The 72,089-nt window shown below is 37.3% G+C and overlaps 3 protein-coding genes across 4 annotated transcripts; 1 reads left to right on the plus strand and 2 right to left on the minus strand.

Annotated features, from left to right (window-relative positions):
* Positions 1-19,721: 19,721 nt before the first annotated feature.
* Positions 19,722-20,135, minus strand: LOC104896668 (uncharacterized). The gene has a single exon (XM_010683438.2). It carries the CDS (start codon positions 20,133-20,135, stop codon positions 19,722-19,724), a length of 414 nt encoding a protein of 137 aa, XP_010681740.2.
* Positions 20,136-30,682: 10,547 nt separating this feature from the next.
* LOC104896631 (ATP synthase subunit beta, mitochondrial) lies at positions 30,683-34,066 on the plus strand. The gene is made up of 9 exons (XM_010683398.3): positions 30,683-31,221; positions 31,820-31,895; positions 31,973-32,061; positions 32,175-32,292; positions 32,374-32,477; positions 32,560-32,718; positions 32,809-33,033; positions 33,112-33,423; positions 33,610-34,066. Exons 1-9 carry the CDS (start codon positions 30,757-30,759, stop codon positions 33,718-33,720), a joined length of 1,659 nt encoding a protein of 552 aa, XP_010681700.2. The 5' UTR covers positions 30,683-30,756; the 3' UTR covers positions 33,721-34,066.
* A 9,936-nt stretch (positions 34,067-44,002) lies between these two features.
* On the minus strand, positions 44,003-47,242 carry LOC104896630 (uncharacterized). 2 transcript variants are annotated; one of them, XM_010683397.4, is made up of 3 exons: positions 47,050-47,242; positions 46,840-46,916; positions 44,003-45,320 (listed from the first exon to the last, which is right to left on the minus strand). In XM_010683397.4, the coding sequence occupies exon 3, from the start codon at positions 45,293-45,295 to the stop codon at positions 44,261-44,263; it is 1,035 nt and encodes a 344-aa protein (XP_010681699.2). In that variant the 5' UTR covers positions 45,296-45,320; positions 46,840-46,916; positions 47,050-47,242; the 3' UTR covers positions 44,003-44,260. The 2 variants fall into 2 exon arrangements, with proteins under 2 accessions (XP_010681699.2, XP_010681698.2); XM_010683396.4 differs by having other exon boundaries at positions 44,003-45,353.
* Between the last annotated feature and the right edge of the window lie 24,847 nt (positions 47,243-72,089).

Raw genomic sequence — 72,089 nt, forward strand, 5'->3', positions numbered from 1 at the left:
TCAAAAACCCGAAGACTATGTGATGAGATTCCATAAGCTCTGTCCATCAAGTGAGAAAGCATCTTCATCAGACAAGCTCGAAGCAGTTTTCGACTTTGGACAGGTAGCACAATGGATTCAAGAAAAGCTCCCATTTCTTGGGCCTCTTTGTAACGACCTATAATTTATATAATTCTAATAAAATAACATTAAATGTCAATAATTGGATCGAACCAAATATTACATCTTTATTTATTATAAGATAATATAGAGTTTATAGGACATTACTGCCGTATTCCTAATAATAGAAATATAAGGCGATAACCAAATAAAACATGATACTAATATTATAAAACACAAGTTAACAACATATAGTATATTAATCCTAATATTTTATATTCCTCACTTTTGCCAATTTCCAATACTGGTACCTGAAAACAAAACATTTTATAACAGTCAACTCAAAAGGGTCCAGTACATTCTCAATACCATGTAAAAACACCTTGCAGATAATTATATAAAATAATCAGTTATGATTGTATAAAATCATTTGGTTTAGTTTCTCCGACAAATCTCGTGTGCACACCCCTACAATGACGTACGTCACTTCGGATAATATTTTTAGGCCTTTAGCCTCTCCTGATACTTTCGTGTGCGCACCGCTACAATGACATATGTCACTCCATATATAATTCATTCCTCCAACGCAAACCACGAACCTCCATTTTATTTTAACATCTTTTCTCCACCACGAACCTGCATTTCATTTTATCATAGTAACATCTTTATATAACCTCATTATTACCATATATGATAGTATTTTTAGAATCACCTTGTATATAAATCATAATGGGACAAATACCATTTGCATTATAACCACATTATTTGCATATGACAATGTACCTTTATTATTAAGCAAAACCATTTTTCTACTAATAGTTTATCTAAAAAGGTTAATATAACAACACATTGTAGCAAAACAACATTAAGAAGGGATATTCAAGAATGTACCTGATAATATTGATGATACCCAATTTTTAACTTACTGATCTTGTTCTATACCACTCTATATTTTTCCCTCTTTTATGTATTTTATTTTAGTGTCGTCATTCATATGAAAACTGGCACTACTGCATGGTATTTATAGGGATCTTAATCAGGGAAGAACATCAATTTGGTTTTTGGAACTTAAGTCGGTTAAGAAGTTGATCATGATTGGCAAATTCAACTTTCTATAAAACTATAGACTTACTTGTATGTTGTATCACAACCTTACGTAATTTAAGGATTGACATGCTATATAGAAACCAATTAGCACCCTTCAAGTGTCCCAAATTTACTCAATCCGAAACCTACTAAATATTGTATTTTGCATATTGTCTTAAAACGGGTAGCGATTGTCCGTCCTTGGGTAAAGTCATTAGTGACAATTCTAAAAACTAAATAGCGTTAGTCATTAAGTTAACCATTTATAAGTTTGGAGCTATCTAGGTTTATGTGGTACTTACTAAAAATCCTACTAGATATATTTATAAGCTCATAAACTAGTAATTAATAATTTTATTAATCTTTGACCCTTAACACTAGGGGAAAAAATAGGAAGGGCTGCGCTTTAAGGAAAAGCGCAGCCCTACATAACAGAAGGGCTGCGCTTTTTTAAAAGCGCAGCCCTACTAAGTGAAGGGCTGCGCTTTTTTTACTAGCGCAACCCTTCGTTTAATTTTTTTTTTTCAGTGAATTTAGTGCGTGCATGTACAGTATCCACAACACTTTCCCTCTTTCTTTCACTTAGAGTTTATACGAGCGAAAAAATTTCGAGTGCATCACCAGTTTTTTCGACCTAATTCCAGTGCACCACCACCACCACCACCACTACCACATTAACGACTTTTTTCGAGTGCACCACTACCACCACCACCACATTGCGCGACTTTTTTCGAGTGCACCACCACTGCACCACTGCCGCCCACCACAATTTCGAGTACAGTGGGTTTGCGCGACCACCTTGCGCGCCACCCACCCCGTGCAACCCTTCTCTTCTCTTCTCCACCATCACCACTACCCTTCTCTTCTCTTCTCATCTCTTCTCTTCTCATTTCTTCTCCACCATTTGAGTGGTTAATTAGGTATGAATTAATTTTGTTTTTAAGTTATTTTTTTTCTTAATTGAATTAAATGATTAATGTGCAATGTGGGTTTTGTCAATTGTAGGAAGAAGAGGCTAAGGAAGGCAAATAAAGTCCCAAGTATCTCTTTTCTCTTCATTGCTCGTCGTTGGTGTTAAGAGGTAACTAGATAGTTTAACATGTAGACAAAGTTGATAATTTATTGATGTATATATGTATTTTTTATAATGTATATTATTATTTGTTGATATGAGATTGTATGAAAACGCAATGTGATTTAGCTATATATTAAATCTAAAAGTTGTTTGAATCATCATCATATATGCCTAGATACCCGTTCAAGACTTACTCATTAGGAGTAAGTCTTGAATAGTCCCCGGTTTGGGACTGTTCTTGGACGTTTGATCTCACTTAGGTGGTGAATGTGTGTCTTCTTTTCAATTCTGAGGAAAATCTTGGCTTATCGTTTCTCTACATTGTTCTCTGGGTACATATGTAGATAAGCAATTATCTACATTGTGTACTTGGAGAACTGTAGGGAAATGCTGCCGGATTTTCCTTAGAATTGAAAAGTTGGCATATATTCACTAGTGAGATTAGACGTCCAAGGATGGGTTAGGTTGGAGTGATAAGGACCTTTGACTGCATGCATACAATTGAACATGTGACTATCTTAGCTTGTTGTATACGTGTGTGATTTGAATATGTGAGTGTGTGTACTTTAATAATGATTGATGCATTATAATGAATGTTGTGTTTAATTATTAGAGGTGGTCTTCTTGAATGAGATGGATCGTACTTGGATGTATGGTAGTCGTGAATCGATTGAGTTTGTGAATGGGGTCTCGGAATTCTGTAGAAGTGCATTAGAATATCAAACATCCTCTGGAGCAGTCGACTTTTATTGTTGTTTGGATTGTAGAAATGTGAGCGAGGTTAGTAGTATACATGTGGTTAGGGAGCATGTCTTTCGCCGTGGGTTTAGGCCTCAATACCACGTATGGTTTGGCATGGTGAGCAGGGGAGGTATATGGGAAGCTCTGGGTAAAGAATGATGTATGTGAAGAAAAAAAGAAGGATGATGATGATTAGGGGATGAGAATTTGGATTGATGGAGATCTGGTAGACGAGATGATACACGAGGTTGAAGATCAGTCGTGTAGACGACCTCGTATTTTTGAGTCTATGTCTCAGGCTGCTGAAAAGCCGTTGTATCCAGGTTGTACAAAGTACACCAAACTTTCCGCGTGGTAACACTGTTCAACATTAAGTCGAACGCTGGTTGGACGGACTCTAGTTTCACATCGTTGTTGGAAGTTTTAGCTGAGATGCTCCCTGATGGAAATGAACTGCCAAAGTCGTACTATTATGCGAAGAAGCTGATGTGTCCTTTGGGTTTAGAGTACGAGCGGATACATGCTTGTCCTAACGATTGTGTGCTTTATCGTAATGAGTATGAGCATTTACATGAGTGTCCACGTTGTGGATTGTCGAGGTACAAGCGTGAAGGAGCTGGAGGTAGTGAAGGACCACCAGCCAAGGTGTTGTGGTATCTACCCATAATACCTAGATTTAAGCGCATGTTCTCAATTAAAGGAGATGCGAAGAATTTGAGGTGGCATGCAGATCGTAGGAAGAAAGACGGTCTGCTCAAGCATCCGGCTGATTCGCCTGAGTGGAAAACTATCACAGGGTGCATAAGTCATTTGGTAATGAGGATAGGAATCTGAGGCTTGGATTATGTACGGATGGCATGAACCCTTTTGGCAATCTCAGCTCGCAGCATAGTACATGGCCAGTAGTTTTAGTGGTTTACAACTTGCCTCCTTGGTTGTGCATGAAACGCAAGTACATGATGTTGTCGCTTCTTATATCGGGGCCCAAACAACCTGGAAATGACATAGATGTATACCTTCAGCCGCTTGTTGAAGATTTACAGAAGATGTGGAACGAAGGAGTGTTAGTATTTGATGCGTATGCTAATGAGATGTTCACTCTGCGTGCCATGCTTTTTTGTACTATGAACGATTATCCAGCTTATGGGAACTTATCTGGGTATAAGACTAAAGGAAAACAACCTTGCCCGATTTGTTTAGATGACATGAAATCTACACACCTTAAGGGCTGCAAACATGTGTATATGCGCACACGAAGGCTCCTCAGCCGCGACCATCCCTATCGGTTTAAGAAGAAGGCATTCGATGGGACGGTTGAAGAAGAAGTTGCTCATAGACCATTAACTGGTACTGAAGTTTATAATCAGGTGAAGGGCATTGAAACAGTTTGGTAAACCTGCTAGTGAGGTTGATGACCTACAGGATTATGGAAAAAACAGTCCATTTTTTGGAAACTCCCATATTGGAAAGATCTAAAGGTCAGACATTGTTTGGATGTCATGCACATAGAGAAGAATGTTTGTGAAGCTATTATCGCGACACTTATGAATATTCCGGGAAGACAAAAGATGTTAAGGCGTCACGACTTTACTTGGAAAAAGAGGGGATTCGACCAGAGTTGTGGGCTCAGAAAAGGGACGGAAGGAAGAAGAAAAGAGGGGAGGAAAGGGTTGTAGATGATGAAACTAGAAAAGTAAAAAGGTGGAGGATTCGGAGAAGAATTATTTGCCACCAGCTTGCTACACGATGTCGCGTGCAGAGAAACGGATTTTTTGCGAGTCATTGTATGGCATTAAGGTCCCTACTGGCTACTCATCGAATATGAAGCGCTTTGTTACCTTAAATGGTGAGTTGAAGTTATCGAGTATGAAATCGCACGATTGTCATGTCATGATGCAAGTATTCTTACCGATTGCAATTCGTGGGATACTTCCAAAGCATGTGAGGCACACCATTACAGAACTGTGTTCATTTTTTCATTCAATCTGCAGCAAAGTCCTAGACCCGTCGACCCTCGATTCCTTGCAGCCAGAGTAGTTGAAACTCTATGCAAATTTGAGATGTATTTCCCCCCGCATTCTTTGACATTATGGTCCATCTCATTGTCCATCTAGTTCGAGAAATTAAGCTGTGTGGTCCAGTGTTTTTGAGGTGGTGCTATCCTTTTGAGAGATATATGGGAACTTTGAAGGATAAAGTTCGAAATCCTGCACAACCAGAAGGTAGTATAATTCAAGGGATTGTGGGTGAAGAGATCAGTAATTTTGTGGCTGAGTATTTTGCTAGTGTTGATCCTGTTGGACTTCCGACATCCCGACACGAGGGCAGACTTGAGGGCAAGGGTACAATTGGTTCAAAATTGATCACACCTTCCGTAGAAAAGCGTAAACAAGCTCACTTATTTGTATTGCATCACGTACCAGATGTCCATCCTTATTTAAGTGAACATATGGAGGAATTACGTGTTAGCAATCCTGGAAAAGGAGTGAGGGCATTGACGCAAATGCATAATAAGACTTTCATTTGTTGTTGGTTGCATTTCGGGAACGAAAAGGCCATTTCCGGGCTATTTTGGCCTTTTCGCTCCCAAAATGTACTTATCAAGTCATTTAACCCAATTTTCTTGAACATGATTATATGAGGCATAATATAACTAGTATGTAGATTTTAGGATTTAATTGTTGTTGGTTGCATTTCGGGAACGAAAAGGCCATTTCGGCCTATTTTGGCCTTTTCGCTCGCAAAATGTACTTATCAAGTGATTTAACCCAAATTTTCTTTGAACATGATTATATGAGGCATAATATAACTAATGTAGATTCTTAGGCTTTAATTTGTTGTTGGTTGCATTTCGGGAAAGAAAAGGCCATTTCCGGCCTCTTTTGGCCTATTTTGGCCTTTTCGCTCCCAAAATGTACTTATCAAGTCATTTAACCCCAAATTTTCTTTGAACATGATTATATGAGGCATAATATAACTAGTATGTAGATTGTTAGGCTTTAATTTGTTGTTGGTTGTATTTCGGGAACGAAAAGGCCATTTCCGGCCTATTTTGGCCTTTTCGCTCCCAAAATGTACTTATCAAGTGATTTAACCCCAAATTTTCTTTGAACATGATTATATGAGGTATAATATAACTAGTATGTAGATAGTTAGGCTTTAATTTGTTATTCGTTTCATTTCGGGAATGAAAAGGCCATTTCCGGGCTATTTTGGCCTTTTCGCTCCCAAAATGTACTTATCAAGTCATTTAACCCCAAATTTTCTTTGAACATGATTATATGAGGCATAATATAATTAGTATGTATATTCTTAGGCTTTAATTTGTTGTTGGTTGCATTTCGGGAACGAAAAGGTCATTTCCGGCCTATTTTGGCCTTTTCGCTCCCATTGCACCTCCCTCCCCCACCCTCCCCCACCCTCCCACTGCACCCCTCCCACGCACCCCCCTCCCCCTGCTGCCCACCCCCTCCCCTCCTGCTGCACACCCCTCCCCTGCTGCACACCCCCTCCCCCACTCCCACCCCCTCCCCCTGCACAGCCCCTCCCCTGCTGCACACCCCTCCCCTCCTGCTGCACACCCCCTCCCCCTGCTGCACACCCCTCCCCCCGCTGCCCACCCCCTCCTGCTGCACCCCTCCCCTCCTTCACACCCCCTGCCCCTTGCCACCCCCCTCCCCATGCTGCACACCCCCATCCCCTCCTGCTGCCACCCCCATCCCCCCTCCTCACACCCCCTCCCCTGCTGCACCCCTCCCCCCTGCTGCACACCCCCTCCCCCTGTGCCACACCCCTCCCCTGCTGCCCACCCCCTCCCCTGCTGCACCCCCCCTCCCCTCCCTGCTGCACACCCCCCCCCTGCTGCCACCCCCCTCCCCCCTGCTGCCCCCCCCTCCCTCTACTGCCCCTCCCCACTTGCCCCTCCCCACTGCACACCCCCTCCGCCCTAAATGTGTTTTTTTTATTAATGCGTATGTTTGTATAATTTCAGGTACATGGCGGAGGTGCATACGGATACGAGTGCGGAACACACTACCGAGGATGAGTGTTTCGATACGAAAAGGAACGGCGCAATTGGTTAGGCTCGCCGTGAAGAAAAAGGTTTACAAAGGCCAAGTAAGAACTTGGAGACGAAAAAGAGGAAAGGAAGGGGACCTACAAAGTCACTAGGGAAACCCACCCTAATGACTTTGGAGTACGATCATTTGGGGCAACCTTGTGGAAAATGGCGTCAAAAGTATGCCATGCAAGTTGGGATTTGCATGCATAAGCTCTCCATTCTCCACTCATGGAAAGAGGTGCCCGAGTCTTTGAAGAAGATGATTTGGGAAGATACTATGGTAAGTTCGCGTACAATTACGTTTAGAATCTTAACACTTTAGTTAAATATACTATGTAATATTTACTAATTTGTGAAATGCTTTTTGTAGAATCAATTCAATATTCCAAATGATGAAGCCAAGAAGAATGTGTTTCTATCCGCGGTTGCCCAGAGGTTCCGAGACTTCAAGGCCAAGCTAGTGTCGGGGTGGATCACGAAGCGAGGAGAAAAGTCGGGGAACAAAGAAGAAGAAAATCTACGGGGAGAACACACACCTCTTCTGAGGCTTCACGGACACATCATTTGAGGCGCCCTCCAAGTTCCATATCAGATATGGAGGCATATCACACCTGAGGAGTGGCATCATTTGTTGACAAAAAACAACCCCGAAGCTGTTGTAAGAATATTTACTAGCTAAGATTTAATACTTTTAGATCCAGTATTATTGTATAACACCATATCTAACCTTTGTTTATATTTGTGTGTTTCAGGCATCTCGTGAGAAAATTAGCGCGAATGCAAAAGCTAGGAAGTACTATCACCATCTGGGTGCTCAGTCGTATGGTCAGGCGAGAGAATCGTGGATGTATAGCCATTACCCCACGATTGCGTCGACCACGACATCGGGCACTAGCTTTGTGACGACAGTTACACAGCCTCGGCAACCAGATAGAGTGCTCGATTGGTGGTGTTCCATGCATGGGGTTGATGCAAAGGGACAGAGAGTCATACCTGATCCCGAACAAAACAGATAGCTAATGCCATTGTAAGTACATATTATAAGTTTTTGATAAGGATACATAATAATATATAACTTGTGCGCTCACGAGTATTTCTCCTTATCTTATGCAGATTGGCTTGAAGGAAAAGGAGGCAACTGGTGAGTTCACTCCTAGAGGACAAGTTGATGCCTTACACGAGACTCTAGGACGGGACCAATATGGACGTGTGAGGGGCGTAGGAGGTGTCCGCCTCGGGGTGAGAAAGGTGTATGGTGATCAATACACCTCTACGTCAAAATCCAGTGCCTCCAGTGTCAATTCAGCAGCTTCCATAGATGTGGAGGCTATGAAAGCCCAGATTCGGGAGGAGCTCAGAGCGGAGATGACTCAGAATTTCAACGCCATTTTGGCGCAGATGGGCTTACCGACTTTTGGTGCTTTCTGCAGGAGTGGTCCTACGCAGCCTGTTCCTACGCAGCCTCATCCAGATCCGGAGTTCACGGTAATCATTTAATATCACAACTATTGTTCTTAAATATGTTGTTTCATAGACTAACTATGAATAGAGTTTTTTTTTAAAGGAAGAGACACCATGTGAGCTATTAATCAAGGAGATGGTCATGGTAGTTTCATTTCGTTGCTTATGGTCTGCACAGCCCCCTAGGGACCGGGTACGATTGCACAACCAGCCAGTCGCTGATATTCACTATGTGGTCAGCGTTTCAGACATTGTGCCCGGTTTCGAAGTTTCCTCTTCCGCTGCCGAATGCAGAAGTTGGTGTACATCAGTGACTGATGCCCTTGGCAGTTATGTTTTATGGTCGCGTGCATTGGTGCGGTTATCAGATCAGGTACAATGATTAACATAAGTTATATACATAGTTTTCTTTTATAGTTCCTATATATGATTGTCAGTAATATCTTTTAATTTAACTAATTACTAGGGTTGGGGAAGGCCGACAGGAAGGGAAAGAAGGTAGCTTCACCTCAGGAGGCCGACGTGCCCAAGTGGAGAAAGTAAATGTTTCTACGCAAAGTCTCCACTCATTACGGATATCGAGGTGGTGCAAGGCCTTACTCAACCGTGCTCTTTGGCTACATGAGTCGCTAGCGATGTAGACGATGAAGCAATGATTGAGATTAAGTTGTCGACCACCAATTCCACTACTTTGAGGATCATCGACCTTCATTTCTAAGGTTGATATTAAAGAATTCTTACTTGAGGAAGAGTTGAATGTTTCCATGAATACAAACATTCATGAGGTAATACTTTATTAGTATATAAATTAATAAATATACATATATGCCTTAATTAAGTAGTATTCAATCCAACTAATAAACTTCCATAATAAGTAAGTTTTTTTTAATCAATATGATTCTCAGGCTATTATACAATGATTTGAGGCATCTAGTGAGCCAATGTTTGGTTGGTTATGTCCAAGCTTAGTACGAGATACAGTTGCGTACAAAACAAAAGGAGGTGAAAGCATATCTCAAGGATTCTTTGAAGCATGTTCTCGTCTTGGATATAAGATCATTCTTTTCCTTACATTGAATCGTATGCTTCTTAAACTCACTTATTACTTTAATTAAATTGACCTATTAGTTGTTCTACGATAATAATAACATTTTTATTGTTGTAGGAACCATTGGACACTGATTGCAATATGTTTGTCACGTAACGAAGTCTACCACTTTGATTCTTTGCGTAAAGAACAATACGGTCCTTACTAGTCAGATCTTGTTAAATAGGTAGCCTAATCGAAACTCAATATATGCACACTTATTAATATTAAATGTACATCTAATCTTATAATAATGTATTGATGTAGTGTGATGAAGGGATTATTGCATCTGGACTTCGACAACCAAAACCTCCTGTTTGGCATTTAGTCGAGGTAACATGAGTAATTTTTTGCATCTTTTATAGAAACACATAATACACATCTAACACACTACTACAAATATGTGTAAAGTAACCACCAATAACAGACCACCTTAATCTAACAGGTGGTTTATTTAATAAAAAAAAACCTATTTTCTTAGAATGGAGGTTTCTTTTAACAGGAGAAATAGACCACTTTATATAAAGGTGGTCTCTATTACCTTATTAATATTGCTTTTCGCCTTGTGGGTCCCACACGCAAAACTAAGAACCTCTTATTCATATTGAGGTGGTTTATTTTATATTCTTTTTTTTATAGGGTTTATTTTATATTCTTAAAATCCTTCGATCATATAATTAATTCCAAGCAGTTAGTAGTAGTTCAGTATTAGCAGATCGTTCGTAGTCCCTCCCCCTCTCTCCCCATCCTCCTCCGCGCTCCCTACCATACACACCACCCCTTTCGTCCCTTTCATCGTACCACCCTCTCTCTGTCATAATCGCCCTACTCGAAGACACCTGCACATATCTGCAACTCATTGAATCTGCCGCCAGTCACCCGTCGTGAAGTTGAGATTTCGAATTTTAGGGTTTACGGTTTAAAGTAAATTCATGACATGCCCTGCAACTAGCCTTTAATTCGGGTATTGTATCTCTGTCTATGTTAAATTCGTTAGTTTTTTTCTTCAATTTGGTTTTCAATTGTTGTATTTGTTGATTGTAATCTTCTACTTTCGATGTCCTTTCCTACGAAGGAAATTGAGACGAAACTGCAACTCTTATTGGATATGAAGAGAGATGCTCTGATTTCATACTTCATAGTTGCCTAAGGATTCATTTTATCTAATATGACCATTTATAGTCGATGAGTTTTGTTTACTGGGCTTTCTCTCTTATGATCTTATGAAAAATTTATCAAGCAAAGATAGAAAATAAAGATCCCTAGGAAACGATTTTACTTGAGATTGTTTAGTGTAGTGGTGCTTTGTGTTTTAATAAATTCATGTCATTTACTACTGGTTAATTTTTCATCATATTTAGGTTTAAAATATGTAACATAATATGATTATTATGGAAATCATAGCCTATATTATGGAACTATATGATTAAGGGACATGATCTTTCTTGTTGAATTTGTGGAATGTTGTGCTTTGAGATTATTCTATATGCTGCATATTGCCTGCTATACTGATCTTGTAAGCGCCTAGTGCTGAACTAAAACTATATAGTTGCTGCACAACTATTTTTTAGTGAGTCACTAAAATGTATGAATCATATATGTCTCTTACATTCTCGTAGTTTGGATTCTCGTAATCTGTTGTATATAACATCTTTCAGGTTGCTGTTTGTAATTGAAGAAAATAACCATGCTATGCGAGCTACTAGCGAGTCATGCTCCCATGTCCTTCTTTAGTTTCAGAATGGCAGTTGTCAAGTGACTCCTTATCCTTATTAATTATAGTTTATGTTGATCTTTCATATCATTTCTAATCCTACTTGTTGTTAGTTTTTTAATGATCCTGAAGATATTTGACCTTTTATTTATTTTATTATGTTCTTGTTATTATTGAGTCATTAGTATAAACTCTTTGATTTATCTAGTTGTACTTTGAAGGGGTTTTGTAATAACTGTTGCATCTTATTCTTATGTCTTATGAAAAAATCCTAGGGGATTCTGTTGAGGCATGTCTTGATTCTATTATATATCTAGTGCCTACTATAACTTGTGTATAGAGAGAATCAATTGTAGAGGCTGAAAGATCAGTAGATGTAGAAGGCTTGTAATTGCTACTTGTCGAAGAAGAATAAAAGAACTGGGCTATTTGTAATATGTATCTTCTTAAGAAAGAAGATAAGTAGGAGACATGTAGGCTAATTTTTAATGTGATGTGTGATAATAGTTAGTGAGTTAATAAGTTTGCAGATCTTAAAACTTAGCCATGACTTACTGAAATTCCTCAACTTTTGGTTTTATTTATCTGATGTTTCTAGATGATTTTAGTATAATAGTTATGAATATAGAAAATTTGTTCAGAACGTGCAATTATTATTTAAACCTGCTTTGATTCTGAATTTCTGTCAATTTCCTGACTAGATTACCAACTTATTTTGAACTTTTCACCTAATTATGTAATTTTATGGCTTGGTGCATCATTTCAGTAATCACCATTAAACTATGCCTTTATTTTGGTGCCATAATGGACCATATGTAGAAGTATATTCTTACTGGATTCAAGGATCACCCATATGTCTAACAGGTCACCACCAACGTCTGCTCCCCTCCTACCCTGTGTAGATAACGAAATATAAGTAGGGGGGAAGGGTACTGAATAAAAATGGAAGAGACGGTACTAGTGCAGAAGGTAGAGTAGGAGAGATAACATGTTCATGCTTTGAATCAAGGGAGTAAACTAACTGACTGGAATAATAAGTGATTGTATAGCCGTTATGATAAAGTGAACTGCTTGTTTGTTCTAGACTTTGGAGGGAGGACCTAGTAGAGTGAGAGCAGAGCCCACCCTGTTCTCTCTTTATCTGTTTTCCTGAATGTTCGTTTTATTCAATTGTTGTATGTCTAATCTTGACTACCTCCCTTATGAATGCTTAGTGTTCTTCAGTTCTGGACCTTGGGCTTGTGATTTTGAACAATTACAGAACAACTAATTTGTTCCTTATGAACGGGTTTGTGCTTTTGAACAATTATGGAAGAACTAATTTGTTCCTTATGGGTATAAATTCAGATATTGAGTGATTCCAATTTAACAGAGTTATTGGAGATTTATAGCTTCAGCTGAGCTGGTGATTGTTTATTTAGGGAAAAAAACTCTTTGTGGATAAGTGGATGATCATAAAACTAATTTGTCTGAAGAATTATGAATCTTTTAGGCATCTAAACGATATTTAGCTTCTTGTATAGTTCTATACGTGATTTCTTTAAAATAGTATGTTGGGCACATATGAAAGCAATTTTTTAAAATAGCTTCGAATTGATCAATTGCAAATCCTCCTTGGCATGGTATTACAGTCTTACTAGTTTACAATTGATGAAGGTATATCTCACATAAAATATTATCATATGAAGATTATGTGAATTTGTTCCATGATTTAGTTTTCAAAGCTTGTAGCATATTTTGCAGCTTGTATGCTTATCTTTTTAATGTTTTATACTTTGCAGTACTTTGGCGGAGTTACAACTGTATTTTATTAAAATAAGCTTGATGAGCTCAAGGGACTTGTGGATCAAATATGTGGATGAATATAAACAAGTGGATGAAGAAGAATCGGAAGAGGATCTGTGTATTTTCTTTTTGAGTGGGATTAGGGAGGTGCTTCTATTTTGTGCACATGAATTGGAAGAAACAAGCCTAGATGCTCTATTTTTTTTATTAACTTAGTTGAATTTTTGGAATCTTCTAACATTATATTGATATGAATGTGATTTTATAGTGAATAATATTGAATGAATGAAAAGGTATTCCAATTATAAAGTCATCTGAATTATTTCAATACAAGTGCCTAGATGTTCTATATATATGTAGATTACTTGTAGATTATGAAACACGCATGGAGCAGGTGAAACGGATTGGAGAAGCGTATAATAATATGGAAATATTGCTGTTTTTTTTATAAAAAAAATAAGGATAAAGAGACCACCTTTTCCTTCTAGGTGGTCTTTTCAGGAATGATTAAAAACACCACCTACATATTAAAAATGATTTCTTTACAAGATAAAAAAGACCACCTATCTGTAAAATGTGGCGCCTTATCCTTCTTCTTTTTTCCCTATTTAAATTCATAAATAACCACTTAGTTTAAGGAAGTGGTCTCTTCTATCAAATTAAGAAACCACCCGCAATAAGTGGTTATTTATCTTGAGAGACCTGTGAGCTGAAGACCACCTCTCATGTGGTCTCTAAATGAGATTTTAGGGGGTCTCTTTAGGTTTGTTTGTAGTAGTGACATGTCATTTATTGCATCTTTGGTGAATTTTAGTGTCCGCTACAAGTAGGTGGACGTGCGTGTGGGTATTACGTCATGAGGTTCATGCTCGATATCGTCAACCATTGCAAAGATGTTGGTGATCTTCGAAAGGTATGTAACTTTTAGGTTTCCAATTGTTGTTTGTTGCATTTCCGGCCTATTTTGGCATTTTCGATCCCAAAATGTAGTTATGAAGTGATTTAACCCAAAATTCTCTTTGAACATGATTATATGAGGCATAATATAACTAGTATGTAGATTCTTAGGCTTGCATATGTTGTTTGTTGCATTTCGGGAACGAAAAGGCCATTTCCGGCCTATTTTGGCCTTTTCGCTCCCAAAATGTACTTATCAAGTGATTTGACCCCAAATTTTATTTGAACATGATTATATGAGGCATAATATAACTAGTATGTAGATTCTTAGGCTTGCATATGTTGTTGGTTGCATTTTGGGAACGAAAAGGCCATTTCCGGCCTATTTTGGCCTTTTCGCTCCCAAAATGTACTTATGAAGTGATTTAACCCCAAATTCTCTTTGAACATGATTATATGAGGCATAATATAACTAGTATGTAGATTCTTAGGCTTGCATTTGTTGTTGGTTGCATTTCGGGAATGAAAAAGCCATTTCCGGCCTATTTTGGCCTTGTCGCTCCCAAAATGTACTTATCAAGTCATTTAACCCCAAATTTTCTTTGAACATGATTATATGAGATATATTATAACTAGTGTGTAGATTTTTAGGCTTGCATTTGATTTTGAATGAATTTTGGGAAGGTATATGTCATTTTTAGAAGTACTAACTACGGTAAAATGATTGAATTCTTATATATGTGTTTATTCCTTGGTTGTTTTGTAAGGTTTATGCGAATTCCACACCATGTTTGAGGAACTTCACCAAAGAAGAAATAGATGAAGTTCGGGATAAGTTGGCGTCCCACATTACCGATGATTGCATAGGATGACATTTAGCTCGAATGTACTTGTTTCTATCAATCCTATGTACACTTTTCACATTATTAAATATATTTGAAGTTAATTATTACCTTTCTCCACTTGTCATATATTATCGTATTGCAATTTACAATTTTTTTTTTGTCCATGGGAGGTTTTGGGTGGGGGGTGGGGGTGGTGAGGGTGGGGTGTGGCATGGGTGTGGCTGGGGCTGTGGGGGTGGGTGCAGGGGGTGGGTGCAGTGGGGCAGTGGGGTGGGTGCAGTGGAGCAGTGGGGCAGTGGGGTGGGTGCTAGGAAGGGGGCAGTTGGGTGGGGGCGGGAGGGGGGCAGTCGGGGTGGGGGCTGGGGGGGGCAGTCGGGGCAGTGGGGGTGGGGCGTGGGTGCAGTGAGTGTGGGCAGGGGGTTGTGGCAGTAGGGGTGGGCTGGGAGGGTGTGAGGGTGGGCAGTGGAGGGTGTGAAGGTGGGAGGGGTGGGCAGTGGGGGTGTGAGGGTGGGCAGGGGTGGGTGTGAGGGTGGGCAGGGGTGGGTGTGAGGGTGGGAGGGGTGGGCAATGGAGGGTGGGCAGTGGCAGAGGGAGGGTGGGCTGCTGTGTGCAGGAGCAGGAGCAGGGAAAAAAATTTAGTGAAGGGCTGCGCTAGTTTCAACTAGCGCAACCCTTCTTGCTTAGAAGGGTTGCGCTAGTTCCAACTAGCGCAACCCTTCATAGTAGCATGGCTCCTGGAGCCAGCAGCCCTTCAAGCTTCAAAGGGCTGCGCTTGTTGAAAAAGCGCAGTCCTTCAAGCTTAGAAGGGGTGCGCTAGTTAAGAAGGCGCAGCCCTTCAAGCTTAGAAGGCTGCGCTTTTTAGTAAAAAGCGCAGCCCTTCGTTGTGAAGGGTTGTGCTTTACTAGCGCAGCCCTACTTGAAAAGTGAAGGGCTGCTATTGAAAGGGCTGCTGTCAAAAAGCGCAGCGCTTCTTCATTTTTCCACTAGTGTAAAGTACTTTATAAACTATAATGTTAATATAAATTATATATGTGTGCACATATAACTTTTCGTGAGCAAATGTACAAAGTCAAGGAAACACATAACTTTATCTAATATAATCATATAAACGACAAAATAATGGTATAAGATCTTAGGGACCAGTTTATCTTATAATAATATTGTAACCTTCAATCCTTTACTAATATTTATAATAAGTATATATTTTTTCCTGGTTATTACATTATCCCCTCTTTAAAAGAAGTTTCGTCCTCGAAACTTAAAGTTAAATTACCTTAAAATAAGTTTGGGTACTTCTCTCGCATATCTTGTTCGACTTCCCATGTAGCTTTTGTTTCGACGTGGTTAGACCATAAAACCTTTACTAACGGAATTACTTTGTTGTGTAGTACCTTATCTTTATGATCTAGAATTTGAACAGGTTGCTCTTCATAAGTCAAATCTTCTCCAACTCCAACAGGGGGTATATTAATGATATGGGATGGGTCTGGTATATATCGACGTAAAAGTGAAACGTAGAACACATCATGAATTCGAGAAAATTCACTAGGGAGTGCTAATCGGTAAGTTACTCTTCTAATTTTCTCGATAATCTCAAATGGGCCAATGTATCTAGGACGAAGTTTTTTTGCTTTGCCAAACCTCACTACTCCTTTGGTAGTGGAAACTTTTAGAAATACTGACTCACCTACTGAAAATTCTACATGTCTTCTTTTAAGGTCAACATAGCTTTTTTGACGACTTTGTGCAGTTCTCATTTTCTCGTGAATGATTCGAACCTTGTCAGATGTTTCTTGTATCTTTTCAGGTCCGATTCTCTTCGATTCATTTATATTGCTCCAACATAAATGGTTCTACATTCCCGTCCATATAGAGCTTCAGAACATGCCATATCAATGCTAGCATGGTAACTATTGTTATAGGAGAACTCTATTAATGGCAAATGATTTTCCCATGAACCTTTGAATTCTAAAACACATGCTCGTAACAAGTCTTATAAAGTTTGAATTGTTCTCTCAGTATGGCCATCTGTAGCTGGGTGAAAGGTTGTGCTAATGTTCAGTTGTGTAGCCAATGCTTTCTATCACTTTTGCCAAAACTTAGACACATATCAGTAATCTCGATCAGACACAATAGAGCTAGGTACTCCATGAAGTCTAATAATCTCTTCAACATACGTTCTTGCTAATCGCTCAAGATCCCAAGTATTATGAATCACTAGAAAATGAGCAATTTTTGTAAGCCTATCAACTATAACCCATATAGATTCATCCCTTGAGGAGTTGTTGGTAACCCCATAACAAAATCCACTACTATTAACTCTCATTTCCAAGTGGATATATCCAAAGGCTGTAAAAGTCCTCAAGGGCGTTGATGTTCTATTTTTACTTGTTGGCAAGTCAGACATTTGGCAACGAACTCTGCAATTTCTTGTATCATGTTACTCCACCAAAACATACAACAAAGATCTTTCCAACAACTCCTCAAGTAAAGGGTATTATGTGCTTCATTCATGATTTTCCTTTTTAAATCTAACTGATTCAGTACACGTAATCGTCCTTGAAAACTAAGTGATCCATCATCTTGTATCACAAAACCAGTCTCTTTCCCAATCAACACTCTTTCATAAATCTTCTCTAATTGTGGATCCGTTTTCTGCAACTCCTTAATTTCTTCACTCAAGGTTGGTTTGATTTCTAAGGCTGCTAATTATCCTTCCAGTTCACTTACAATCAACTCAATTTCTAACTTTCTAAGTTCTTTTTGGGTAACAGGCTGAATTGTGAGTAAGTTAAGGGTAGCATAATTTTTCCGACTAAGAGCATCGACTACCACATTGGCCTTTCCAGGGTGATATTGAATATCCAATTCATAATCCATTATAAATACTAACCACCTTCGTTGTCTCATGTTGTGTAGGCTGGCAAATTCAGCATAAAGAAAGGAGGAATGATTAGTGTTTTGTATCCGTTACATATGAATGATTTTTTGGGTTGTTTTAGCTGTAATATTTTTACTTCCTTGCTTCTCTCTTTTCCTTTATATAGAGAGCTAATGATATGAAGAAAATCAACTTTTGTGTTGAGATAAAAAAAACCTTGTGTTTAATCATTTTTGTTATATAATATGAGCACTATAAGAGGGGGGTGAATTATAGTGAGAGAATAAGCACTACTTTTTGCGAAATTAAAAGTAAACTTGGGAACAAACAATGGGAACACGAGAGATTTTACGAGGAAAAACTTCCTAGGCCTAGTAGGAAGAAACAACCTCGACCACAAGGGATTTTAAACAACTTTTCACTGTAATAGGCCAAAACAACTCTGATTACAACCTATTACTTTTCTCTCGATTCTCAACTTAAGTCACTCAACTCAAGTTCCCAACGACAGTTCCCAACAACTGACGTTTTCTCTCAAACTTCACTCGAAGTTCCTTTCTCTTTCTCTTTCTCTTTCTCTTGCTTCACTCAACGCTTTCTCACACTTACAAGAGTTCACTCAAACCCTTTTTCTCAAAAATACACTTTGTAAAACAATGGAAGAGTAATAAAAACTCGATTAATGTAAGTATGAATTCTCTAAAGAAAAGGCACTGACACTTTAGATAACTTAGGACAAATTAACTAAGTCAGACACACTTTGGTGTGACTAATAAAAGTCAGACACAATTTTACTCAAATGAATTAGGCGCCTATTTATAGACCATTAAGACAAGACATGATTTCCACTAACTTAGACCATTATCACATGTTCTTCATGATGTTTAATTAATTAATTAAATTAAATTAATTATTCCATGTCATGTAAAGCATCCACTAATCCACTACTTCACTTCATAGAAGCAGTAACATATTACGTGGTTTTTGCAAACTTGGAGAATAATTAATCTTATCTAATTTAATTAAATACTTGGAGGATAATTAACTTAAGCCACTAAATCCACTAACTACATAAACGTGTAGCAGTAAACCTTAGGCGTGTAATCTAGAATTTAGGAAATAAATAAATAAAATACTTTAGCTAGTTTTTAGGAAAAATATCTTTTTCAAAATCTTTTATAAAACCGGAAAACAGTTTTTATAAATAAAAAATCCGAAACATTTTGAAAACCGGAAATAATATATTTTCGAAAACTAAATCTTTTAAATAAAATATAAAAGATAAAATATATATTTTAAAAAGATAATATTTGAAAATCAGTTATTTTAAAATCAGAAAATCTTTTTAAAATCTTTTCCTAACAAACTTAAACTAACTTCCTAAAATAATGGATCTTAGTCAAATATCCCTAAAAACTCTAACAACTATATTGGGCACACAATTATCTTAGGCGCACAATATTAGTCACTTAGAAGTTCCTAAATTAGTTTTAAGTCTTGTTCCCTAATTATTAAGTCTTGTTCCTAAGCCTTGTTCCTATAGTGCCAGGTCTGTTCCTTTCATGGAACAGAACCAAGTTCCTTTGAGAATTCACCACGAACTTAATAAAGCTTTTACTCAACCTTAACAAGAAGATTAATAAATACCCTAATGTATTCTAATCTTCATTCCATGCTTGATTCTTCATTTCTCGAACATCTTTACTTCAATCTTGATTAATTCTCCGCTTTAATCTTCAATCAAGTATTCTCTTAGCTCGAGCATGAATTACCTTGCAACAACATAAATAAAATATACTATGTCTTTTGTGGTTAGGTCATCTTCAAAACTTAAGGGTCAACAATTTTAACTTTGAGTGTTTCTTTTTTTTTTTTTTTTTTTTTTGCTCAATAAGAAGAGGTATTCATTTCATACTTCACCAAAAACCATAAAACCAAATCTAAGATAGATTAGTTACATACATTCAGACTCAAATTCCTCAACCAACTTCTATCTGCATGCTTTCGACACTTTATTAGGCAAAATGCTATACACTCTTTCCACTACATTTCGTTGAACAAAATTAGTTGAATTCTCTGCACATAAGACATGTTGTTGCCATATTACCATGTTTCTAGTCCACCAGATTTTGTAAACTGCAGCACTAATAACAGTAAGCATCACCTGCTTCTGAAATTTTGAAGCGCCACATCTCATAATCCATTTAGTGATCCCCTGCACATTAGTTGTCCTTCCACCAATTCCAACCCAACTCTTGAGCCTCTCCAAAACATTCCTGCTATACTGACAGTCAAAAAACAGATGGTTGTGGTCCTCTAGCTCCAACCCACAAATCAGACATAGAGATGACTCACAAACACCAATTCTAGCCAGATGATCTGTTGTCTGCAACCTTTCCTTCATGACCAACCACATATAAAATCTATGTTTGGGAACTGATACTCTATTCCAGACAATCTTACTTTGAGCGTGTTATTGAGTAATAAGGTTAGAAGAGGTTGACTGGGTCTTGTCTCTGGCATAAGACCCAAAACTTTAAGTTAGTCCCTAAGTTTTGATTCTATCCTTTTTGTTTCGAGTGATTTTGAGTGGTTGTATGAGTGTGAGTGTGCGTGTTCTCTTGAGTTTAAAATCATCAACCTATACTAGGGAGGGTGGTTTAGACGCACAAGAAAAGGTCCCAGTCAACAAAAAAAACTTGAGCCCAATTTGTCACTTTCCTTATATAAGGTCCTTTCTGAAAAACTTGACCCTTCGAAAGTTCCTTTCGAACAAAATTTATTAGATTTGCTTAATATAGTTTTTGCAATTTAAAATTGTTTAGTACATAAGAAAGTATGTATTTTTTTGGGTAATTTTCATAAACATGTGACATATCTCTATTATCTATGGCAACACATATGACACCAAAAGATATAAAAAGGACAAAAGAAAAAAATAGTGGATAACTAACTACTTTATATGAACGATAAAAAGGGGAAATATACCACATTTGAAGTGAACAATAGTTTTTGAAAAAACAAAATGTAAAAACAGTTCTTTTACGCGACGCAATTAATTAAATTTTTCCATACTGAAATGTTATTCGTCGCTACAAAATTACTTAAAATTGTCCCCCAAAAAATTGAATTACATTTATAAACGTTTTCTTTATATTTCCCTAAACCACCACCACCCCACCAGCCATGTAATCCCCCATAATTTTAAAGGATTTTATAAATATATTTTAGTATTTATATATTTTTATTTAAACAAAATTTAGTTTTAAATGATTTGACTATTTAAATTGAATTACATTTATAAACGTTTTCTTTATATTTCCCTAAACCACCACCAGCCACCTTACTTCACCACCATCCACCTCCTCTACCACCAACCCCATTGGCCATTGCCACAACAACCCACCAACAACCCCACCCTCACCTACCCCAACCAGCAGTCCCCCACGAGCAGCCTCCTACTCCCGCAACCCCCATTAGCAGTCTGCCGCCCCCTGCAACCCCCACCAGCAGTCCCACTCCCCATGAGAACCGCAAAAATTTCACGCCCACCCACCAGTAATCGGCACCACCGAGTGATTTTTTATATATATAATTGGGCAATGGGGAGGAGGAACATCTGTCTAGTACATTCCTTCCATGGCCCGAACGTCCTTTCTAGACGTTAATCCCATGGCCCGAACGTCTAGACCAAACGTTCGGGGCATGGGAAGTACGTCTTGGCTAGACGTTCCTCCCCTAATTGCCCAATATGAAAAAAAATTCATGTGTTTGGTTGTGGAGGAGGTGGATGTTGGCGGTAGGAGGTACAGGTGATGGGTGGTGGCAGGTAGGGTTGTGCACTTTTGGACGGGATCGGAATTCGAACTGGACTGGAAAATTGCGGTCCATGAAAAAATGGGATACCCGGTCTGGTCCGGACCGAAATGGATCGATTTTTTTTTTTGAAAAATTTGCTTTGAAGGTTAAAAAAAAGCTTAAACTTAGTAAAGTTAGAAAGTTAAAACCTCATCTTTATTGCCTTTAAGATTAATAATTTTAGAATTATTAGTTTTTATTCTATTGAATTTTTAAACATGTTTATACATAAGCGAAAAAAAGATTTTTTTGAATAAAAAATACAAATTTCGGTCCAACCAGTCCAAAATCGGACCAGGATCGGAATATTTCGGTCCGGTACTGGTCCAAAAAAAATTAAATTCGGATCCATTGGTCTGGTCCGGTCCTGGACCGGTGCACACCCCTAGTTGCAGGTGACGGGGTGGCGAGTGGTGAAAAAAGAAAAAGGATAAAATAGTCTACTAAAAGTGAACGCGGGGCTATTTTAAATAATGTTGGGGCGACGTTTCCAAACACTTTTGCTTGCAATATGTGTATACTAGTTTTTATGCACGTAGTGCGTACGATGATAGTTTTGGGCATCACTGTTACTCATTATTGAAACAAACAAGGTAAAGAGGAGATAAATACTACTAGTCAAGATTGATATTGATTGAGGTTAATGACAAATCATGTTTAGAGGAGCCAAGATAAATATAATTTGTTTTCATGATTTTATGTAATATTGTTTTTTCATTTATAGCTAACTGAGTATGATAACGTATTGGATTAAGCTTTTTTCCCCTAGTGATCAACTCCAAGAATCTAGCCAGAGAGCTTTTTTCCCGTATTGGAAAAGTTCTACATTTTGATGAAGGAGTCTTCGTCTTTTGTAAAAAATTCTATCGTGCCTTAGTTTGGATAAGAACCAAGACGACATTAGTACCAGGGATGTTCATTGAGGCCCAAGAAGGTAGACCCATATGGATAGACTTTCGGTATGAAGGAGTCTTCGTCTTTTGTAAAAGATGTGGTCGAATTGGGCACAAAAGCTCCTCATGCACTCAATCATGGGAAAAAGCAAAAAATGGAATTGAACAAGCTATATCAGAGGCGTGCAAACCAGAAACTCCGGTTATGTTTAGGAGCCCAAACGCCTCCTTGTATTCGAATTAAATTATCGGGCTGCCTCAATCTCCTGAATTCCTAACAACAATAGTAAAATTAGATGAACCACGACGGCCCCCCGTCATTGACTCCTTCAGCAGTAGTTCGGACAATGATGATGATGGAGGCGATGATAATCACACTAGTGATGAAGAGATGCAAAATGCATCAACAAATCAAGAGTCACAATCTAAGAGAGGTAAAAATAGTATCAACAATAGCTCTGGCCCGTCCAAACGACCTAGAACACCCGGGCCCACAAGCCGTTTTTTTGAGAGAGTTGAGCCCAGTCAGATACAAATGGATGGAAGGAGCTACCAAAATTTTCACAAGTCAAACACCTTCTCTCCTCCAAGTAAGGGCATAAAAGTAAATTCAATTTCCAAAGCCTCTTTCAAAAAATCCAAACATAAAGAGAGAAGGGCTGCATTGAGAAGCATTACTGCAGCACATATCTCACCAGATATGATGCAGGTGACGGCGACAAAATGCCAGATTGGCATTTCATCTCCTGCTAAGCCCCTCTCTATTTTAAAATCCAAGAAAGCCCATTTTCAACCTTCAAGCTCCATTTATAGAATAAACTCTCCCAATTCAGTAAACAACTCTATTCAATCAAAAATTTCCATAAATGCCAACTATTCCAACCTTTCTCCTTTTAAATACTTGACTCATCTTTCAAACCCACGTGATATCCCAGACTTTATTATGGCATCTAATCCTTCCTCTCCCCACTCATCTAACTCAATAACTCAACCTTGTGTACCTTTATCCCCTTCTTTGTAAACTAACTATGAAAGTAATCCACCTCAATTAGCAGCTTCTGTCCCTATCGAGGGGTACAATGAAATTTCACAGTCAATGCTTTTTCAAAACCAAGTTGAAAATGATGAATTGCGTACCTCATGGGATAATTTATTGGGTTCTTCAAGTCTCTCTTGTTTCTTCAACTCTGAAGACAATGCCGCCCTTAGATGGACCCCACCTTTCGAACCTTTTGCTATAAATAATCAACTTGATTGGGATGATTTACAAAGCATTTTCCCATCTGAAATCATCTCTCTATCCCCACAAACCCCACTACAAATACCCGGTTCTCACTCCTCACTTCAAACAGTGTCCTCAAGCTCGTTCCACTCTGCGGTGGCAGGCCTCTGGCGACGGAATTCGCTCAGCTTAGAATCTTCCCTACCTGGACTCAACCGTTTTGCCAAAACATGACTTTGGATAGCTCTGCTGAAGCTATTCTAGGAAAGAGAAAATTTGAAGATCTCAACTCAGTGGTAGGCGAGGGCTCCAAAATTCTAAAGGCGAAGAGTCAGGTCAGTGCAATGACAGAGATTAAAAATGCTGAAGATAATTCACTAAACCCGTGTAATGAGGAGCTGGAGAAAAAAGAGTTGATGGGCCAAAAGGATTATGTCCAGTTCAAAGCAAATAAAGAGTTTGATTCCCCTCTCAACCGAAAAGAAAATTTTTGCCCAAAAAAAGGTATGGACTTACCCATCTCTAACCCACTATCTCTTGCAAAGGAAAATTCTAAAAATCAAGTTCAGTTGGGCCCTCTAAGAAAGGCAGCATGCCGCCCGCCGAGGCCCAAGAGAGTGGTAGTGCAAGCTTTGCTTTGTGAGAAGAAAAGAAAATTTGAAGAATTTGAGCCCATAATTGAGAACTTTGTGAATGAGGTAACTTTGGATCTTCATAAGTGGATTTCAGACAAGAGGCAAGAAATAATGACAAAATTTAAGAAACTCAAATACATGGTGTTTTTCGGCGATGAAGGCTTGGACACTGGGCCGAAACAGTCTCCCGAGGCTCCATGAAGATTTTATCCTGGAATTGCATGGGACTAAAGACAGCGAACTCCCCTACAATTCCTTTTCTGGGATGGATGGTCCGCAAATTTCAGCCACAAATCCTCTTCCTGTCTGAAACTAAGGTCACTGATGTTATTATTAGTAAACTAGCTATGTATCTAGGATTCTCAAATGTAGCCACTGTTGATTCCGTAAATAATGCAGGTGGCTTAGCCTTATTTTGGAGTAATGATGTAATCCTAAAATTTAGCAGTAGTTCTGCTAATTATTTTGCTTGTACTATCAAGGATGTAGCAGGTGTTAATGTATATATATGGAACCTTATTTTGCTATACGGATCGCCTTACCTTGAATCGCGAAGTGAGGTTTGGGAAAAAATAGCGCATTGCCTATCCCAAAACAATCTAGATAGTGTCGTTGTTGGCGATTTCAATCAAGTTGAGTTCCTTGATCAGAAGATGGGAGGCTTAGATCACTTACCAGGAAAAGACGAAATTTTCAATTTAGAGGAGTCAAATGCGATTATCGTAAGTCAATTTTCATGGGCAGAGATACACTTGGTGCAATAACCGAACCGAAACAGGGAGAATATATGAGAGGTTGGATAGAGCGTATGCTACTGAGGATTGGTTCCATAAATACCCAGAAGCATCAATCCTGAATCTACCTATACTGGTATCGAATCATAGCCCAATTTTACTGGTCATGTCACCAATTCCCAATAAGAAAAAAACACCTATCAAAATGGAAGCTTGGTGCCTTGACTTTAAGGAAATCTCAACCATTATATCAGAGCACTGGCCCTTACCCATCAGTGGTTCCCCGATGTTCAAGGTCGCTCAGAAAAGTCGCCAGATTAGGTATAAGTTATTCCAATGGTGCAAGAACTACAAAGAGTTGCACAATATTCGCTGGGAGGATTTTTTAGATCGATGTGGTGAAGTTCAAGCCAATCTCCCTAATCACAATGCGGGAAGCATAGATGAAGAAGTTAAACGCGCAACTCTAGCCAAATTAGATGTTCAACTAAAATACTGGCAGCAACGAGCTAAAAGTAAATGGAGAGCTTGGGAGGACACAAACACAAAATGGTTCTTTAGAAAAGCAAAGCGTCGGAGGCACCGGAATGAGATCCTTATGATCAAAAGTCCAACAGGGGGATGACTATCAAACAAGAAGGATATCCAAAAGGAGCTACTGAATCACTTTATTAACATATACCAAAAGGCTCATCACGACAACGACTATTGGGAAGAACTGTCCACAATTCAACATTTAGTGCCTCAAATAACACACGCACAACAATTGGATTTAATAAGGCCAGTCTCCAAAGATGAAGTCAAGCAAACTGTATTTCAAATGGGGAGTCTCAAAGCTCCCGGCCCAGATGGAATTCCTGCCCTTTTCTACCAAAAGCACTGGTTAATTGTAGGCGAAGATATTCGGAAAACGGTTTCCCACTTCTTCACTACAGGGTTTATTCTTCAGGAATGGAACCGCACCAATATCTGCCTCATTCCTAAAACTAAACGACCAGAGGAAGCTAGTCAATTCAGACCAATCAGCTTGTGCAACGTGATTTATAAAGTAATTTCGAAGGTAATCACAAACAGACTCAAGCCAATTTTAAAGTCCCTGGTCTCCCCCTATCAAAACGCCTTTGTTCCAGGCAGACTACTAGCGGACAATTGTCTTATTGCTTATGAGTTAGTTAACATAATAAAACATCGTAAAAAAGGTAATCAGTATCTTGCAGCGCTCAAAATAGACATGTTTAAAGCTTACGATAAGGTTGACTGGGACTGTCTTGAATGGTTGCTCAATTCTATGGGAATTCCTGCCTTATGCCGACAGTGGATCATGCAATGTGTTACTAGAGTATCATTTTCTATCCTAATCAATGGTGAGCCTACAAAGAGCTTCAAACCTACCTGAGGACTTAGACAGGGAGACCCTCTCTCCTCTTATCTATTTATCTTAGTAATGGATGTCCTGTCTAGAATGATAACGCATGGAGTAAATGAAGATCGGTTCCAGGGAATTAGTTTGGCTAGATCATGTCCGACAGTGTTACACCTGTTCTTTGCTCATGATTCTTTGATATTCCTCAAGGCTACGCCAGGCGCTTGTGAAGAGGTGAGGAAAATTTTATCCTACTTTAGTCGTGTTTCAGGTGAAGTGATCAACTACAATAAATCTCATATAATGTTCAGTGCCAACACTCCCCCACGTTTCAAGCGTAACATGAGAAGCATTTTAGGTACTCCCTCAGCGGATGTATTGGGGACCTACTTGGGGTGTAATATTGAAATAGACGGCAGAAGTACTAGAAAGTTTAATCCTTTGATCGAAAAAGTCGAGAAAAGAGTCTCAAGCTGGCATCATTTAGCTCTATCTCATGCAGGGCGTGTCATCCTCATTAATAGTATACTAGCAATGCTGAGTCTGAACATACTGAGTGTCTTCCTTATACCTAAAAAAACAGCATACAAGCTAAATTCGATCTTTGTTAGATTTTTATGGGCTGGTGCCCAAGAGACCAAGCCTATTTATTGGAAAAGCATGAAAATACTTGAGCTCCCCAAAGGGGGAGGAGGGCTCGAATCAGGATCGTCCATCTATTCAATAAAGCTCTTCTCGCTAAACAAGCTGTAAGGATCCACAACTCCAATCAGTCTTTGATTTCACAAATAATGTGCGCTAAGTATAAAGACTCTCCTGTAAACATTGCACTACGTATAACCCATTTAGGCAGAGTCTCTTGGGGATTTCGCGGGCTCTGTAGATCAATTCAGGATTATCGTGAAGGTTTCACAAAGAGAATTGGGGATGGCTCACAAATGGATATTCTAACAGACAAATGGCTCAGAGGAGATCCAATAAAGTTGAAAGAGGGCATCAATCCAGAAGCTAGAGGTGTTCGTAAAGTCAAAGACTTAATGTTACCAAATCATAGAGCCTGGAATCCACCTCTTATATGGAGTTTTTTTGCTCCCGATACAGCGATTAGAATCTTAGCAACCCACCTTTCGAAGGATGATCTTCAAGACCAATATTATTGGAGTGAAACTAAGTCTTGAAATTTGAGAGTCATGGATGTTTACTCATTCTACTTAACAATAAAAGGAAATTTGGACACGTCTCAGGGCAACAGGAAGTTTTGGCATAAGCTTTGGTCGATGGACATCAACTCCAAATGGAAGCTATTTGTCTGGAGACTTCTTAACAAAGCCATTGCTATGAACTCCAATCTGCTTAAAAGGAATATCCCAGTTCAGGAAAAAATTGTTATCTATGCCAGAAGTGCAAGGAAAGTGAGAGTCACCTATTTCGAGATTGCACCATGACATCACGTGTGTGGGCATGCTCTAACTTAGGAATTAAAACATCTACAATAGCCCCAACACCCATAGAGGAATGGATCAAAAACTTTAAGCTTTTCTGGAAAGAAGATGGTATAAAGTCCGAGAGAGCAACGGATTTCATAGCCACTTTATGGGCTATCTGGTTACACAGGAATAACGTTGTTTTCAGGAATCTGAATGAGAACCCAGTTTCCATCCTAATACACAAGGACGCCCTCCTCAAGGAATTGGGGGAAGCTGCAAAGACCGGAGAGAAGCAACTACAATTAACTCATAACGAAATCAAGGTACATCTAGAGGTGGAGTTTGGAATGGATAATAGTCAATGTGAGAACTGCATCATCTCAGTTGACAGAGCATAGAAGAAAAGCAAGAAGCATTTTCCAAGAGCAGGAATAGGTTGGTCATCCCCAATAAGCAATATAAAAGCTTTTGAAACGCAACGATTTTGGCTCTTACCCCATTGCAAACTGAAGCATTTGCGATGTATAAAGGGATTAACGAAGCATACAACAAAGGATTCAGAAGCATTCAAATCTTAACAGATAGTTCAGATTTCGTCCAAACAATCGCCAACTCCCATCAACCCTTTGAAATCTCCGCTTTAGTTTATGACATTAAAACTATTTGTAGTAAGTTCAACTCTTGCAGAATTCGTAAGGTAAGTAGACAGGAAATTGGGCCTCCCCATGACCTAGCTATAGCAGCTCGTGTAGGTAAGATAGTAAATTAGTTGTCTTTGCTTGTTCTTGTCACCAAAAAAAAAAACGTTAGTTGTTTGTTAATAGTCGAAAAAAAAAGTGTAGGCAAAACCACAAAGCCACATGTATGCAAGTAATAAACCAACATAATTTTACCACTATCCATATAGCTATGAATCCCACCTACCATATACTATCCACCACATATATCTATCCATATGACTGGTGTGTCTCATTTTTTCCCCATCTAATCCTCCACATTTTCATCTTTCCACCTACAACCTTATATCTTCCCTTCCCTCAAAAAATTAGAACGACTCATCTACTTACTTTCACTATCTTTCATATCTCACTAAAAAAAGATTGAGATTTCATATTCATATTCATATTTCACGACAAACACCACATTAATAAGCCAATTCTGGTGTCAAAATTAACCACATTAATGCTCCATTAATTTTTAAGGTAATTTTGGTCTCTGTATTTTTGTGGATCTTTTTAGGTTTTCATTTCGATCGGTGGTAATGTTCAAAAAATTCATGGGAACGGGTTGAAATTGGAGTTTATTCGGTTGACGAATTAAATGAGGGGCCTCAAATTTGAAGCTAATTCTTTACGTTTTATGTTCCTGATTTCGTCCCAAAAATGTAATTGTCAACTAAATTTCTCAATGATCCGGTTAGATTTTATTTGAGCTTTTATTTGTGAAGATGTTTTTTTAAGAAATTCGTGGATGAAGTTCCTGAATCATCCACTTTTCCTTTTTCTTTCTCTTTGTTTTTTTTTTTCAAGACTTCTTCTACTCCTTTTTCTGGGTTTTTAATTATTCATACTTTTTCTACTCCTTTTTATAGGTTTTAAATTATTCGTAAGAAATCTCAGTAAAATCAACCGTTTTACATCTGTTTTTAATTTCAATATTTGTTTTGGCAAATTAGTGTAATTTCAGTTTTAGTTTGATTTTGTGTAATTGTTATTGTATCCGAAATTGATTTATATTTTATAATGCCTTTTTTTGTTACAAACATGTACTGATTTTTTAAATAATTATTTCAAAATTTATACCATACAATATATACTTTAATTATTCATGTAATTCGAATATAAGAGTTAGTTTTTTTTTCAACTAATCTGAATAAACTTGCAAGATGAAAAAGAATCATGTAGCTTTTTTAGAAGTTCGCATATTGCCACTGGACAAATGTGAATCTTTATGTCAAAAATCGTACGTTTTTCTTAGTTTATAATTTATATTGACGTTGTAATCTATTGGTAATTTTTTTTAGTATGTAATTGTAAATGGTTCTTGGGAACGATGTATGTAATTGCTAATGTGTTATAGTTTGAAATTGAATTTTCTTGTTTCTGTAAATTTCCTCATTTCACTTATTTGTATAACGTGGATTATGCAATTCTATTGATTTCAGTTGACTTGTGATTGATTGTCATAATTACATTTCCGATAGTTTTTTGAAGTCTCGTTTTGGTTGAAATAGGTCGTGTAATTTAGAAAGAGAATAAGGTAAAACAGTATATTCAAATGGGACACCATAGCTCCACCTTCCCTTATACTAATAGAGATAATTGAGACTAATGTGATATATACTTCATCCGTTTAGAAATAGTTGCATCATTTGTATAGTGTTACTATTCATACATGCATTTTGATTGTCTTTGGTGATTTATATTTTAGGAAAAACATAGTCATATCATATCTTGTTAGATTCGTCTCAATATATATTATTTTGATATCAACTTTTTATAATTTTTATTTCTTATGAATTAAAGTTATAAATATTTGAAATAATACATTGACAAACGTAAAAATATAAAATGATGTAACTATTTGTAAACGGACTGGTACATACTCTATTCTCTAACAAAAAAAAAACAAGTGGAGTGAATTCAAACATTTTCCCAAAAAAGTAAACAAAAACTGAAAATTAACGGATCACAAACACTGACCAGTCACCACCCCCCAAATCTTCGCTCAAAAAAGTGAATCAGTAAAAATAAATAAAAGAACGTCATCGTTTAACACAAACCATAAAAAACTCCCCTTCTCCTATATAGACCACTCACTGATTTCACTTTGGAAACCCTAGTCACACCCATCTCTCTTTCTCACCCCCCTTTTTCTCCATTTTCTCTCTCCCATGGCGTCTCGTAGGCTCATACCCTCTTTCGCCCGTGCACTCCGCCGATCCTCTCGTCCATCTTCTCTCTCCACCCCCAAACCTTCCGCACATCACCGCCCTTCCGCTCGCGGCTACCTTCTCAATCGCGTTGCTGATTACGCCACATCTTCCTCTGCTGCAGCCCAGCCTTCTTCTTCGCCTGCTAAGTCTGGCAGCGAAGGTGCCGGCAAGATCACCGATGAGTTCACCGGAAAAGGCTCTGTCGGAAAGGTATGCCAGGTCATCGGTGCTGTTGTTGATGTCAGATTTGACGAAGGTTTACCCCCGATCTTGACTGCCCTTGAGGTGCTTGATAATGAGACGAGGTTGGTTCTTGAGGTTGCGCAGCATTTGGGGGAGAATATGGTTAGGACTATTGCTATGGATGGTACTGAAGGTCTTGTTCGTGGTCAACGCGTTTTGAATACTGGATCTCCTATTACTGTAAGATTTTATTTTTTATGTTTTCCGATTCAATCTTCGCTTTTCGATTTTTGATTTATGAATCTATTTCATCTGGATTAATATGTGATTTTTTGATCTACATTATGAATTTTAGATCTGATTGTGGATCGTTGGATCTGACTATGTTCTGCTGATCATCATCTTAGCTTTTGATTAATGTAGATTGCTTGATTGGTTGTTGACTTGTTGTGGATACTTTTCGAACAGTTGCTTATTACCTCGGGCATGATTTATTGTATTTTGGTAGAGGATTTAGCTATGACATTGTCTACTTGTGTAGAATATACGTGATCTCTGAATGTTGAGTGGAATTAGTTTGTTGTGAAAGTGAATATTTTTTCACACGTTTGATGGATGCTGTTTTGGAGTTTCTGTATACGATGGCAAAGTTGTGTCTTTTAGGGTTGTTTATCTCTCAAGAATGAAATGCGATGTTATGTTAGCTGTCTATGGTTTGAATTTAATTTATGCGGTATTCTCAATGGATTAACAAATCTACATGTTGAATTTGTTAAGTTCAAACATTTTTCTTATGGTAAATTGTTTGTTTTCTGAATGTATTGTTTCATACTCATAGATTCCTGTTGGAAGAGTTACCCTTGGTCGTATTATGAATGTCATTGGGGAGCCAATTGATCACAGAGGAGAACTTAGTAAGTAGCTAACCACTATATTGGTGACCAGATATGTTATGTTAATATATATTGACAATTGTGGTGACACTGGGCAGAGACCGATCACTATCTCCCTATTCACAGAGAGGCACCTGCCTTTGTTGAACAAGCTACTGAGCAGCAGATCCTTGTTACTGGAATTAAGGTGCGTTTTGCAATTAACTGCTATCTCCTCTTTGAACCATTGTGACTTTTGACGTGTTTTTGTTTATGAGGGACCTCTGTTAATTCTTTTTGTCTGAATTTCGCCTTTTTAAGGTTGTCGATCTCCTTGCTCCATACCAAAGAGGAGGAAAGATTGGGCTTTTTGGAGGGGCTGGTGTTGGGAAAACCGTGCTTATTATGGAACTTATCAACAACGTTGCCAAAGCTCATGGTATGTGGATGGTAGCACCTTTTCCCCATAGAAGCTATCAGCTGCATTCCAGTAAATTACTAATTTAATTGTTATGATCAGGTGGTTTCTCTGTGTTTGCTGGAGTTGGTGAACGTACTCGTGAGGGTAATGACTTGTACAGAGAAATGATTGAGAGTGGTGTTATCAAGCTTGGTGACCAACAGGTAAGTCTTGTTCTTGCATCCAGGCACGGGTATCTTTTGCGTGTCTACGGAACATTTGCTAACCCTTTTCTTTTCACTGTAGGCTGACAGCAAATGTGCTCTTGTCTATGGTCAAATGAATGAGCCTCCAGGTGCCCGTGCCCGTGTTGGTCTTACTGGACTGACTGTCGCTGAGCACTTCCGTGATGCTGAGGGACAAGATGTGCTTCTCTTTATTGACAACATTTTCCGTTTTACCCAAGTATGATATCTTGTCAAAGAGCTTGTTCTTTGTTGGGCATCTGACATAAGATGATATAATTCATGCAAACTCTTTTTCGGTTGATTCCAGGCTAACTCAGAGGTGTCTGCTTTACTTGGACGTATTCCCTCAGCCGTCGGTTACCAACCAACCTTGGCTACCGATCTTGGAGGTCTTCAGGAGCGTATTACAACTACCAAGAAGGGTTCCATTACTTCTGTCCAGGCTATCTACGTGCCTGCTGATGACTTGACAGATCCTGCCCCTGCTACGACTTTTGCTCACTTGGATGCCACAACTGTGTTATCCCGACAGGTAATCTGGAAGGATAGATGAGATAATACTTGTGCGAGTGTTTCTAAAGTTTTTTCTGACACTCCACCTTTTGACCAGATTTCTGAGCTTGGTATCTACCCTGCTGTCGACCCTCTTGATTCTACATCTCGTATGCTTTCACCTCACATCTTGGGAGAGGAGCACTACAACACTGCTCGTGGAGTGCAAAAGGTTCTCCAGAACTACAAGAATCTTCAGGATATCATTGCCATTTTGGGTATGGATGAGCTAAGTGAAGATGACAAATTGACTGTCGCTCGTGCTCGTAAGATTCAAAGATTCTTGAGCCAGCCCTTCCATGTTGCTGAAGTCTTCACTGGTGCTCCTGGCAAGTACGTCGAATTGAAGGAAAGCATCACCAGTTTCCAGGTAATTTATTTTTCTGACTCATTCTGGAATTAATTGGTTTACGCTGCATATATATACATGCTTTGTGTTCCATTGTGGTCATGAAATCATTGGTTGGTTTGGTTCTGTTATGATTTGGTGAAGCGCCTCCTTAAATGGCCTATACCCAGGGTTTTTCTAATGTTGGCTGTGCTGTGAAATTTGCAGGGTGTCTTGGATGGTAAATATGATGACCTTTCTGAGCAATCTTTCTACATGGTTGGAGGAATTGAAGAAGTCATTGCCAAGGCTGAGAAGATTGCCAAGGAAAATGCTTAAGGAAATTTGAGATAATTTGTTTTTTGACTTTCTCCTTTGGCCCTTTGCCGTGATAATTGCGAAAATAATTTTTAGTTAACAATGGCTTTACCAGTTCCAGGAGTTGAGAAGGATTTTTTTGGGAAGCCAAACATATGAACAAGGGTTTTTCCATTTTGTCTTATTTATCTTTGTTGCACAAGTGTGATGATGCTCCATTGAAGTGGAGCAGAGAGGGCTAGCCTGCTAGTAATATCCCCTTTCCCCCTTAGCTCCCTGTTATTGAATAATGGGAGCAGGAGACAAGATATGGACACATGTATATTTTTTGTTCTTTTTCCATAGTCCAGATTTTTGAATCTTCTAACCACGATTTCATGGTTGCATTAACTTGCCTGCCTGTTCTACCCATTAGGTCACGTGTGTATTGTTGCTAAGAGCTTTTGGTGCTGAGCGAACTGGTGGCCTAAGTGCCTGTTGCTTAAGTTTCAGGCGGTGTAGTTGTTATCAACTTGAGCACTTTTTCATCGGTGGTAATGTCAGCACTCAGCATGTTGTATTAGGTCATTGCAAAATTTCCTTAATGTTTACTGTGGGAGAAACTCATAATTTATAACTGTTAGACATATCTTACACTCTTTTAGGAGCCCTTTCTATTTCCCCCTAATTTGCACCCAGAATTCCTTCTTATAATTTTGTAATAGTTAGGATATGTTATCCCTCTTACTGGATTAGAGTGGATTAAGTGGAGTATGTCTGCACTTGAGTTGCTATGGTTTAGGCTAATTCGGATTGCTGCTATTGTGGTACAGCGGGGAATAAGGAATGAGGGAATCTTGGTCACTGTTGAGGAAAAGTTCAAATAGGTTCAGTGATGTATGTTAAACAAAATTCTGTTGCGAAGAAATCGTTTACCCTGTTAATTGGGCCCCTGGCAGAGGTCCGTCAGCTTCCACTCATCAGTCATGGTCAACAGAATGAAACCCTTACTCCCCTTAGGTGATTACCAATTTTGCCTTCGTTTCCAACGGATGACAATATGATATGATTTCGTGAATGGAATTTGCTTAGCTTTCCTAGATCATTGAATCAAGGTTTACTAAGGGTTTTAACCTTAATGCTATGGCTTCACTCACCAAAGAGGAATTTGCTTAGCTTCTCTAGATCTTCACTCGATCAAGGGTCACTAAGGTTTCTAACTCTAATACTATAGATATCTTCATCAAAGATACGAATTAGGAAGGTTTTTAGATTTAATGTAACTTTACTCACTAAACAATTCACCTAAATTTTATCGAAATTTCACTCGTTTAAATTAAGGATCTTGTGATCAAGTTCACTCCCTAAAAACAAAAATAATTCTGGAAAATACGTCCAAGATCAATGAATAATAATTTAATTCAACTTTTTTAGCAAAAATCTTTGAATAATGATAGTTGTACTACATATAAATATATAGAACTAAAAAGAAATCTAATTGTACTAGAATTATGAAAGATAAAGATCAACAAACCAATACTAATTCTACATGCCTAAGATAAAGATAAAAAAAAAGATAAACATAAGCTAGACTCCTATGTGCTAAAAACAAGTAATACCTCTCCCAAGTAGGAAACCTTGTAAACAAAAAAACTTCTACTAATGCTAGGCTTCTTACTAGAATTACACTCCAATTAGGATCCCTAATCCAACTAGAATTTGGACTTCTAGTTCAACTAGAATTATGAACAAACTAAATTATTATACTACTAACAGAACTAGGAGTTCTAATCCTACTAGGATTAAGATTTCAATAGTCCTATTCCTATTAGAATTAGGAAAACTACCAATACTCCTAACAGAACTAGGAGTACTTGACAACCTTAATTTTTGTGAGAGACTAAGCTATTCAAATCCACATCAATCCCTCCCTCTTAGAAAAGAACTTGCCCTCAAGTTCCATAGTCAAAACATGGAGATGTGTATGCATAGTTTTGAAAAATAATTCCACAATTGTTTTTGAATAAACTGAGAAACCAATGCTATAAATATTGCATGTTGGGCCCTATATATCATAATATATGAATTAAATGACCCAATCTCAAGGAAAAATTACAAATTTAACTAAGTTAAATTGTAATTGTATGATAATCCATCTTACATTTTCAAAATTATTCCCCATAATCTTAAATGGATCAATTATATTTTTATTTTTTTTGAGGGAAAATGGATCAATTATATAATTTGACATAATTATAAAGGTAATTATGATATCGTTATTGACTTTAGGCTTCACGTGTCTCACTTTAAATGACCAAATTACGATTAGCCAAACACAATCTCCGAATTCCATCTCAAATTAATCGTCTTGCTAAAACGACTTAATAATCTTCAATTGAGATTATTTCTCATCCAAAGCCTTCATTCAGAAAGCAAATCTCTTTTTTTTAAGACCTATTTTTAAATATCCTAAGTTTAATCATTAATCAAGGTGATTATTTCAATTTCGATTCAATCACTAATTAAGGTGATTACTTTCATCAATGTTCTTGAAGAACTACAATATTTACCTAGTTTTGTTGGCTTGACCTTGAAGTCGGGCTTGCTCCGGAAGAAAGGCAGAATAGTAGTGGGTCCTGATGAAGAATTGAGACTTAAACTCATCTCTTGGCACCAAGCCATTCAGGTAGAGATATAACTTTAAAAAGACTCAAAGTTGTCTTTTATTGAAAGGGTATGCACTTGGCAGTTAGGAATTTTATTAAAACTTGCCAAGTTTGTCGGACTTCAAAATATGATAATGCTGCCAATCCTGGTCTATTACAACCTTTGCCTATTCCTGAAGAAGTTTGGATTGATGTGAGCATGGATTTTATCACTGGGTTACCTAACTCTCATGGTAAAACAATGATATTTGTAGTAGTGGATAGGCTGAGTAAATATGCTCATTTTATAGCATCATCTCACCCTTTTACTGCCTTGCAAGTGGCTCAAGCTTATATGGATAACGTGTTCAAACTTCATGGGTGGCCAAGAAGTATTATCAGTGATAGAGATCCTATTTTTCTAAGTTTTAGAAAGGGTTATTCTCTTTATATGGGACTAAATTCAATCTTTCTTCAGCATAACATCCTGAAACTGATGGACATCCTGAAACTGATGGACAGACTGAAGTAGTAAATAGGTGTCTTGAAACCTATTTAAGATGTATGAGTGGCGATTCCCCCAAGGACTGGAGTTTATGGTTGTCCTTAGCAGAATGGTGTACAACACCCACTTCCATTCAACTATTCAATTAACTCCATTTGAGGTGGTTTACAACCATCCCCCCCTCTTCATATGCCTTACTTAGCTGGAGAATCCAAGATTGAAACAGTTGATTGAAGTTTATTAAAAAGAGAGTTGATGATTAACACTCTTAAACATCATTTGACAAGAGCTCAAACAAGGATGAAGAGCCAAGCTGACAAGCACAAATCTGATAGAGCATTTCAAGTTAGAGATTGGGTCTGGCTGAAACTCCAAGCATACATGCAACAAACTCTTCAGCACAGATCTAATCAAAAGTTAGCTCCTAAAAACTATGGTCCTTTTCAAATCCTAGCCAAGATTGGAAAGGTTGCTTATAAATTGTGTTTACCTGAGGATGCTCAAATTCATGATACTTTCCATGTTTCTCAGTTGAAAAGATTTTATGGTACTTTGCCTACTGCTGCTCATATACCACCATGGTTCTAGGGGCAACCTGATTATGTAGTTCTTATTCCTAAAGCTATTTTATATAGGAGATTTGTTCGAGAACAAAACCATGATGTTACTCAGTACCTAGTACAATGGGATGGCTTTGAAGCTCATGAAGCCTCATGGGAAAATACTGCAGATTTTGAAGCTAAGTATCCCACCTTTGTTGTTCTTCAAAAACTTGGGACAAGTCTTCTTTGAAGGGGGATAGTATGTTAGAGAATATAATAACATATGGGATTAAGACCCATTTTTGGGCGGGAAAAGTTGTTGTAACTGCTCTAACAGAATTGATTAAACAGAATATGTTATTTTTCTACCTGTGTATTGAGTACAACTCAAGCTATAAATAACTGAGCTTTAGCTTGTAATAAACAAGAAATTGATCAATAACATTCTCTCTCTAAAAAATTTCTCTCTATCTTTATCTCTCTGATTTATGTCTCTTTCCTATCTCTTTTCTCTCTCTATTCATATTTCTATCTGTATTCTGCTACATTGAACTAGCAGGAGCTTTTGTCCTGCAACACATCTTTACAGTTTACGCACCAGAGTTGTTTTTTTGTTTAAGCACCATTTTTTAAGTCGAACTCTTTGAGGTAAGGAAAACTAGTTCGTTACTAATGTCCTCAAAAACAAAACCTAACTAACCACTAACCTAAGTAAAGTGGTAAGTAAGGGTCAATCTTCCATAAGGATTAAGGAACACTAATTTGTATTGATTAAACAATAAGATGGGCCAGAATCAAGTCGAAAATTGTCAATTGCCAACTAAGAACTACAAAACTAAGCTAAATGTCAAAGATAACTAAAATTAGGAGATAGGATTAAACATCAACTAATCATGAAATAGGCATAAGAATATCAAAAATAGAGATAACGCATGAACACTACATGAATTAGCTATTGACCAAACACGCAACTCCCATCCTACTCTCATAGGAGGAGAAATTCTCAAAGACATCAAATAAGGACTCTCGTCCATTACTAACATATCTCTATGGTATCCTATTTTTGATTTCTTAATTAACATTCTAAATCCCACAAAACTCTCTCATTGGTCTATGAGTTTTAGACAACTTTGAAGTCGCCACCCTATTAATACCATAATATATAGGGACAAATTTATTTAATAAATTATTATAAAATCAATTTCAAGAAATATCATTTAAAACGATGATGACTTCATATGGATAAGGCTTTTTTGAAAAATTGGTCTTTCATACCATGAGATAGGGTTCGGGGTTTTGTTTAAGAGGTGCGAACGTTTGGAACTCGTCTCCTCTTCTGATCTAAAGAACGAGCTGTTACTAAATGCGTTATTTTCCATTTCAAAGTAATCATCGCTATTAAAAAGAAAGAAAATCACATATAATCCAAATGATAGCTCGTTTTAATAAGAGCATTCAAATCTGAAGAATTGACCGAAATAGCCATAAAAAGTAATTCTGAACCAGGCACCCTTGATAATGCATCAGCTGCTACATTATCCTGACCACTCCTATATTCAATGTCATAATCAAATCCCATAAGCTTTGATAGCCAAAATTGCTGAAACGGTGTAGAAACTTTCTGTTGAAGTAACCATTTCATGCTTTTTTGATCAGTCTTCACTAGGAAATGATTACTTGAAAGATATTGCTCCCATTTCTGAACAACAAAGACTATGGCTAACAATTCTTTTCATAAACAGACAACTTTTGCCATTTTGGGCCCAAAGTCCTGCTTATGTAAGCCAATGGATGTCCTTCCGGCATTAATACGTACGGCACCAATACCCATATTAGAAGCATCAGTTTCAACAATAAATTTTTATTAAAGTTGGGTACTGCCAATAAAGGAGAAGAAATCAATGTAGTTTTTAGTTGATTAAAAGCAGCTGTGGCATTATCACTCCATATAAAAGCTCCTTTCTTCAATAAATCATTAAGAGGTCTGCATATTTGAGCATAATTCTTAACAAATTTCCTGTAATAGCCACATAAGCCTTAGAAACTTCTTAACTCCTTCAAAGAAACAGAAATAGGCCAGTGAGCTACAAGTTCAATCTTCTTTGGATCTATTTGTACTCCTTCAGCTGAGATAAGATGCCCCGGATATTCCACCTTCTTCATCCCAAAAGAGCACTTACTTACCTTAGCAAACATCTGGTGTTGAAGCATGAGTTCAAACACTTGAGCTAAGTGTTGCAGATGAGTAGCTTTGTCTTGACTATAGACTAGGATATCATCAAAAAAGACCAACACACATTTCTTTAATAAAGGCTTAAAAACTTAATTCATCCAGCCTTGAAAGGATGTAGGGGCATTAGTAAGGCTAAAAGGCATTACTAGAAACTCGAAGTCACCAGTGTGAGTTTTAAATGATGTTTCAAAAACATCATCAGGATGTAATCTTAATTGATGATAACCATCCCCGAGGTCTAGCTTAGTAAAGATTGCAGCACCAGCCAACTCATCAATAAGCTCTTCTACAATAGGAATAGGGAACTTATCTTTGATGGTTCTTTTGTTAAGTTCTCTATAATCATTACAAAGCCTCCAAGTACCATCTTTCTTACCTACCAATACAACATGAGATGCAAAAGGGTTAGAACTGTTCTGGATAATTCCCCTATATAGCATTTCTTGCACTAACTATTCTATAACATCTCTTTGCTTTAATGGATATATGTATGGTTTGGTGTTGACAGGTTCAACATCATGTTTCAATGGAATTTTGTGATAAAAAACTCCTCTATGGGGAGGTAATTCTGTCGGATCTTCATATATGCTACCAAACTTATGCTTCAAAGCTTTAAAACCTTCATCATTCGTTCAAATTATCTTCCAGAACTACTGAATTTTCCTCTTCTGAGATATTAATTTCATTACACATAACTGTGCTGCATTATCAAGTATCTTGGTAGAGATATCTCTATCCAACACCTTCAACTTCTTTGGAGGAATACCCTTCAAAGTAAATTAAGTGTCATTTAGACTAAACTATATCAGTAATTGTTTAAAATCCCAAATAATCTATCCCAAAGTACATAACCACTGGATTCCTAATACCATGTCACAACTTCCCAAAGGTATAAGCATCACATTAGTAGAAAAAGTATGCATATTCATCTCCCAAGTAAACTGCTGACAATTGTGATTACAAGGTAAATGATTACCATCTGCTACTACCACAACCTGAGGTTCAATAGTGTCTATAGAACAACCTAACTTTTTGGCTAAATACAAATCCAAAAAGTTGTGTGTGCTGCCAGAATCTACTAAAATATGTAGTGGTTAATCTCCATTTGCTAACCCAATAAGTCCCATAGTATGGAAACTTCGTGGGTTGCCAGTCAAGGCATGAACAACTATGCAAGGCTCTCCAATATTATCTTCCATAGAATCTTCATTGTCTGACTCAGTATAACCCTCAATTTCTACAGTAAATAATTGGGGTTCCTTGAATTTACATTTATTGTTTCTTGTATACTTCTTATCACAGTAATAACAAAGACCCTTTGCTATTTTTTCAGCCCTAACATCAGCAAGAATGTATGGTTGATGTTTAGAGTCAGTTCTTGTAGTTGGTGTATAGTTTTGAATAGGTTTAATTAGAGGTGTAGGAAGTAAGGGAGGTTTATTTGTATTGGAGTTAAAGGATTGTGTCTGAGATGTTTGTGTTTGGTTGTGGTATTTATGGTATGGTCTATAAGAACTAGCTTGGTGTTGTTCTTCTTGCAACCTGGCATATTTCACTGCATCACATATGGAAGAAGGTTCAAAGGCTCTCACAAAAGGCTTAATGGTGGGTTTTAATCCTCTAATGAAACTATGTAACATATACTCTTCAGATAATGCATGACCATTTTGAATCAAAATGACTCTCAATTACTCAATCTCGTCAATATAAATTTCCAAAGAATGAACCTGTGACAAATTATTAAAATGTTCTACTGCCTTCATACCCTTTTCATCCATAAATCTTGCAGTCAAATCCAGAATAGAATCATCCCAATCAACAGGTTTTCTAACAGCCAAATAACTAGACACCCATGTTTCAAGTTTATCAGTCTATAAACTAGCTAAATCAACCTACATTCATCAACAATGTTGCACAAAGAAAAATATCTACTACACTTCTTGATCCACATTCTAGGATTTTTGCCATCAAAGGAAGGAATCTGCAATAATTTAGGAGTCATACCTTGAGGTCTTCCCTCATGATTACCTTGTTGACCTCCATTTTTGCCTTGTTGACCTCCATTACGACTTCCTCCCTGACTACCCTCTTGAGTATCCTTCATTTCTTTCAACATTTGCATCATCACTTACATAGTGTTAGACTGTTCTTTCAATCTTCTTTCTAACATTCTAACTTGCTCCTCCACATCTGAGAACTTTTTAGAGACTGCTCTAGATATTGGGGCCAAAATTCTAGTTTTAGTAAAGATTTGAAAGAGAAATTTGTCTGGGTTATCAAACACCTTTGAGCTAAAGAACTCAACAATGCCGTCTGAATATGAGTGAGCAGTAGATTGGCTCTGATACTAATGTTGCAGGACAAAAGCTCTTGCTAGTTCAATGTAGCAGATCATAGGTAGAAATATGAATATATATAGAGAGAGAGAAGAGATAGGAAAGAGACAGAAATCAGAGAGATAGAGATAGAGGGAAATGTTTTAGAGAGAGAATGTTATTGATCAATTTATTTTTTATTACAAGCTAAAGCTCAGCTACTTATAGCTTGAGTTGTACTGAATAGAAGGGTAGAAAAATAACAGAATTTTGTTTAATCAATTATGTTAGAACAATTACAATAATTTTTCCCCCCCAAAAATGGGTATTAATCCTTTATGTTATTCTATTCTCTAACAAGACGTTTCTAATCAGTTGCTAACCTTAGCTCCAAAGTCGATAGTCTACAACAGGGTAACCTTTTAATGGATCCACGTTGCCAGCTGTTAAAGAAAGCTAATATAGGATATTCATACTGGTTCCAACGGTCCCACCAAGTTTCCGTTTAATAGGATGAAGCAAGCAACGCCAAAAGCGAAATACACTCTACATGATTAAGATTGATGATTTGAACTGGATTAATACACAAACAGGAATGTTAGACACTCTCCTAGGCTTCCATCAGGATCATTATAAATCAACTTCATATAGCTCTTTGATGGACTCAACCAACATGTGGACTTCTACAGGAGGACCCTCTTTGTTCCTACTTGTTTCTTTTTTGTATGAATATCCTATCATGGAGGCCTGTTTAGCCTCGGACATTCACCTCCTTGATAGTATTCGCCCTCGTAAATCGAGACCCAATATTTTCCATCTTTTTTTTTGTTTTTTGCTGATGATTCTCTTTTCTTTTTCAAAGTCTCTCGATAGTCTTGTGGTGTCATTTCAGGCCTCATATCCATATTATGCACCATCTCCGGGTAAATTGTCAATCTACAAGAATCTTTTGTCAAATTTAGTGGGAACATTCCCCTTCCCCAACGAAATGAATACAAAACAATTATGCGTATGGGGGGCTAAAATGGCTATTGTGCGGTATTTGGGTGCTCCAATAGATATCCAGTGCACAAAAGGCACTCACTTCACTTTTTTGCTGGATAAAATATCAAACACGATCTCAAATGGAGTCATAAGATGATCTAACAAACTACCAAGATGATCATTGTAAATTCCATTTTAATAGCTTCCATCAACCACATCCTATTAGTATTTCACATCCCAACCTCCATAGCAAACACGATAGATGTGTTAATAGCACGAGTTTTTTGGGCCAATAACCCCTTCGCTGGTATAGCCTGGAGGAAGAAAAAGGTTCTTCATTTGCTTCGAGGTATGGGAGGCTTGGGAATTTGAAATGTCAGTACAAGCAATAATGCCCTCCTAATTTTGGCGCATATAAAGACACCTGAACTGCTTCTATCAAAAGTTTTCTCAACCACGAATTCCATACAAATATTAGTCAAGCTTTTGGCGTCGCCACGAACGGATGATATAAAGCTCAAATACACTTTGAATGCCATCAAAGAGGAAGCCTCTAGCTTTAGTTGGTGCTGTGTCAGAAAGGTCAATCGGAATCAAGTCCAACAAGCCCACATATTGGCTCAAGATTGTAAGCGAAATGTTTTCAATTTACCTAACTAGTTTGTATGTTGTTTTGATGTAAAAAAAAAAAAAAAAGAAAAAAAAAAGACCAACAAAGGCGGGGAACGACCATCCTAGGGGCTCAAAGGTCTGCTAAAACCTGAACACGAGCTGAAGCTGCAATGCGCGTGGAAAATTGGAAATGGCCAGGATTTGGTAACTTTTGAATATAAGTGGGTTAATTTTCCTGTCATAGTCTTCCGAGATAGCATCAACCTCCGCACAGTAGCTCTTACTAAAGTTGCCAACCTCATCCTTCCAGATCAATAAGGTCGGAATGTACCTTTGATTAATAGGTTTTTCCGCTAAGACGGGTGCCTCACAGATACGGGATATTGAGTTACCAACTGGGAGGTATAGATTGCCTTTTATTGGCCTCTCACACCCTGCTGCAGTTTTGTCTAGCACCCAGAATTTCCTCATTGGTGTAAACACAAACATAAAGAAATCAAATTCATTGAAACGACTTACTGGACTAGAATTAGCCAGAATAAGCTAATCAAATTGATGCCAAATGTACAATTGACAATGAACCCAAATAAAGGAATATAAAGCAAGATCATTACTTGTCGAAGGTTAAGATTGTTTCAGAACCAAGATGAAGACGAGTGATGACTTTCTATGACAAATAACTTAACAACCAACGATAATGCTTAAACAATACAATAGTCAAGTTCGTTCATATAAGAATTTAGTCATCAGACACAGTCGCCTGAGTCAGCACCACCTCCATTGATAACTTGGCCCTTCACCTCCTTGCCAACTTCTAGCTTTGTGCTGTAGCCATTGACATGGCCATTAATTTTGGCATCTCCATGCTGCGGAAGATATCCATTTGCTTCTGATGGTTGACTACCTGATGCAGCAAGTTCTATCTTGCAGCGATGGTTCGCATGCTTGCGATAGTGATCCTGGGAATGGTGGTGGTGGTCAACTTTAATTTGAATTCTTTGCTTGCCAGATCTGTCAGAATCATCAGAGGATTTTTCTAAAGATCGGCTTCTTCTATCATGTCTATGGCTATCAGAATCCAAAGAATCGGTGCTGTTCCGTCTTCTGTGTCGTTTATGGGACCTCCGATGAATTCTCCTTTCCAAAGATCTATCATCACTAGAAAAATCTGAGTCATTAGACCTGGATCTACGATGATGCTTCTGGTGCTTGGAACGGCTTCTTCTCCGATCCTCCTCCTCAGAGTAATCAGAGGAATCAGTATCTTGCCTCTTGTGGCGTTTTTGGTGCCTTTTGTGAGATCGCCTTTCAGCAGCATCTTCACCAGAGGAGCCAGAACTGGAATCTTCAGTTCTTAAATGATGCCGAGCATGCTTTCTCTGAGATCGCTTCCTTCTCCTCTTGTCTTCTTCAAAGCTACTATCAAAATCATTACTGCTGTCAGTTGACTCTGATGAGGGTCTCTTTGACTTACGCCTGGACTTCTTCGCCTTCTCCTCCCCAGACTCAAAATGGGAATGCTTTCTATGCTTCTTCTGAAATCTTTTTCTTGACTTTCTGCCCTCATGACTGCCGTCGGACGCACTTCCACTATCAGAATCAGATATTTGTTTTCTTTTATTCTTTTTATCCAACTTTGCCGTCCTTTCTTTGGCTTCAGCATCAGCTTTTGCTTTTGCAGCAGCTTCTAATCTCTGCTCCCATTTCAGCGGGGCTTCTTTTCTCTCCATGACTCGCTTTTTCTTTTCTTCGACCAGCTGAATGAACTTCTTGGCATCCATTTGGACACAAAAACCAGCTCAAAACCTGCATTTTGGTATGAAGATGCAGGAAGTACATCTCACAAAGAGAAAAAATCATGTTAGTTCTTCTGTATACCCTCATGTCTGAAAAGATTCAGAACTAAATTGTTTCACCAAGGCAAATAAACAGACAGAACAGCCACACAGGAATTGATCACCATAAAAGCTTTATAGGGAAGAAAATGATAATGAAAATGAAGCAAGAGAAATAGCAAGTGGACCTGATTCACAAACTTTCTTAGTAAATCATTAAATTTAATAACACCATGCAAATGCCTGAAGCATCTCTATACAGCTATCCAGGGTTTGAATGTCATTGCAAAATGCTACTGTGCTTTCACACTACATCACGCCCCACAAGCATTAAAAACATTTGATTTGATCTTGATCACAGATATAGCATACTACACCTATAAATTCTGGAGGAAGGCCATAATGTAGCAAAATCTACATAATTTCATAATTCTCTTCAGCAAACAAAAGTATCAAACAATGACAGACATTGATCTAGTTCACAATTCACCGTGGAGGCAAGAAGCGAAGCACTCAATGCTACCGTTTTCAAGAATAATTTCAGCAATTGTCTCACTCATGGATCTGAGAGAGGAACCAAACTTTAAAAAAGGCCTTTCTACTTGACAAAATCAATCGCTCAGACATCCAACTAGGACCTTCAACATATTGGTCACGGGAAAACTAAGTCCAACAATAACAAGTACATAGATATTTAGCTGTTAACGAATCACATCACATCAAAGAGGTAATACAGAGATGAGGAAAAGAGAGAGAGCAACCAGCCCTTAAAAGTGGGAAGAGACTTTCATAAACTTATCACTAAGGCTCCGTTTGGTAGGGCGTAAAACATTTTCCCGGAAAACTGTTTTCCTCTATTTTCAGTTTTACATTGTTTGGTTGGCAAAAGAGTGTTAAATCATTTCCCCTTAGGGTAAAATTACTCTCCCAATGATGGAAACCATTTTCCTTTCAAAATGAACGGAAATCTATTTTCCTTATCTCTCTTGTACACTCCTTTCACTTCCTCCTTACTTTCCCTTTCATTTTCCTTTCATTTCATCATTTTTCTTACATTGAACCAAACAACGAAAAACTAATTTTGATATTGTGTTTTCCATTGTAAATTGTTTTCCATGCAAATCATTTTACACTAAAAATGTTTTACGCCCTACCAAACGGAGCCTAACTACTCTACAGATCACTGAAACAATGAAGATTAATCCTCAAGAAATATTTTTTTGGACAATCAGAAGTCAGAACTCAGTAACACAACTCAACGGTAACCTACTGATTTTTTACGGTAAAATTACGATTTCCCTAAATTTCCTTAATGTAGATTCAGATATCAGGAAAAAAAGAAGGAAACGATAAAGAAATTATACAGAATCAGCTAAATTGAATTCTTAACTCAGCATCATGATTCATAAAGCAAAAAACCAGCAAATAATTGCATAAGTAGTATAAAAAAAGAGGCATAAAAATGAAATCTATGCAAACGTTATTCTTACCTTGTGCAAGAAGGAGGTTGATGAAGCAGGTCCTAGATAGATACTGACCAAAATCCAAAAATGATATGGAGGAAAACCTAAACAACAAAGTCGAAAAGCTTTATGAAAAAGATGGAAACTGGAATTTAAAAACCTAATCGCGAAAAAAGTTGGTGAAATCAGCAATAACAAACTCTAAAATTATAACTTCAATTATTGACGAATTAGTACCTGTAAGATGGAGCAAACGAGTGGGCGAAGAGGTAAGAGATGCGAGAAAAAAGAGCAGATCTGAAAGAAGGAGTCCACCTTGACGACCTTTCTCTTTTGGCGTAAGTGTGACTGCCTTGATGAGGCGGGAGGAGAGACTAGAGTCTAGAGAGAGGAAGTGTTTCCAGAAGCATCTCTTAGCTTAATTTGTAGGGGTGTCATGTCAATTTGGACACTAGGATCGGTTTTCGGTTTTGATGTATTTATTCTTCAGGAATCAAATACTTGGGCGGAAGCTAAGTAAAACAAATCAATAACAATGAAGATTCAATTAAGAACTCAAACAAATCACTCGAACCAAAGTAACAAGGATAGATCTTAGGCTATTCAATGATAAAGACTAAGTCACCACAAAGAATAACACTAAGGGTTTTGAATGCATAAAGGCTAAGCCACCAACACTCAAGAGGGTTTGTAAACAATCAATGTTTAACACAAAAGCTCAAAGCTCACGAAATTCTATTATAAATCTGTAGAGAATTCGAACTACATAGCTTTGTATTTATACTACTTGACAAAAACATAAACCTAGTAGGATTAGGACAATCCTAATTCCTAGACTCCTTAGACTCTTGAATCATGTAAAATCCATCGTTTTAAGAACGTAGGCAAAACCATGATTCCTAATTCAACTCTAACTAGGAAACAATTAAAGATATGAATCCTAATAGAATTAGGATCCTCATAGACATGTCTTTCACACGCCTATTCACTACCTAGGTTAGTTAGCAAACATGCTACTACCTTAGTAGTCATTCCCATGAAGAGTCCTCCATGTACATCAATTGAGCCAAGGTTTAAGGAGATACTCTTGTATGCAAGTGCTAGAAATGCTCCTGCATCATCCTCCTCTTCTTTAGAAACAATTGCCCTCAATTGAGCCATATCATCATCATGGACATTGGTGCCAAATCTCCCACATTCACAGTGGCACTTACATTGTAGTCTCCAGGCAACTCCAACTTGAATGCATTATCATTCACTTTGCTTATGATCTTGAAAGGACCATCTGAACGTGGCATAAGCTTATTCTTTCTAAGCCCTGGAAACCTTTCCTTTCTTAAGTGTAACCAAACCAAATCACCAACCTTGAAAGAATGTTGCACTCGATTTTTATTAGCTAGTTGTTGATATTTGGTGTTCACCTTTTCAATCCTTGCTTTAACTTGTGCATGAAGTTTAAGCATAGCTTGCGCCTTCTCCTTTGCATCTACATGATAAATCTCATCACTTGGAAAAGGAATTAGATCAATAGGTACCTTAGGGTTAGCTCCATAAACAATCTCAAATGGAGAACAATTTGTAGCATAAGTAGGTGACCTATTGTAAGCAAATTCAGCATGTGCAAGCTTTATATCCCAATCCTTGGTACTCTTACTTACCAACCCTCTAAGTAAAGCGCCCAAAGTCCTATTAGTGACTTCAGTTTGTCCATCAGTTTGAGGATGATGGGAAGTACTAAAGCATAACTTGTACCAAGGAGCTTCCATAAGGTCTTCCAAAAGTAACTCATAACTTAGTATCCCTATCACTTACAATAGTAGAAGGAACACCATGAAGTCTAATAACTTCCTTGCAATAAAATCAGCTACCTTGGAAGCATCATCAGTTTTGTGCAAGGAATGAAGTGTGCCATCTTAGAGAACCTATCAATAACCACCATGATAGAATCCTTGCCTCTTTGTGTCCTAGGCAAACCTACAATAAAATCCATAGCTACATCTTCCCAAGGACCATTAGGAATAGGTAAAGGAGTATACAAACCTTGGTGAAAAGTGCTTTTGGCCTTTTGACATGTAGCACACTCGAAATTACTCCTTGCACATCCCCTTGCATCTTTGGCCAATAAAAGTGTTCTTGTAGAATAGCCAAAGTCTTGTTCATTCCAAAATGACCTGCTAGACCTCCTCCATGAGCCTCCCTTACTAAGAGCTCTCGAATTGAACAAGATGGAATGCATAATCTATCTCCCTTGAAGAGATAACCATCATGAAGCACATATGAACCATAGACCCTTTAGAGCATGCCTCCATGATCTCCTTGAATTGCGCATCCTCTTTGTAGTATTCTTTCACTAATTCAAAACCAAGAAGCCTTGAACTTAGTACTCCAAGCAAAGAATACCTTCTAGATAAAGCATCTGCCACCACATTAGCCTTGCCTTCTTTATACTTTGAAGAGAAATTGAAAGATTGTAAAAACTCCACCCATTTAGCATGCCTAGGGTTTAGCTTTTTGGCCATGTATATACTTCAAAGCTTCATGATCTGAGTGAAGACAAAATGACTTGGCCTAAGGTAGTGACTCCAATGATCAAGTGCTCTCACTATTGCATAGAACTCCTTATCATATGTAGAATAGTTAGTTTAGCACCACTCAACTTCTCACTAAAGTATGCAATAGGTCTCTTTTTTGAATCATCACAGCTCCAATCCCACCCACTAGCATCACATTCAACCTCAAATGGTTGTGAAAAATCCGGAAGAGCAAGAATAGGAGTGTTACTTAGTAGCTCTTAATAGTATCAAAGGCTTGTTGAGCTGCCTTTGTCCACATGAACTTACCTTGCTTGATGCATTCGGTCATAGGGGCCACAATCTACTAACTGAATTTCGTACAAACCTTCTATAAAAAGAAGCTAAGCCATGAAAAGAACGTACCTCAGTGATAGTAGTAGGAATAGGCCAACTCTTTATAGCTTCAACCTTGGATGGATCCACAGAAACTCCATCCTTGAGACAATGTATCCCAAGAAGGTAACACTAGGAACTAGAAAGTAGCACTTCTCTAGCTTCCCATAGAGCTTTTGTTTTTCAATACTCAAAACCTCCTTTAAATGATTTAAGTGTTCCACCACATTCTTACTATAAAGATATCATCAAGATAAACCACAACACACTTACCTAAGAATGGTTTTAACACTCATTCATCAATCTCATAAAGGTGCTAGGTGCATTAGTTAAACCAAATGGCATCACAAGCCATTCATAAAGCCCCATCTTAGTCTTGAATGCTGTTTTCCATTCATCTCCTTCTCTCATTCTGATTTGATGATAGCCACTCCTTAAATCAATCTTAGAAAATATAGTAGAGCCATGCAATTCATCAAGTAGATCATCCAACCTAGGAATAGGAAAACGATACTTAATGGTTATGTTGTTAACTGCCCTACTATCAATGCACATGCGCCAAGTACCATCTTTCTTAGGCACCAACAAGGCTGGTACTGCACATGGCTCATGCTTTCACGCACATATCCCCTAGACATTAGCTCTTCAATTTGCCTTTGCAACTCTTGTGTCTCTTGAGGATTGCACCTATAAGCAGCTTTGTTTGGAAAGAAGCACCTGGAACTAAGTCAATTTGATGCTCAATGCCACGCATAGGGGGTAAACCTGGAGGTAAGTCTTGAGGAAAGACATCACTGTATTCATCAAGCACATGTTCAAGGTGTTTAGGAACCTTGTATGGTTGCGCCTCCCCTTCAATTTCTTTTGCCATCAAAAGATAGCCTTCATGTTCCTCCTCTAATTCCCTTTCAATCTCCTTAGCACTACTAGTAGTGTACCTTTCTTTGGAATAGGGGAAGGGAGGGTTTCAAAGCAGTTCTCTTACCTCCAATTGTAGCAATCACACATTAGTTCGACCATCATACTTCACATGCCTATCAAACTGCCATGGTCGTCCCAAAAGGATGTGACAAGCATCCATATTGCATACATCACACAAACTTCATCTTTAAACTTACCAATTTCGAACACTATCAAGGCCTGCTTAGTCACCTTGATTCCATTGTCATCACTAAGCCAATTAAGCTTGTAAGGGTGTGGATGATTTGTAGTAGGCCACTTCAATTTGTCTATAAGAGTAGTAGACACAACATTAGCACAACTACCATTATCAATGATTAGATCACATACCCTTTGTTTCACTAAGCAACGAGTGAAAAAGATCTTGTCCCTTTGAGTGTGCTCCAAAGGGGCTGGTTGAGTGTGGAGCATGCGCCTCACTATCAATTGTTGGCCCTCATGTACTGGCTCTTCTTCTGAATCAACTTCATAAGTGGCCTCATCCTCATGCTCCTTTTCTTCTTTATCCTCCTCTTCTTCAAAGTTGCCCTTAGCATATTCATCCTCTATCTCTTGGATGTCCCTTAAAGTCATCACCCTATTATTTGGACAATCTTTCAAGATGTGTCCATAACCTTTACACTTGAAGCATATGCGCCTCTCATCTGTTGGTAGGGGTGTAGAAGCCTTACCTTTGTCTCCTTTGAACTTATCAAACTTAGAATTAGAAGTATTACCTTCATCCTTCTTGGCGCCATTATAGGGTTTCTCTCTCTTGCTTCACAAAAGGTTTAAAGGTTGGAGCTTTCTTAGCCTTGACATACTTTTCAGCCCTCAAAGCCACTTGTACCACCTCTTCAAAGCTCCAATAAGGTTGTAGATCCACCTTCTTAGCTATTCTTTTATCCAATCCAGCAATAAAAGAGCAACCTTGTGCTCCGCTTTCTCATCTACATCACATAACATATTGATTTTCTCAAATTCCACCACATATTCCTCCACACTTAGAGAGTTTTGTTGCAAAACTTGGAGTTTTCGAAACATGTCTTGAGTAAAATCAGAAGGAAGGAACCTTTTCTTCATCCTAGTCTTTAGTTTCTCCCATGAGTGTAAACTAGGTTTGCCATCTTTGCGCCTCTTGTTCCTTAGATTCTCATACCATAGGCTAGCATAACCTGTAAGCTTTAGGATAGCTACCTTAAACCTCTTATTGTCATCATAGTCCTTGTAATCAAAGACTCTCTCTAACCTTTGTAGCCATTCAAGGAACTTCTCTGGCTTCATAGCACCATCAAAATCTGGGAGATCAAGCCTTAAACCTCTATCATCATCCCTTGGTGGTTGTCTATGGCGTGGATGATGAATCTCCTCATCAGAACTAGCTTCATGGTGGCTAGTATGTACACTCCTAACAGGACTAGGAGAAGAGTTGCGTCGATTTCCACGCAATCCTTGTTGCATCATACACATGAGTTCATCCATACGAGTGGTTAGGTCTTCAAGCTGCCTATCCCTTCGTATGTTTTGTGCTTGCTCCAAGCTAAGTCCCCTAGGGACTCTCCCTTCATCACCTCCTGAATTATTGTCCATGTTGCCAAACAGAACTTGGCTTGGACCCCCTTTGAGTTCGTCCTCAATGAACCGCCTCAAACTTCAATATGGGTGTAGATGTATGTTCTTGGTTGTTTTTATGGATCTTGGATGTTTTTCTTTCACCAATCACTAATAATATGTTGGTACTTTGATGAAACTTTATGAAAAATCAGAAATCTTGAAAAAAAGATTGGATCTTTAAGAGTTTCTTGAAGATCTATTACTCCCCCTTAAAGGAAAAAATTTCGGACCCCTTCAATGGATGTCACCTATGCTCTTGATACCATATGATGTATTTATTCTTCAAGAATCAAATACTTGTGCGGAAGCTAAGTAAAACAAATCAATAACAATGAAGATTCAATTAAGAACTCAAACAAATAACTCGAACCAAAGTAACAAGGATAGATCTTAGGCTATTCAATGATAAAGACTAAGTCACCACAATGAATAACACTAAGGGTTTTGAATGCATAAAGGCTAAGCCACCAACACTCAAGAGGGTTTGTAAACAATCAATGTTTAACACAAAAGCTCAAAGCTCACGAAATTCTATTATAAATCTGTAGAGAAATTCGAACTACATAGCTTTGTATTTATACTACTTGACAAAAACATAAACCTAGTAGGATTAGGACAATTCCCTAATTCCTAGACTCCTTAGACTTTTTGAATCATGTAAAATCCATCGTTTTAAGAACATAGGCAAAACCATGATTCCTAATTCAACTCTAACTAGGAAAACAATTAAAGATATGAATCCTAATAGAATTAGGATCCTCATAGACATGTCCATTTACACGCGCTATTCACTACCTAGGTTAGTTAGCAAACATGCTACTACCTTAGTAGTCATTCCCATGAAGAGTCCTCCATGTACATCAATTGAGCCAAGGTTTAAGGAGATACTCTTGTATGCAAGTGCTAGAAATGCTCCTGTATCAGGTTTTGACTTTATGGGTCTTGGTTATGGAGAAAGTATTTGCTCATATCCGATGTGGGATGACAATAGCCCATATCGGTGGTAAAAATGTAATTAAAGTCATTTTTTTAGGGTTATTAATAAAATGAAGGGAAATAATTCCCATTTGGCAGCTTGAGGAAAGGCAGAACCCAAGAAAAGAAAAGTGAGAAAAAGGAAGTGTATGTTATGCGAGAGAAGGTGTGAGTTAAAATTAATTGGCTGAAATATGATTCATACTAATAATTTGTTGAGTTTTTCGAATAATAATGTTTGAAATGAAGAACATAACATCGTCATCAAGCATGGCAGTAGTTGGAGATGAAGATGATGGAAAGTTGCAGAACCATGGAGAAGGTGAATTGCAGTTGGATTTCGATGGCGGCGAAGAAGATGTAAGTTGATTGAAATGTGTTTTATATACGAGATGTTATCAGGGATTATTATGTGAAATTGTATATATTGATGATTGTTAATAAATGTGGGAATGTTTATTATTCTGTTTTTATTGTGGAATGATAATGAATGTTGGAATCCGTGGATTGGCATTTAAATTTGGTGGTTTAATGATGATTGGCATTTAATTTTGTTGCCGTTGATTTAGATGTACAGTCATCCGGGCATTGCATTTATTGTATGAAATAGAATTTATTGCCATTGAATTGAATGTGGGTATTTGAGGGTATAATTTGTATGTATGTATTAAATGCTGTAATAAAAGGTATTTTTCTGTGTTAAATTTGATAATAATTTCAGGCACCTCATTTATATGAGTTGAATGGTGAAATGTATGTGGGTGATGGAGCTATTGTGGAGGAGGTGCAGGTTGAGGGAGGTTCGATAGTAGCTGTGACTCCTAATGGTAGAGTTAGTGGTTATAGGATTGGAGAAGTTGTGAGCGTAAGTGAACTATTTGTTGGGATGGGTTTCCCAAGTTATGATGGTGTTGAAAGTTACTACAAGCAATATGCAAAACAAGAAGGGTTTGGAATTGTGCGAGCTGCTCAAGCGTACTCCTCGAAATCTGGAGAAGAGAAGAGAAGACGTAGTGGTTCGTGGACCTGTGAGTGTTTTGGAAAACAGAATAGACGTAATAGAGTTGGGAGAAGAGTTGTGAGTAATGTTCAATGGGATGAAGGTCATGTGAATAAATCAAAGAAGTGTGAATGTCCGGTGAATATATATGCTAGTGTGAATGAGAGTGGGGAGTGGGTTTTGAGGAAAGTAGTGGTTGAACACGAGAACCACGATCCTACCCCATCAAAATCCCACCACATTAGCATGTATCGAAAGGAGGAGTTGTATAACCATGTTAGGAGGAGATTATTCAATGACTATAATTCTAGAGTAAAGATACCGCAGATTCATGGGTGCCTAGCTAGAGAGAGGAATGGTATGGAGAATTGGGTTGTTACTGAGAGGGATTTGCGAAGAGTAAAGTTAAGCGGTTGAAACTTAAGGATGGTGATGCAAATGCGATGCTTGCGTATTTTCAAAAGATGAGTGCGAATAATCAGAATTTTTTCATATGCATCGGTTGGATGACAAAAATACTTTGAAAGACATAATGTGGGTAGATGCTCGGAGTAGAGCAGCATATGAGGAGTTTGGTGATGTTGTGTGCTTTGATTCGACGTATTTGAAGAATGAGTATGAGCTTCCATTTGCTAACTTTGTGGGGGGGTAAATCATCACGGGCAAAACATTTTGCTTGGATGTGCTTTATTGTCCCATGAGAATACGGAGAAATTTGAGTGGCTCTTTTCGACTTGGTTGTGTTGTATGGGTGGGAAGACACCGTAAGGAATCCTAACGGACCAGGATGCTGCTATTCGGAAAGCGTTAAGGACGTCGATGGTAGATGCTCATCACCGATGGTGCCTTTGGCACATAACTGAAAAATTATGCTCTAAGTTGGGAAAGTACAAGGGTTATGAGGACTTCAAGGATGAGCTATTGAATGCCATTTACGATAGTTTGGATGCAGCGGAATTTGAGGATAGTTGGAGTACTGTAATTGTTAAATACAAGTTGACAGAGAATGAATGGCTAGCATGTAAATAAAGTTAATTATGTTTATAGGTAATTAAAAATATGGAATGCTTAGTAGGTTGTATTAATAAATAAAGTTCTAATAGGAGTTTGGGTATGTTAATCGTTCATTCATAGTACTTCATAGTATGATATGATTCAGTTAGTTCATAATATGATTGTGTATGCATATGATGTAATTCGTTCAGTATGTAATATGCAAATCAGAAGTATGATTGCGTATGCATATGATGTAACCTGATATGTGCGGCAGTTGATTACAGATTTTATAGTAGAACATGTTTTTCAAAAGGTGTACACCGATGCGAAATTCAAGGAGGTGCAAAGGGAGTGTACACGAACCAACTACTTGATTTTTTTATGGTAAGAATGTGTTATTGGGTAATGTTGCGGAGCATATAATTGAGGATCGTGTGTGGAATAGATGTAGGGGGACAAAGAAAGAAATTCCGTTGAGGAAGAAACGGAATTACAAAGTAATCTTTGACTGTATGTCGAAGGATGTAAGTTGTTCGTGTAAAATGTTTGAGTGCCAAGGCATTATGTGTAGGCACATGATCATGGTGTATGAGATGCATGATCAGGTTGATGCTTCGGAGAAGTATATTTTACGGAGATGGAGAAACGATGTGCAACGTAAGCATACTAGAGTCAAGGTTGCTTATCACGATTCACGACGACCCTTCGAAAACGGACTAGGTACGGAGGTATGACATGTTGTTTGATATATTTGTTCCCATTTGTGAGAAAGCTACTGCTTATGAGGAAGTGGTTGGAGTAGTTATTGAGGCGTTGCAGTTATTAGACATTAGAGTTGATGAGAATATTGTGATGATTAGGAATAGAGTGAAAGGAGAGGTGGAGAAGGGTAAGATGAAGAGTTCTCCTCCAACCGTGGAGAAGGGCAAGAAACGTAGAATAGATCTTGAAACCCATGAAGTTGATCCTCTAGAGAAGATGAATGTCATAGACCCCCCAAATCGAAATGCGGCTCATAGAACCCGAAGTGTCCGGTACTATACAGCTGCGGAGGAATCAAGAAACAAGAAAGCATGTGGGGAGAAGGCAACGAAGAAGGCAAGTAAGATGAAAGCATTGAAGAAGAAGAAGGAAAATGGTACAACAAAGCTCGACGAAACGTCATGTTGTGCAGGGGAAAAACCAAGGCAGAAGGTATGTATGAGATTGAAAATAACATTATAATTCACATTGATTATTACTTTTTGTACAAAGTAATTGAATAAGAATATAACTCAATACGTAGGTTTTATATGAAGAAGATAAAAAAGTAGAAATGAAATATATAATCAAAGTAACTAGCAATTTGTTATTGTTGGTTGTAAGTAGGATGGGGAAGGGATTTCTACTATGACATGTACCCCGAGTGCTACTATGACGAGTGTTACTATGACATGTACCCCGAGAGCTACGTCAGGAGGCGTATTTATATAGGTAAAGTTAAATATCATTTTATTGTGTAATAAGTAGTGGTTTTTTTTGCCATGTTTATTTATGTATAATGAATATTCTCAGATGGAACAATCAAATTCAAGAGGAAAAGGTTTTCAAATGGTTGATGGAGATGGATCAGTAGGTTACTTTAGAAGGCTTTTAGTACCACCTGAGGATGGGGGAAGTGTATTTGAAAGTTCTTCGGCATCTGCATCGAATTTACTATGTTCAAATTTGAAGTAGGAATGTCGTGGTCTTGGGGAGTATTGTTGTATTATTAATGTATTAATGTGTGAATCTTAAGAAACTGAAGTGTTATGGTAAAGAAGAGTAAATTTGGAAAAAGATTTAGTATAGTTTATATTATTAGTGTATACTGTGGATTTGTTCATTTACATTGTGGAGAGAAGTGTGTCGGCCCAGAGATAATGTGAATGGTTGTGTGTGGTGGGCTAGTAAATTGAGAAATGTGCTGGTAAAGTAGTAAGGAGATATTTGGGCCAACAAATAATAAAGCAAGAAGATGAGAGTAATAAGGGAGTGGTGGGAGGGGAAAACAAATGGGTCTGCCCAAAAGCAAGCAAAGTTAGAATTGATCAATAGTCATGTGTAAGCCACAAATGTTGTAATGAATGAGGAGAGTCAGAGCTAACAATGTAATTAATGAGGAGAGTGAGCATACCTACCTTACTTATTATACTATAGTCGTCTAACTACAAATAGAAAGACACTATAGTTGATGAAAGGCACTATAGTTGATTCAATAGATTTGCAAAACAGTAGTAGTGGAAAAGAGGACAAATTTAGAGAGTTGTCACAAAGATGGTAGACATTGAAGAAATTATGGTTCACGTAAAATCTGGTAAAGTTGCTGATAATGGTGTGTCATATGTGTTAGGTCTACATACTCCACTTGAGGAATTATATTCCTTTTATGCCAATCATGCAGGGGTGGAGGCCGATGACCTGTATCTCAGGTGTCGGGGTCAATACTTACGGCCCGACACAAACTCTTTTGTGTACGGATTCGACGCTAGTGAGGTTGTACTCGCTTATTCAAAGGTAAAAAAATATTTAGATTGCAGATTTTTATGCAATTATAATTTTTGATTACTTATATAGTTATATGTATGTACACAATATGTATCTCAGAGAATGTTCTTGAGGATTAGTAAAAAGTAAGAAAAACAATTATAATGTATTCCAATTGTAATTATATGTATTAGTAAATGTATGGGTGAAATACTAACATTTTTAAACAGTCAGGAAAGTGTGTTGCTGCTGATACAGACCTTGATCCGGACTACTACTTGCTTACCATGCGGGATCTGCAAACGAAGCCGACTGTTAGGGTATTCCGCATGAAGTTCAATATAAAAATTGGTAGACTAGCTGAGTTGTGGGCTTCTATCGAGGGGATAGATCCCGCAATCGTTACATTGTACCATGAACAAGCCGTTGTTGACCTTGAAGGTACCTTCGACAGTGAAGGGGTGCTTGATGGCGATGTTATATACGTCGTTATGAATTAACGGGATTAAAATAAGATGTCAACATTTCGTATTTTCATGTTGACGTGGTGCATGTTACCTAAAACAAAGTATTATGTTAAAGTTTAGTAATGTTAAGGAATGTTAAGTATGTATGTTAAGTACTATTAAGTATGTTAAGTATGTATCATGTTAAGTAATATTAAGTATGTTTGTGTATATAGTATGTTAAGTAATATTAAGTGTTCTAAGTATGTACTATGTTAAGTAATACTAAGTATATTATGTATGTTGTTACGTTATGTAATGTATGTTTAATATTAAGTATGTTTGTGTCTGTGAAGTATCGTTAAGTAATATTCTAGTACTTTAATTAGGAATTGAATGAATCAGGTCATAGACGACATTGGAAATCATATTATGAAGGACTTGAATCATATTATTGAGAAGTTGAATCTTGTCGTATTATGAAGTACTATAAATAAAAGATCAGGAAATATAACACCTCCAGAATTGCAAGTCGTAATTATTATTTACTTTGTTAAGAGTAGCATGTATTAACTCCAATTATTACTTCCCGTACTAAGTTATAGTTATAACTTACTTGACTATAACTATAGGTTTAACCTAATTCACACTTTTAATGAAGGAGGTTTCATGTGAAAAGTATGCACCAATGATTAGCATGCACCAAATCCTTTCATTAGAGGACTATATATTGAACGAAGCAATCATATTATGAATTAAAAGAATCAGGTCAAACAACTTGGAAATCATATTATGAAGTACTTTTATCATGTTTAGCATGCATTTCATTAGAGGACTATATATTGAAGAAATCATATTATGAATTAAACGAATCAGATCAAACAAGTTGGAAATCATATTATAAAGTACTTGAATCATGTCGTACTAAGAAGTACTATAATTGAAAGATTAGGAATTATAACCTTCAGAATTACAACTCCTAATTATTATTTACTTGCTTAAGAGTAGCATGTATTAGCTCCAATTGTTCATTTAACCAATAGTATTGAACGATAATCGTTTTCAAACTTTCCGAACTAAGTTATAGTTATAACTTACTTGACTATTAAGTGACTATAACTATAGGTTTAAACTTATTCACACTTTAAATGAAGGACGGTAGGTTTTACGTAATTCACACTTTTAATGTAGGAGGTTTCATGTGAAAACTCCTATACGAAGAAAACTTGTTTATTACGTGACTATTCATGAATGATTACCATATGAAAAGTATGCACCAACGATTAACATGCACCAACTCCTTTCATTAGAGGACTATATATTGAACGAAGTAATCATATTATGAATTGAAAGAATCAGGTCAAACAACTTGGAAATCATATTATGAAGTACTTGAATCATGTCGTACTAAGATTTCCTATAAAGGAAAGATTAGGAATTATAACCTCCATAATTCCAACTTCTAACTATTATTTACTTGGTTAAGAGTAGCATGTATTAGCTCTAAAATTACAACTTCTATTTATTATTTACTTGGTTAAGAGTAGTATTTATTAGCTCCAATTATTCATTTCATCAATAGTATTGAACGATTACCGTTTTCAAACTTCCCGAACTAAGTTATAGTTATAACTTACTTGACTATAAATTAACTACAACTATAGGTTTAACCTAATTCACACTTTTAATGAAGGAGGTTTCATGTGAAGATTATTGTCCATGAAAGTTATTTTTAAAACATATAGGTTTAACCTAATTGACTAATACCATATAGGAGAAGTTATTACTTCCTACTAGTGACCTATTGGATAACGAAACGTTTTAGTAAGTATATGCATATCATATCGTAGAATTATGGAATCATATTATAAGTGATACCAATTATGTCAAAACCATTGGATATCATACTAAATCATAATCGAATCATATCACAAATAGTACACAAGGAACCACAATTTAATTGGTAGACTATATATTTGAAGTACTCATATTAGAAATTGAATGAATCAGGTCATACACATTTGAAATCGTATTATAAAGCACTTCAATCATGTCGTACTACGAATAACTATTAATGAACGATTAGAAAATATAACATTTCCAATTTTAACTCTTATTTATTATTTACTTGATTGTGTTTAGCATGTAGTAACTCCAATTATACAATTACTGAATAGTATTGAACGATTACTGTTTTGAAACTGCCTTAGTAAGTTATAGTTATAAGTTACTTGACTATGATAGATCGATTACCGCCTATGAAAGTTCTATAATAACTATAGTTTTAACCTAATTGACTATTACTGAAGAAGCTGCATGTGAAAACTCCTATACAAACCAAACTTATTAATTACTTGACTATTAATGAACGATTACCATGTGAAAACTACGGCCGAACGATTAGCATGTACCAACTCCTTTCATGGCAACGGTTGGCCGAGGACTATATATATGAAGTAATCATATTACAAATTGAATGAATCAGGTCATACACATTTGAAATCATATTGTAAAATCAAGGATTAGGAAATATAACCTCTCCAATTTTAATTCCAAATTATTAATTTACTGAATTACAACGACTACCGTTTTGAAACTCTAAATTATTAATTTACTAAATAGTATTGAATGATAGATCGATTACTGTCTATGAATTTTCTTTAGTAACTATAGGTTTAACATAATTGCCTATTACCATATAAGAAACATTATTACTTGCTATTAATGTCATGTTCGATAATATACTTTTTAGTAAGTATTTATGTGCATATCATATCATAGATTTAAGGAATTATATTATATATGATGCCAATTATGTCCAAACCATAGGATATCATATTAAATCATAAACGAATCATATCAAAAATGGCACACATAAGGAACCAAAGTTATTACTACTTATAAATGTGAACATGAATAGCCTTTTTATGTTATATGTGCCTTCTTGATAGCTGTTTAAAAAAGAATCATATCGTCAAGTATCCACACTTCCTCTGTGTTTACACTAAATGCAACACGCCACCACTTCATGTCTTCCAACATCGGAAGAAATACCTTTAATACATAACAACAAACCCGTATATTATAAGTTATAACCACTTTGCACAACTTCAAAACAAAACATAATTTACTATAAGAATGGAGAACAATAAATAATATATATTACCACAAAAATCTTATTTGCCTTAACACCCCTCAATTGTTCAGCACACCTTCTTGCAATACCTTTCGCATCATTCCAAGTTTCTATATCCCCAACCTCTCCTAAAATAGTGGACTACAATTTTGATATACTATTTTAGTATTAATAAATATAAATTTGCATTAACTACCATAAGTATAAACATGAGTAATAACATACAACAAACGTCGGATCCATGAAATATCGCAGGCTTCCATTGACAAATTTCTTCGCCCACAACCGCGTATATATTACCGCAATAACTCTAACATACTAAAACACACATAGAATAACACATACAATCACTATATTACTAATAACCATATTAACCAATCAATTTAATACAACATTATTAACAATAATAGTTTTTCTCCACCAAGAAACCAAGATATGAAGTCTACACTTACATTAGCTGATACTTCTACATTTGGATCTAAAACTGAACAACAGTCAGACATGCTTGCTCTTAAATCACCATCTTTGACCAAAATCTTATTATCCGTCCTACATATACAAAATACCCACATTACTTATGTAAAACATTAGTAAAATACATATTTGCAAGAATACACACATTTTACTTACTGTTTTGTCATGTCATATTCTGAAACAAGTCGCACTATCCGCATTCTGTAGTTCGGATACATCCTCGGTATTAACTCAACTTTGAAATCATTCTCCCTCAATTTACGACTAGGCCTAGTACAACGCCGTCTCCTACTTCTCTTCACTTCCTCCCCAACCCGTAAAGTTGCTTGTGACATAGACCCTGAGAGCTCGTCCATGTTAGGAACATTAATTCCATCCCCACTCATATTGTCACCTTGCTTCTCACCTTCTCGATACTTAAATGTACAAGAGCCCCACTCGTACCTACTCTTCTCAATATCAGGTGTACTTCCGTCAATGCCAACGATAAGCTTCTTTATTAAGCCACTAACTGATGTAAGCGATTTCTCTGACCGTGTCCTACTCATATCACTCAACCTCTGCTCACCTTCTCCATCATCATGATCATTTCCATCCTCACCATCCCCACCTTTCTTATTCCCCTCCTCCCCATCTACATCATTCTCATTATCCTTCTCACACTCACTGTTCCCACCCTCACCCTCACCCTCACCCTCACCATGCTCACTCTCACACTCACTGTTTCCCTCCTTGCACTCACCATGCTCACCTTCCTCACCACCACCCTCACCCTCACCTATTAATTCCTTCTCCATAAAATCCACCCCATCCTGCCCTTGCCCCTCCTGCTGTCCCTGTTGCTGCCCCTGTTGCTGCCCCTTCCCTATCCTCACCTCCCCCTCACAATGCTGCCCTTGCTGCAGCCCCTGCCCCTCCTCCTCCTCCTCATCCCCATTATCCTACTAAACCTGCCCCTACCGCCACTCATTGTCACTCCTCGCCATTCCCTCCACTTTCTCATCACAATCCCTTCCATGCCCTCTGCTCAACATCTACCGCTGATATGGGTTCAGCTTGTCCCTAGGACCCTTCGCCGTAACCCATATCCTTCACCATCAGATTCCGACACTGCGGCTACATTATCACCCTCACCCACACCACCGGGTAACTCAATACCCATTCCCCTTAAGACTATACTTGTAATTTGCACACATATTTCACAATACACGAGATGTTTTCTTTTTCAAATTCTCCTCAATACAATATGATACAAAAAACCATATACCATAAAGTTTGGTTTTTTACAGAGTCAATAATAACACATAACTAAATATAACTATTACCTCATACGCCATCGACTGAGGACCTAGACTGTCTCTCGCCATCAAAGGATGTCTCTCCCCATAAGCCAAATCTATGCACTGTCCATCACACCACAAACACATTAGCAACTTCAACACAATAACCTAACTACATATAACTACTAATACATATATATAACACCATATTATTATTAGTTCAATTATTACCCCTATTTTCCCGTAATCTCCATCATCAAATTGATTTTGAGATTTCACCAAATTTACAACTTGTAACGACCATGCCTTACATCCAGGAAACAAACCCCATTTAGTAGAAGGCCGGTTAAGCCTATCAAGATACATAATCTGCAAATCATAAATAAATTTCCATGTTCACATTCATACCAATATATTAACAACATATATTACTTCTTCTTCTAATAATTTATTATACATTACTCACAGTAAGAAAGTATGTGCAGCCTCCACATCCCTTTGCATACCCATGCTTATAAAACTTCTCCGCAAAATGTCGAGCATGTACTAGAAGCTTTTCTAGCACCAGGGACGACAATCATAATCCTTTGCATCCATAGCAAGAGTCGCGACAACAACAAGATCACTCTCTAGCCTTCGGCATGTGGTAGGACATAGAAAATTACTGATAGGTTGTCGTACACCCGTCAAAGATAATTCCTGCAAAACCTTCTAACAATGTAGTAGGATAAGTAGGGTCGAATCCACAGAGAGATGGTCGTTTTAATCTAGCTTCTAATATATGGAGAAACTAAACAAGATCAGAAATAATTGAATTAAAGTTTTAAACTAATCAAACTACGAAAATCAAACTAAAAAAATCTAGGGCAATGGTTCACCATGTTTATACTTATAAACTATCAAAATATCATCAGTCAATTAATCATATATCTAGAGCATAGGTTAATCCTTGGTCAGGCATTAACGCTCTCAAATCAACATATGCTAGTACGGTCGCTCAACATAATCAGATGTGCTAATTGTAGGTAAGCCTCTAAAGAGTACTATCTCTCGATCTATGACTCGATATTAGCAATGTTTAATCAGACAATTGATCAGATATGCAAGATTAACAATAAAACACTAATCAATTATAGGAATCAATAACTAATCAAATCATGAATAAATATCAATCAAATCATAACATATAAACATGGATTCCCAAAACCATAGATATAAAAACTACTATATCATGAAATAAATAATGAAATCTAAAACTATAAAAGAAAACATAATCAAAGAAATCAATGAAAGAAACTAAAAGAAATCATGAATTAATGAAGGAGATGAAAACTAGGGTTTACAACTAAAAGAAGCGGAGAAAAAGAGGAGAAGAAACTAAAACTAAAACCTAAAAAAATAACGTGAAAGGGGGAAGAAAAAAGAATGAAAAACTAATCTAAATAATATTCTAACCTAATATGACTAGGAAAGTAATTTACAAGATAAGGAAAGTCTTAAATAAATCATTAATAGGCGGATTAGTGATCCGCGCTACGCGTGGCAGATTCCAGCAGAAACAGTGCAATCTTCCGGAAAGCATAACTCCTTGACTAGAAGTCTCCTCGGGGCGTGCCACCTATCGTTGGAAAGCTCTTCAAGTCTAGTTTCCAAATATGCTGGAATTACTCGATTTTAAGAATCACATCAAAAGTTATGATCAGAAGAGTAGACGTGACTCTTTTTCACATTTCTTTAATAATTTTCCGCTTCGTTTTTGCTCAAACTCGTACTATGACATATCCATACGATCCTTATGCATTTAGCTTCTTTCCAAGTGCTCCTAATCCTCAAGTTTAGCTAATCATACTCCAAATACGTTATCAATGCCTGAAATTCATCAAAAACAAGAAAACATACCGAATAGGAGTAATAAAATCATAACTTAAGAATATAATGCAACAATGAACCTAAATATGAAACTAAATGCTCTAAAATGCAACCTAAATGACCTAAAAACTATATATAAATATGACTTATCAAACTCCCCAAGCTAAACCATTGCTTGTCCTCAAGCAATAAGACATAGACACAGAAAAGTTAGACAACCTACAATATGGAACTACAAGAGGGCTAAACACTCAATTAAGAACACGAGAGATATAATCACTACATAAACCAAGCATCGAAACAATTCGAACAAAGCTGCATAGCATATCATGTATGCAATCGACTTCCAATCATACCACAAACCATCTCTCCCAAACTGGATTTAACCAAACATGACAGACCTCACTATAGTTATGTGCACTCAAATCTCTCATGTGTTTAAGGGTTAAATAATGACTCTCAACCTAAATCAGTCGACTCAGATGAAGCAAATACTCTTAACTTTGACTTTTTGACTCACTTAATACTCAACAATACAATACATAAGATCAAGAGGACTTTTAAAGGTTGTAATGGGGCTGGGGTTAAAGGTATGGAATATAATTTGGGAATTGTGGTGGAAAAACCAAGAAGGGGGAGCATAATATAATAATAAACATGACCAAGAAAGATCACAACGACTCCGTGCAACAACCAACAATCTCCAAATATAATCAACAACCTTTTTCACTTAAGAAATTCAATCATAACCCTTTTTATTTCACTTTATTCACAACTCTTTTTCACTTCTTTTTTCATTTCATTTTTCACTTTTTTTTTTTTTTGTACATTCAATTCAATTTCAAAGCTCATTAAGCATACTTTTCCAATCATCTAACCACAAATAGAGCACTTCAATTCAATACAAACTAAACCAAAACTAATACTCGCTCCCCCAAGCTAGGCTTGGGACAAGAATCAAATTAGGTCAATGGCTTGTAATATAGGTATCAATCAAACAAAGTCAGAAAAGGCTCAGCAGGGCTAGAGGAAGGATAATATGAAAAATAAGAATAATCTGGAGCTAAGATCATCAAATGAAACGCCTCAATCATATCAAAATGTATGCACTATCAAATATCAAGGAGTACCAAGTCAAAGTCAAGATCAATGCAACAACGAGGATAACTAATTACACATGAAAGAACATATCTGACACAGATACATCAGTTTATAGGCACAAAAGCTCACTTAAGTTAAGGTGTCTGCATAATAAAGTTAAATCGAGCCAGAGAGAGATCAATCAATCTTACCACAAACAATCAATTGCAAAACAATCATGCTATGAAGTATCATAAACAAGATGAGTGACACTTAACAAATGTAGTAAAATATCAACAGAGTTCTCAAAAAGTCTTAGTAGTAGTCCCATAGATGCAACTAAAATGAGATGAAATCTAATATGACATGAAATATGCTAATGCAACTAAGAAAGCAGTACAATTTTTTTGGTTACACGTAAACTCCCACTCCTAATAAGCAGTACAAACCGTGCAACATCCTACGAAAGTAATGAAATCTACACTAAAAAGCACTAAAGGATAGAATAATCCTCCCCCAAGCTAGAATGTGCAGTGTCCTCACTGCATAAACCAGTTCAGAAAAGGAACGAAAACCAACTCCTGGATCACCAAATCACCAAAGTCGCCCACCAAAAATCACAACACCACAAAAATCCCACAATCCAAAAATTCAATCAATGTGTTGAAAAGATTCTCAACAAGAGGGCATCAAAAGAAAAATCCAAGCAAAAATTTTAAAGTCATATCAAGAATATGAACAATACAAAATATAAAAGCTTACTACCCAATTGAAGTATCGAATAAGCTTAAAAATCATATTGCACGACTTCTTGAAGACTAACTTGAACTTTTTGCTGCCTTTTGCACAAATCCTACAACAATCATCAATTAAAGAAAGAAAAAAATTAGATGATTATGAGAAAAGGTAATAACAAAAGAAAAAAAAAATGAAAAAAACATTAAAAAAAAAAATTAAAAAATCAGACTCATTCAAATGAAAAGAAAAGAAAAGCGGGGGAAAAGAAATGCAAGAAAGAAAGAGAAACAAAATAAAAAAGATCAGAGGGAAATCGTGAATGGCCGAAGAAGGAAGGCGGGAGGATGGTGGTTGGTGGTAGGGCGGAGGGCAGGAGGATAAGAGGACGGTGGTCTAGGCCGCTCCGGTGTGGTGCGATGGTGGCCGACAGGTGTGGGCTCGAGAGGAGGGGGAGATTGTCAGGCGAAGAGGAGGAGAAGAGGCGGAGAAAGGAGGGAGGATGGTTGGGTTTGCGGCCGTTGTAGGCTGTCGAAGGAGGTGACGAACGAGGCACAGGTGCGTTGGGCAGAATGCGGCGGTGGTTCGAAGGTGGGGATGGTGGTGAGAGAGGCTGGTCCTGCGGCGAAATCCGGCTAGAGGGGGTCTGGTATGGTGCGAAGGCTAGAGAAAACGAAAAGAAGAGGGGGGTGGTGCGTGTACAGGCGCCGGAAAAAGAATTCCGGTACGGGTGGTATGGCACCGGAGAGGGAGATACCGAAATTTCGAAGGCGCCAGCGGGAGGGTGAGATGTGCCGGCGTGGGTAGTCGGAAATGGTGAACTGCTGGTGACGGATTCCGGTGAGGACGGCAGTTCGTCGGAGAAGGAAAGGTTGTGCGGCAGTGCTGTCGTTCCTCTTTCTCGCGTCGTCTCCTCAATTTTTTTTTTTAAAAAAAACCTGAACAGCAACCAGCCAGCCAGCCAGCGCTGGCAGGCCAGCGGGCCCAGCAGAATTTTTTGTTTTTTTTGTTTTTCTGATTTTTTTTTTTCTTAATCTCGATTCACCTACAACAAAAACACACAAAAAAAAAAAAACACACACACACAAAAAAAACACACCAAAGTGAGAAAACAAGAAACAAAGACAAAGACAAAAATCGTAATAAAAAGTAAAGAAATGAAGAGAGAAAATAAGTTGATGCTGGGGTTGCCTCCCGAGAAGCGCAAATTTAAGGTCTTGCATGACCGTTGAAGACTAGTAGATCACTCATAATAGTTCAATGCTCTAAGAAGTTTATCATATGTTCCTGCAAACATCTCAGAGCATATTATATAAGAGTAGAAAGAAAAAATAAAAAAAGTTAGTCCTAAAAATTTACTAAAACTACAAAAAGAAAAATCAAAGGAAAAATTATATTTACAAGAAGGAGAAAAAGAAAAATCGTTAGTGTTTTTACATGACTCAAAAGAAGAAAAAGAAACTAATGGTATGTTATTTACATTATCATGTGAGTCATTCAAAGGGGAGAAAGAAGGAACGATGGAGGATATAATAAAGGGGAAGAAGGAATAAGATCAAGTTTTTGAGAGAATGGAACATGAGACTCAAAAACAGTAGGTGGTACCGATAAAGACTCATAAATCACCTCACGCTCAACTTGACTTTCCTCCAGAGAGGAAATTTCAACTATGAATTCTTCCTCCTGCAAAACATCCATCACATTAGTCGTTCTTTCAATCTTTTCATGATCCCAATAGCTCTCATTTATTATCCACCCCTCATTATCATCATAAATAAACGGATTGGGGCTAGAATTCTTAGCAGATTGGCATTCTAATTGGGAAGAGGGGTCAAAATCATCTACTAAAGTCACATCACACAAAAAAAATCATGACAATTAGACTGACAATTAGAACAATAAGGGAGTGGTGTCATGTAAGTTTGGGGTGAATGAGCAGATGAAGATATCTCCCACTCGTAAGTATCCTTAGCCAACCACACAATTAAATCCCAACAATAATATGGTGATTGGAATAGAAAATCCCCATTAGACATTGATTCTACCATCATCCTAGTCTCTTCATTTAACCCCTCATATATCACTAGGCACATATCCCGCAGCTCAATTCCATGATTAGGACCAATAAAATCACCAAGCCTATGATAATACTTCCAGAACACTTCATTCTCATACTGAGGAAAAGAAAAAATTGCTCTAAAATTACTACCATGTATATGGGGTTCACATAACATATTAGGTAATTCAGGAGGACTCATGCAAAAATTGGGAGGATTTTGATATGATGCATTAAAACTGTAAACATGAGAATTCCACGAATTATTACTATGCTGCCTAGCAAAATAATTATCCCCATCATCAAAATAGCATGACTCCATGATACAAAAAAATAAAAAAAAGATTCACAAAAAGGAAAAAAAAATATATACAATATAGTCTCACCAACAATAAAAACTAAATAAAACAATACTGTCTCCCCGGCAACGGCGCCAAAATTTGATAGGTTGTCGTACACCCGTCAAAGATAATTCTTGCAAAACCTTCTAACAATGTAGTAGGGTAAGTAGGGTCGAATCCACAGAGAGATGGTCGTTTTAATCTAGCTTCTAATATATGGAGAAACTAAACAAGATCAGAAATAATTGAATTAAAGTTTTAAACTAATCAAACTACGAAAATCAAACTAAAAAAATCTAGGGCAATGGTTCACCATGTTTATACTTATAAACTATCAAAATATCATCACAGTCCAATTAATCATATATCTAGAGCATAGGTTAATCCTTGGTCAGGCATTAACGCTCTCAAATCAACATATGCTAGTACAGTCGCTCAACATAATCAGATGTGCTAATTGTAGGTAAGCCTCTAAAGAGTACTATCTCTCGATCTATGACTCGATATTAGCAATATTTAATCAGACAATTGATCAGATTGCAAGATTAGCAATAAAACACTAATCAATTAGAGGAATCAATAACTAATCAAACCATGAATAAATATCAATCAAATCATAACATATAAACATGGATTCCCAAAACCATAGATATAAAAACTACTATATCATGAAATAAATAATGAAATCTAAAACTATAAAAGAAAACATAATCAAAGAAATCAATGAAAGAAACTAAAAGAAATCATGAATTAATGAAGGAGATGAAAACTAGGGTTTACAACTAAAGAGAGCGGAGAAAAAGAGGAGAAGAAACAAAAACTAAAACCTAAAGAATAACGTGAAAGGGGGAGAAAAAAGAATGAAAAACTAATCTAAATAATATTCCCTAACCTAATATGACTAGGAAAGTAATTTACAAGATAAGGAAAGTCTTAAATAAATCATTAATAGGCGGATTAGTGATCCGCGCGTACGCGTGGCAGATTCCAGCAGAAACAGTGCAATCTTCAGGAAAGCATAACTCCTTGACTAGAAGTCTCCTCGGGGCGTGCCACCTATCGTTGGAAAGCTCTTCAAGTCTAGTTTCCAAATCTGCTGGAATTACTCGATTTTAATAATCACATCAAAAGTTATGATCAGAAGAGTAGACGTGACTCTTTTTCACATTTCTTATAATAATTTTCCGCTTCGTTTTTGCTCAAACTCGTACTATGACATATCCATACGATCCTTATGCATTATAGCTTCTTTCCAAGTGCTCCTAATCCTCAAGTTTAGCTAATCATACTCCAAATACGTTATCAATGCCTGAAATTCATCAAAAACAAGAAAACATACCGAATAGGAGTATAAAATCATAACTTAAGAATATAATGCAGCAATGAACCTAAATATGAAACTAAATGCTCTAAAATGCAACCTAAATACACCTAAAAACTATATATAAATATGACTTATCAATTACACAACACGAGTATAAGAAATGCAGTCTTGAATTCATACTCTCCAGAATTATCGCATACTCCCTCCATTTTCTCCAACACTTTCACCATCAGAATCCCAACACCCGACCCATACTTCCTCCTAATGTCTGCTACTGTCCTCTTACTATCATCATCCCGTCCAACCTTCGGCACCCTTTTCGGACCAACCGGGGTGCCTAAAACCCAATGCATCTGACTCTTGTCCGACGGATAATCCACACGACCAGGCAACATCAACACCTTCTTCTCAGTGTCAACCAAAGTCATCAACCAATAGCATAACGATCGCGACAATCTTCTACGCTTCAACTCCAACAAACCTCCAAAACCCATGTCCATACTCCACTGCACTTTCATTGCATTAAATCCACCAACAACTTTGCCTAATGTCTCCACCCTACAATTCACATTAGGATGCGGACCTTTGCACTTTATTAGTTGCGTTTTACAAACCTCACCACGTGATTAGACTGCACCACCTTCACTTAGTCCATTTACCCCAAACATATCTCTTGTAAATTTAAATTTCCTCCTCATACATTCACTTCCAACCTGCCCATTTTGCATTTTAAACAATTATACATTATTCAACTTTACATATGCATTTCTAATAATACAATACAAAACATACTATATTAAACCTATATAATAAGCAATCATATATACTATAAATTATTCAACAAGTTCTTACTTCTCCAGCCACACCTTTCAACCTCTTCTTCCTCTTACTTCCTTTCAAAATCTTCTTCTTCTTTGATCCACCTTCTTCCTAGTCCAATAATAATTAACATTATTACATTCTATTTATAATAAACACATCCTAATCTAATAAACACATTTTCAAAATTACCTCCTCCAAACATTCTGCTTCCTCCTCGTACTCATCTGACAAAGTATCGTCATTCCGTTCACTCATATCTATGCAATTCCCACATACATAATGAATACCAACATACTCAATTCATCTACCATTATTCATCAATTTAATCAAATTCTTTCTCATAATAATAATCTCTTGCAAACATATCATATTCAAACATATTTAAACAATATCCAACACACATAATTCATCACCTTACTACAACATTTTCACTATTCACTACTCAAAACAACAAATATTATAAGATACAACAGTAATTCTTCAAACTCCATTAATACCTAAATTTTCAATAAATTACACATAAAGCCAATTTCTTTTCTCAAGTTAAGACTAATATTCTACAATTCAACTAACTGCCATCTCTTTTACCGCATTTTTCCAATAACCCTAACTTTTTAACCCACATCCACAGTTATCTATAAATTTATATAAAAACTACATAAAAATCAAATTCAACTAATAAAACTTTACTTCTATAATTTTCAACAAAATCGGACATACCTTAATTGCAGAGAATGTGAAAGAGATGATGTTTCAGGGAGGGAGAAGGAGAAGAAACT

This window comes from Beta vulgaris, chromosome 6 (genome assembly GCF_026745355.1).
Source record: "Beta vulgaris subsp. vulgaris cultivar EL10 chromosome 6, EL10.2, whole genome shotgun sequence".
Taxonomy (NCBI): Eukaryota; Viridiplantae; Streptophyta; class Magnoliopsida; order Caryophyllales; family Amaranthaceae; genus Beta; species Beta vulgaris.

Bases quoted from the DNA above. Each gene is read 5' to 3' on its own strand.
- LOC104896668 (XM_010683438.2), bottom strand. From the start codon at position 20,135: ATGAAGGAAAGGTTGCAGACAACAGATCATCTGGCTAGAATTGGTGTT.
- LOC104896631 (XM_010683398.3), top strand. From the start codon at position 30,757: ATGGCGTCTCGTAGGCTCATACCCTCTTTCGCCCGTGCACTCCGCCGA. The intron at 32,478-32,559 runs GTAAGTCTTGTT...TTTTCACTGTAG, and splicing joins TCAAGCTTGGTGACCAACAG to GCTGACAGCAAATGTGCTCT. The intron at 33,424-33,609 runs GTAATTTATTTT...TGAAATTTGCAG, and splicing joins AAAGCATCACCAGTTTCCAG to GGTGTCTTGGATGGTAAATA.
- LOC104896630 (XM_010683397.4), bottom strand. From the start codon at position 45,295: ATGGATGCCAAGAAGTTCATTCAGCTGGTCGAAGAAAAGAAAAAGCGA.